This window comes from Rattus rattus, chromosome 10 (assembly GCF_011064425.1).
Source record: "Rattus rattus isolate New Zealand chromosome 10, Rrattus_CSIRO_v1, whole genome shotgun sequence".
Lineage (NCBI taxonomy): Eukaryota > Metazoa > Chordata > Mammalia > Rodentia > Muridae > Rattus > Rattus rattus.
In genome coordinates this window covers 15,173,972-15,246,060 of record NC_046163.1, presented here as the reverse complement: position 1 = coordinate 15,246,060, position 72,089 = coordinate 15,173,972, and the positions used below count along the sequence as shown (strand labels likewise).

At 37.9% G+C, this 72,089-nt stretch overlaps 1 non-coding gene across 1 annotated transcript; it reads left to right on the top strand.

Annotated features, from left to right (window-relative positions):
- The first annotated feature begins 41,137 nt into the window (after positions 1-41,137).
- Positions 41,138-41,201, top strand: LOC116911896. Its single transcript, XR_004389404.1, has one exon. It is a non-coding gene; the product is annotated as a U7 small nuclear RNA (small nuclear RNA).
- The last annotated feature ends 30,888 nt before the right edge of the window (positions 41,202-72,089 follow it).

Genomic DNA, 72,089 nt, shown 5'->3' with positions numbered 1-72,089 from the left:
CATTTCACCTAATTGTAACCTGGATGTGTCTCATAGGAAACTCTCTGGATTTCATTTCTTATGTCCTACTGAGTTCAAATAATCAGAGGGAAGTCTGAGGTCCAGGGTCATTAAGAACATTATTTCAAGAAGAATAAGGGAGATATGGGAAACTGGATCCTAGGTACTTGTGTTACTTTGGAAAATATGAGGTAAGATGAGAGTGGAGAGAATCTCTGATCCATGAGCCTTACTTACTTCCAACACTGTGGTGCAGCTGAGTTGAGTGGAGAAAGAGCAGATGCAGGATAAAGGAAATGATGGCGGGGCTGGAGAGATGGCTCAGTGGTTAAGAGCACCGACTGTTCTTCCCGAGGTCCTGAGTTCAAATCCCAGCAACCACATGGTGGCTCACAACCATCTGTAATGAGATCTGATGCCCTCTTCAGGTGTGTCTGAAGACAGCTACAATGTACTCATATATAATAAATAAATAAAATAAAATAAAATAAAAAAGGAAATGATGGCTTGGAGTGAAGATAGATATGCATACAGGGATAATCTCCAGTACAACAAGAAATCAATGTGTATTATTACTTTCTTAACAGTGTGAACACCTGACAACAATTAGCTTACGGAAAAAGTAGATATTCTAATTCACAATTTTTTGGAATAGAGTCTATCATGTCAGGAAAAGCCTAGCAACAGAAGGGAATAAAAGGTGGTCACACGGCATCAATGGGCAGGAAGCAGAGAGAGATGAATGCTGGTACTCAGCTCACTTTCTTTATTTTATTCAGTCATAGTGCCCAGCCTATGGAATAATGTCAACCACATTTTGGGTGGGTCTTCTCACCATGATTCTTTATTTTTGATAATATCTCTTAGAAATGCCAAGAAAAGTGTGTCTCTTACAATTCTAGATCCTGTTAAGATGGCAATTACTATAAACCATGATCAACTTCCTCTTAGTAAGAGCCAAGTATAGAAAATCAGCATTATTCTCATAGACATATACCAACAAAACCTGAACAGTACCAGGAGTGGGGTTAAGGTATAATCTTTTTCTTATTAGCATATTCTCTCAAAGAATCTATAAGAGTTATACAAATGTATGACCTGAAATCTGTTTGGATGCTTTAACCTCATATTTTCATCATGACCTTGTGTCTGTAATGATTTTTCTATAAGAAAAAAATGTATCCACCAAGAGCCTGATATGCTATGAAGAATCCAGGAAGTATAGTTAAACATTGACATTACTAGGTCAGTGCAAAGAAAAAAAGGACTGTGGCTGACAAGAATGTAGAATATAATGCAGTTCTCCATGAATTAATGAGGGAGAAAAAATAATACCATGCCTTTTTCTAAGCTAATAATTCATGGGGAAGAGAAAGACTTCTGGGGTTTCACATCAGAATGTTCTTCTTAACATTCATCCTGGTTCTTTAAAAATCAGAATTGAGGACTCAGGGGAAAGTGGTTAAAAAGAAATGAAGTGTGTTCAGTTGTTAGTTGTCATTTGCTTTTGAAGAAAGAAATATGACTGCTACTAAAGAGTTGGTATTTTTCTATATCACAAAACAATAGTTTATATCTAAGATTTTTAAATATTCCATTTGTCTCAACAGTAATCTATATTCATTTTTTTAAAAAAAGTCTGTCTCAAGACCATATTTTCTATGAAGCCTATCAGAAGCCTTCCTAATTCATATTTATACTTAAAAGGTGCTTCCTATATATTTTTCCATGTGTGCATGTGTATGCATGTGTGGTATGTGTTTGTGTGGGGGATATTGGGGTGTAGAGCATATGTGTGGAGACATATATAGTTCGTATGAAAAGGCCAGAAGAGAGTTGTCATGTCCTCTGGAGTTATAGTTATGGGTGGTTGTGAGCTGCCTGTTGTGTGTGTGGAGCAGGAATTCAGATCCTCTGGAAAAGCAGAAAGCAATCTGAATTACTGAGCTATCTCTCCATCAGTAACAGAATTTGATTTATATCCTTTCCTAATAAAGAGTTCTCTAAAGTCTCCATTTTTCTAATTCATGTGTATTTTCCCTTTTGTCTTTATATCTCACCTGCCTAATGTACAAAGCAGGACACTAGAATTCAGTGCAGGGTATCAGGAGGAGAGGGTTTTTCATCCATTAATAGATAAAGAGAAAGAATGTGTTCAACGCTTTGTTCACTCTTTCTGTTGACTTCATTTTCATGACATATTGTCTATGAACTGTGTCTAACTTTTAGATTACCCACATGTTCCAGGACCCTGAATCATTTCAGAGTATGGTAGATTCCTGTTCCAAGTTTTATTTTTACTATGTCCATCTTGTCAACAGAAAGTTTTATAAATTTTTTTCCTCTATTCTGCAATTTCTTCAGTACCATCTAGCTGTCAAAAGATACCTTAGCCAGTTCCTTAATACTTTCCTTCTTTATCTGGGTAACCTGAACCTGGCAGCCATAATACCAAAGTGATTAAAAGAATTATGAATGTATTTAAATTGACTTGGACTGTAACTCACTAGGTAGAGTACTTCTCTAACAGGCATATAGCTCTGAGTCTAATATCTCATACGGCATAAAGCAAGAACCTGGGATTGGGCACATTTTGTCCTAGCACGCTGAGTTAGAAGCAGAGTCAGAAATTTTGTCACCCTCAATGACATAGCATGTGTGAGTTTGAGACCAGCTTATGTATGTAATGATTGAATCTCTCTCTCTCTCTCTCCCTCTCTCTCTCTCTCTCTCTCTCTCTCTCTCTCTCTCTCTCTCTTTATCTCTCTCCCTCCCTCTCTCTCCCTTCTCTCTCTCTTTCTCTCTCTCTCTCCCTCTCTCCCTCCCTCTCTCCTTCCCTTCTCTCCTCTCTCTCTCTCTCTCTCTCTCTCTCTCTCTCATGTGTATGTGTATTTATTACCTTAAATGAATAAAAATCACGTGATCTTTCATAGAACTCAAACATTATCTATTTTGTTGTTGTTGTTGTTGTTGTTGTTGTTGTTGTTGTTGTTGTTGAGTTGACTATCTGACCAATGTTCACTGGCAGAAAGACAGATAGACACATATACACATGGACAGAGACAGAGAAGAGAATAAGTGAACACCTGCTATCTCACTTGCTGCTGTAATTATAGGTTGTCTCAACTGTGGGTGGGTGGTTTTCCTTTCATTGAAAGACTAGGTAAAAAGCATAAGCATTTCTTCACACTTAATGTGTGCCAGGACGTAGGTTTACTTCCACTAATGATTGTCTTTTATTTTCCTTTATAGCATCTCTCAGCTGGATTTTGTATATTTTTATGAGGAAGCTGTGGTCATTGTTTGCTTTTGACTTACACTCTATAATAAAAGGAGTACCCAGGCAGGTATCCTAGCAACTCAGTGTTTTTATTTCTCTCTGATACTATTTTCCTGGATGTTCCAAGCCTTTTCTCAGGGTTTTAATTGACATGTATGGCTAATCTGGAGTTACTCACTTCCTCTTGGTCTGACTTCCTGGAAGTCAGCACTTGTGATTATGGATAATTCACCTTAAAAAATGACATTTATGGTCCTGAAAATGGAGCATAACTCCACAAGGTCATGAAAGAGGCATTGTGGGAGAGAAGAGTAAGGCTGTAGAACAGAAAGAATGGTAGTTCTTTGTAGTCAATGCCTTCCCCTCCCACAGGGGCCCCACTCTCCTCACAAACAGCTGGTGTTAGCATTCTCAAATGGGCTTGTGATTTTTGAATTAACATATGCAAATGTGGCTCCATCAAGTCACTTTTGTGTGATTCTTGTCGTACAGACTCAGATTTATCTATGATGAAGTTCAAGAGAAGGTATCCTTAGAACTGTCTGTCTTTGTCCTCCAAACTACTGACTGCAGTCACAGGGCAAAGACAAGTTGACCAGCAGAGAAGTTGATTCTTCTAAATGTTCCTTCTTAGGGAGGTTCAGGAATCTATGACTTATGCAAATCTTATAGGGTTCAGAAAGCACACAAAATTTATAATGTTCCAAAAACCTTCTATATTGTTGTAAGTAAAAGATAAATATAGGATGTATAAAAGAAGTTAGGATCAATTATACTTCATGATACCTGTATTAGGAGAATGAGCTTCGTGGCCATGGGATCTGCAATGAGATTCTGATGTTGAGGAGTATTATGAAAGATGTAGGCTCACAAACATAGACAGCCTGCTCACAAGAATCCAAGACCCTTTTCCTATGTTATAGAAACTGTAACAGTTGCTGGGGAAAGGAGACTCTCCAGCCAGCCCAGCTTCCTGAAAGTCATACAAGGGATTCCTGACATGTACTTCCATGGTTTTTCAATACTACAGCTGCCTTTGAGTCACCCATACCCCCATTAATAAAAACCTCATTCATACTCCTATAAATAACCTCACTAGTAACCCTGCCAATTCACTAGGCTAGTCTAAGTTGTACTCAGTTTACTGGCCTGCTATTAATTTTCCTACATTAGATGAACAAATATTGGTGGACATCTCACCAAGAAAAGTCATACAACAGGCTGAGACTACCCACATAGATGGAAGCACCAAATGAGATTATGAAGATTGTGATTTAACATGGGAAAAGGCTTATAGGGAAAGCTTCCAGAAAGGTAAAATACTGAAAGTCATGATCGACTGATTCCACTATTCTACCAATGTATCAGAAGCAATCTCTAGGCAAGGGATAGAATAAGGGGCATGCAATGGTCATGACTGACATGAGATGATTATTGGGCTTTCTGAATGTCGCTATCTGATTTTTGTTATGAATAAAAGATAAACATAGGATGTAGAAAAGAAGTTGGGATCAATTATCCTTCATGATATCTGTATCAGCTTCATGACCATGGTATCCACAGTGAGATCCTCATGTTTATGAAAGATATTATGAAAGTATTATGAAAGATGTAGGCACACAACCATAGACAACCATAATGAACCCTGGACATGGAGACACATTAATAGAGACAGCTAACACGTATAGCATGGCAAGGGGCCCACAGATAAAGACTTTTTGCTTTCAGAGAGCAGAACTTGGTTTCTTGCATTTGTAGGTTCTGGTACCACATTCCCTTAACCTATGTACTATAAGTCAAGAAGGCATATAAGGACCAGCTTCAACTTAAATCAAGCTTGTATGTTGTTGGCAATGGGTTTGAGGGAAATGGGTATGAGGTTTCAGGGTGGTAGGCAAGAGGTTGAGTCTATGAGGGCTTCAAGTTCACAGCAGGCTTTGATGCTTATATCTAGGGAAAGCTGTAGGAGACCCACAGCAGGAAAGAAATCCTGCTAGCCAGAGAGCTGGGATCCAGTAGTCACTCTATAGGCTAGTTCTAGGTTTAAATAATATAATCTCACCAGTAGATAGACTAGAATAAAAGGCAATTTCTCTTCTCTTATCCATATCACACAGTTACATTGTAGTAGTAAATATAAGTATGTATTGTTTGCACCATAAGTATCACAATCACATGGAGGCTACTACTACTACTGCTACTATTACTCCTCCTCTTACTACTACTACTACTACTACTACTACTACTACTACTACTACTACTACTACTAGTACTACTGCCCCTTCCCATATCCATGGAAGTGAGCACCACAAATATCATGTTCACCTTACCATAGATGAAAAAATTCTAATAAAATGGCTTTCCTAAGTTAGACTGAAAAGAGCTGCATGGAGATCAGATCGTGTACCTATCCCAAATCAACAAATTCAGTTTTCCTTTGTCTTATCCCATTTCCTCTTTCTTTTCATAACTGAGAGAAAGCAAATCTTTATGCTTGTTCTGGAGTTGCAGAATTTGCTTTGCAAAAAATCATGTTCCACTGGAATCACAGCCAGTTCCCTATTGCTCTGAACCATACATGTCATTCCCAATGGGGCTAACACCTTTACTGCCTTCGTTATGGTTTTACTGTGAGTGAAATTAATACACGAATGGAGAAATGCTATCAAATGAATGCAGAGCTGTCAAACTTTTATGGATCTTTTAAATAAAACACTCTTATTTTTTATCATCTCTATCAGTGAAGTCAACAGTGAAAAGAGACAAACTATACTTGTCTGAGAGTTACAAAAAGATTAAGTTATGGGACATAAGTTTCCTGTTGTGTTGTTTCCTATTTTTACTCAACTATTGAGATTCAATATATAGGAATTTGTGAATCAAGTTTGAAATGTGTTGTTCTAGTTTTATTTTTGTTACTATAAAAAATATCCTGATAAAAAGCAACTGAAGTGTTGTTGTAAAAATATAAAAAATAAAAAAGGTATAATTTGTCTTTTACCCCTCTAGGTCTGGCACCGCGGTGTCCCAAGGTACCTGCTAGATATCTTGGCGGAAACACATCCCAGCTGCACACTTTTTTACACTCAAACCCTCACATAAAGAACACACAACACAATAATCTTAGATACAAATTGATAAGATATAATTGCTTAAGCATACAAAGCCCGGTAACCATCCATCCCTTAAGAACATTAATAACAACCTGTAAATATACAGAGCAGAATCTTAACATCATCTGCCATGGCTTCTCACTCTCTTGTCTGTCCTGTCTCTTTCTTTCTGTTCTGGCCTCCTTCTCTTCCTTTAAACTTCTCTCCTGCCCATCCTTCCTTCTCCTCCAAGGACACGCCTCCTTCTATCCTGTACCTAATCTTGCCTGTACTTTACAAATTCAATGGGAAGGTGATTCTGTTGAAGTCACCTGATTCCTGAGTACTTGACTAGTCAGCTGTCCTTGGGGCAGAGGAATTAGCATGAAAATACAGATAACTTCAGGGCAAACCACAACATTCCCCCCCTTTTTGTCCAGTTAAAAAGCCTTTTCACTTTTATACAAATTGAGTACAATTATTACCATTCTCCAATTTATAAAGCATATGATATTTTCAACACTCATCCATCACTATATCAGTTAAACAGAACATTTAGTTATCCATTCCAGCTTAAGAAAGGCTTAAAATCTATATTATATCTTGACTAGTTTGTATACTATCTGATAACTATTCAATAAAATATGCATATTCAGAGTTAAATAGCCTGATAGGCTAGGAGACTATAATCAGGCTTCAACCCCATCAGAAATCTGAGAATGACCAAATATCTATACACAAGGAAGTCTAACATGGCTTTCAGAACTGAGAGGTTGTAGAGACAAATCTCCACTAGCACAGCCCCCGTTAGCAACATGTGAGCACAAGTCTTCAGCCTTCTGCCCCAAAATCAGCTGACAGACTCTTGAAATGTAGATTTTGAAGGGCTGATCACCCTGTCTTGGCAAGGTTTATCAGTCAACTATTCTGCATAATTTGTCTTTTTCTGGACAGTATTAGTCTGCTGATGAAACAGGCAGTTTTGTACAGTGGCTGCCTAGCCACAAAGTATTGTCTCACCTGAAGGTAGAGATGTTCAAATTCTTCATTAAATCCACCAAAGGGGAACTGTTAGAAGCAGATATGTCTCAACAAAAGATAAATAACTTTAAATCTTAAATTTTGTGGATTTCTGACATTTTTGAAAAACATCTACCTATATAAGACAATCTGTATTGTTTTCTTTATACCTTAATAATATCTTGAAAGTACTCTCAAAATATGTTTGTTATTTGGCCCTTAACTCACATGTGTAATCAACTCAGAAGTTTGTAATGACGTAAATTGAAGGACTGGCTCTAAACCTTGTACTTTTAAACTCTTTTAACAAATAAATTCTATATCAAAACAAAGATATGATTTTACCTTAGTTACCAAATGAGATTATGACTGTACAACTCAATCTAGCTAATTTCTTCCTGTTAAATTACAACCAATTTAAAATTCCTCATAAAAACAACTTTAGAATAACTACTTTCAGCCCCCCAAAGTCCAGGGAATTGGGGCAACGACTCCTCTATAACTTCTTCAAGCTGTCCGTGGGAGTTGAGATATCTTTGGGGGTAGGGGTAGGAAGAATGAAGCAAATGCTGTAACCGATGTAGCCTGACTGGACCCAGCTGAAAGTCCTTGAGACCAGGAATCTAAATAGCACACACTGTAAAATACAACTCTAAAGACAAAAGTTTAGAATTGAGATATCTTTTTGTTTGATTTTCTTGAATCAATTTTTTAGGCGGACTACCTCTATCAAATCTGATCAGTATGACTCTGTGAGGTTTCCAAAGCCTAATTACACTTTTTTAAAAACACAAAGACAAAATCTTTCTCCCAAAATACTGTGTTCCTTAGTCTAAAGCCAGAAAAGCTTGTATCTTGCACTCTCTCCCAGAGTAATAATATAACCATAAAACTCAAAGTCCCACCCATCATGAAGACTAAACAATTTTTTAAAAAGGAAGTAAGCTAAACAATGAGCTTGATAGGCTTTTGTACTCTGTGATATCAGGAAATTAACCCAAAATTCCCGTGGAGCCCACGTTAAGAGAATCCGAACTTCCTGTTGTGGTAAATATCAAAAGTAACCACAAACCCTGGCTAGCCGGCATCAACGAGCCATATGGCCTTTAACAGGGTAATTCATAGAACAAAGGACAAAGCACAACACAGAAGAGATGAAAGGCTTAATTCATCTCACAGTATTGTATGTGAGGGGGCTGAATATAGAAACTGCTGAAATGGATGCTGCCCCTCCAGGGAAGGTTTTTATTGCATGTAAGGGACAAACAATATCCATAAGCATCTAGACGAGTCTGTAAGCACACCACAGAATAAGTAACAGTGTCAGGCCTTAGAGCCTCCCCTTGAGATGGATCCCAAGTTGGCCCAATCACTGGACCTCCTTTTCCTCAGTCTCTTCTTCACTTTTGTTCCTGCAGTTCTTTAGGCAGGAACAATTCTAGGTCAGTGTTTTTGACTACGGGGTGGTGTTTAAGGAGGTAGAAACTAATTTCTCTAATTTGATCATAAATATTGTACATATATATGTGTATAGAATTATCCCTGCATCCCAGAAATATATCTAGGCAATGTTTAGGCATCAAGTAAACTTTTATAAAATTAAGTCAATGAACTACTTTTACAAAAAATACTGAGAACTAAATAATAACAAAAATTAATCCCATCCTCTGTGGCTGGGGATCAATCACCGGATAAAGCAGCAGCTTATATGGACAAAACCCTACATTCAATACTGAGCTCCATAATCTGGTTGGAGTCATGCAGGCCTGTGACCCATGAACTCAGAAATTGGAGCAGGGTGTGAGCAAATCAAGGTTGTCCTCAGCTACAAAGTGAATTCAGGATCAATCTGGGCTACATGAGGCCTTTTTGCAAAAGGACAAAATTAATAAATATACAGCACATTTAAAGTATGTAGTTTATAGGTCAATTAAAATGTCTTGATAAAAAGAAAGATTAATAAACAAAGCTCAGTTTTTAATTACATTTAGTGGTTCTCAATTTGAGTTATTTAGAATATTATTGTCTGTCTCTGTCTCCCTCTCTCTCTCTCTCTGTCTCTCTGTGCGTGTGTGTGTGTGTGGGGGGGTAAAGTGCATGTGGATGCAGTTGTCCTGGTACCAGAAGTGGGTTTTGTATTCCATAAAGCTGAAATAACCATTGTTGTAAACTCTCTAATGTGCATGCTACAAAATGATCTTGGGTTCTCTGCATGCACTCTAAACAAAGCAACATCCCTTCAGCATCCTGTTTGATGGTTTTAATAAATTCCATCATCATCATCATTATCATAATAATAATAATAATAATATAAAAATGTCTAATCCATTTATGTATATTATAATTAGAGTCAAGAGGAAGATTTCAGCTATCAAATGAAAGCCGAATATTATCCACTATAGCTATCCTGGAATGTGATAAAGTAGATCTCAAACCAAGACTCATAAGAGGATATAAAGGTCACTACACAGTAATAAATAGAGTAATTAATCAGAAATCTATAACAATCATGGATGTTTCATAGTAAATGTCAGATCTCTCAAATTTATGAAACAAATACTAAAGACCATGAGGGTCAGATAGATAAGTAATGATTTAAAACAAGTAGTATATTTTTAAACCACAGTCTTATTTTTACTTAGGCTACTAAAATAAAAAATAAGCAGAAATCTTTCAGAGTTAATGTACATGACAGATTAACTGAATTCAATTGATTTGCTTAGAGTATCTTCCCCACAGCCATGTAATATATGTGTTTCTCAGTGTCCCTGCATGGATGTAAGAGAAACAACTTTCTCCAGAGGTGGTTTTCAATGAAACAGCTCCCTTTATCGGGGATGAGGCAAGGGGGACATAAACCTTGGAAAGTGGGTGAAGATTTGGTGGTAAGTATACATTATTGGCTGGTACCAAGCTACTAAGAATGCTTCATTCACACATGGAGGAATTACAGATGATTGCTGGATATGTCCTTATTAGGAGAGATGAAAATTAACCTGTACCCTGGTCACCAGGCTACATAACCCCAAGGATGGCAGAGGTGGAATTACATGGGTACATGCACTGAGACATGGCAGTCCAGAGCAGGGAGGAAGCAGTGCTGCTCATGCCAGACTTCAGACAGAATTTTAGGAATTAGAGTACCTTTTGACATGACACTTCCTCGGTACCCTCTCCCTTAGTAGTACAGCTATTTGGTCCCATGAAAATAAAAATATTTACATTGTCTCATTAGATCATCATGGAATAAAGTAAGAAACTACGAGCAAGGAAAATATGAACAGTTCAAAACTGAATAATAAACTTGAAAATTAGGTCACTGAAAGAAATACGAAAAATATAAATCCCTAGAATCAGAAAGAAATGAGAATACAACTCAGCAGAACACAGTTAGGGCAGTTCTAACAACAAGTTTCACAGGTACAAGTACATTTAAAAAATATGGGAAATAGCAAAGAAACAACCTAGTAGTGCATCTGAGGTCCTCTCAGAACAGGAAGTAGTGAATTCTACATTTAGTGGGTAGAAATAAATAATAACTCAGAGCAGGACCATCAAAGAGCTTAGCAGAAAAAGGTGGTTGACAAGAGGCCTAAAAGACCTTTAGGTCCCTGAACTCAAATGACAGAAGGAGAGAATAACTTCTCAATAAAAATGTAACAAAAATCAATAACTATCTCAACATACATTGGTAAAATTGAACTCAGAAGCATAATGTACAGAATTAAAGTTCAGCTCTCTAAAAAAAATAAAGCAGCAAAGTGTTCTGGAAAAAAAAAAGCAGTTAGCCAAACCAACTAAAAGTAAGAAAGACAGAAGTTACTAAAATTAGAGGCATAAAAAAGAATGATTTTACCAATTCCAATAGAATCCAGAAAACCATTAATAAATCCAGATTTATTAAAAACTTATGTCCCAACAAACTAGAGCATCTCAGAAAACATAGATTCATTCTAAAATATATTCAACCACTAAATTAAATCAAGAAGATAAAGGAAATGTAACCATATACAAGTTGAAAACAAATGATTAATTGCATAATGTTTCCTAGGACATTGCCATTTGGGGATGATGAATTGTACGCTGAAATGACAGGTAAAGGCACATTCTAAGTGATTTGAGTGTTCAGCCTTATATGGGAAGTCTACATCAAAATCCTCTCATTCATGGCTTAGGCAACATGTAGAAAGAAGAAATGGAAATCATGCAAGCAATGGAGGGTAATGAGGAACACTTGGAAATATCTCCTGGATACGTCATGGTTATTGGTCACATGAACTCATAGAAGCTGTGGTTACATGCACAAAAAGCTTACAATATCTAATTAATCAAAACTTCAGCATAGATAGAGGAGGTGTTCCATTGCACTAAGGGCTGTGCTACTTCTAAGAGGTGGAAGGATATTTATTTCTTTTAAATATTTTTGTTTTCAAACTTATGTTTTGTAGTTTGCCCTGAAGTAATGTGTATTTTAATGCTAATTCCACTGCCCCAAGGACAGCTGTCTAGTCATATACTCAGGACACAGGTGACTTCACCAGAGCCTTCTCCCCATTGAATTTGTAAAATACAGGTGAGGGGCAGGTATAGGATAGAAGGAGGCTTGTCATTGTAGGAGAAGGAAGGATGGGTGGAAGAGAAGTTTGAAGGAAGAGGAGGAGACTGGAACCAAAAGAAGGAGAGACAAGAGGGAGAGGGCGAGAAGCCATGGCAGGTGACATTAAGAATCCACTCTGTGTATTTATAGGTTATTATTAATATTTTTAAGGGATGGATGTGTACTGGGCTTTGTATGTTTAGTTACGCAATTATATATTATCAATGGATCTAAGGTTATTGTGTTGTGTGTTCTTTCATTGTAGATTTAAGTGTAATAGAGTATGGGGCGGCTAGTCTAGGCCGCCACAGAATTGGAATGTGTGCTTCTGGCAAGATATTCAGCAGATATCTTGGGGCACTGTGGTGCCAGACCTAGTGGGGGATAAAAGACAACCATACACTTTTTATTTTTTATGTTTTTACAACAACACTTATGTGTCTATGAAGATGTGGACAGGTGTCCATAGCCTTGAGGAGAAGTTGTAGAATTTTCTAGACCTGGAATCACGAGCACCCACATGGAGACTACCAACCACCTGTAGCTCTGATGCTCTTTTGCAGTCTCTGGGGATACCAGAGACATTGATGACACACATGCATACACAGAGAGCCACCCAACATGAATGTTGGGAACTGAACTCAGGTCTTATGATAGAGATATAAGTGACATTAACTAGTGAGGTATCTCTCCAAGACTCAGGAGTCAGTTGGGAGTGTGGCAGATTGTCCATATTTCTTGGATATATGTCCAGACCTAATTGAACTAAGGAGGTTCAGAAGAGAAGTATTAGTCAGAAAATAGGGAGAACTAGTAGAAGGACACAAGTACTCAATAAGGAATATTATTGTTGAGGATTCCAGGCAGGTATGGAAGAAGGCAGTGGAGGGAGGCTATGGCTGAAATATCTTGTAAGTATAAAATTTTCAAAAGTAATGAATATTTTAAAGAACTAATATATGTATTAGTTATTGAAAATAAATGCAATAGTCATGTACATAAGCACACATTGTTCAAAAAGTTTTCAATATATTTCAATAACTCAGTGTTGTCAAAGAGACAGGCATGGAAATGGTAAAAATTACTGTGCTGTTCAGTTGCCTATCAACCACTGGATTCATTGTGATAATTCTCAGCATAGTTAAATAAGTGGAACATTTAATTTTATGAAGTACTTTAGAATCTATTATATTTGGAAATAGTTATGCTAGGTAACACATGGCTTTAAAATGCAAAATGATGTCGGAGCTGGAAAGAGCTCTTAGAAGTTAACAATATTTGTAATTCCCACAACCCAGATTCAGTTACTATCATCCATGTGGAGACCTGCATCCATCTGTAACTCCAGTTTCAGGGGAATGTGAAACACTCTTGTGTCCTCCAGGAACTCCAGACACCACACACACACACACACACACACACACACACACACACACACACACACACACACACACACACACACACACACACGGTGGGAGCAATGCCCTTAAAACCCTCCATTATTGATGTTAATGTCATAGAGTTAAGTATGACTGGGTTCATGGAAAATCCCCAGTCAGCTGCAGAAGAGAAATATAAATCTGGTGGTCAGAATGCCGAATGATATGACAAAGATGCGACCTTTCTGAGAAATACATCTGACGTCAGCATGCTCAGTGGTACGACAAACCTGTGACCTTTCTGAGAAACAAACATCCTGCTGACTAATGATATGACAAACCTGTAACCTTTCTGAAAAACCAACATCCTGTTGACATCAGCTAACCACAAGAGTACTGAGTCCTTGGCTTGCATAGATGCTTCCCAGTTCCCCCCTCCCTCTGTTACCCCTGCTATAGTATAAATTCAGCCTTGGGAAAAAATAAATTTGTCTCCTTGATCCGACTCTTGTCTTGGCATTCTTCTTCGAGTCTCTTGCTCCCCATTCTCTTCCAGGTACCCTCTGCACCCTCGTTGACTGTCCTGCCCAAAGTGCAACTATTTGGGGGTCTCCTGGTGGAGAACGTCATCCTCCGAGAACAGTCAGGCCTGTCTTCCTTCTTCTTGGAGCCTTTGCTCCCCCTCGGAGCCTTTGCTTCCCCCACTCCCCGGCTACCGTGGACCACCCAACCTTGGTTCATCTGTTTAGTGTGTTTCTCTCTGGACAACGCAGTTCTCAGTGGTGAGTGATGGGACAAGCATTCTACAGACACCTTTTATGTCAGGACTCAAAGGAAGTCATTCAAGACATGAGGAATAGGATTAAGAAAAAAGATTTAAAGAAATTCTTAGACTTTGTAGGAAATATTTGTCCATAGTTCCCCCAGCAGGGGACAATTGATACAAAAAAGACAGCACAGAATTAGTGGTTGTTTTAAAGGCTATTATGAGACTTTGGACCTGAAAAAATTCCAGTCACTGCCTTCAGTTACTGGTCTCTTATTAATGATACCCTTAGGATTATCCCCACAGCAGCCAGTTTCTGCCCCTGTGGTCAAAATGCCCCAGGCTGGGAGGCAGGAGAGCCCCAAAAGTAGTTCCAGAGAGAATCTGCAGCAAACTTCGAGGAACTTTGTTTTGCCACACAGAATTCAGAACAGGCTTTGGCTGGGTTCACCCTACGATGATATTGGGAGAAAGTCTTGGTCCCGGCTCTTCAGCCTACTCCAACTGGAGGCTGTGACTAAGGTCAGGATCTATGTTTTCTTTTCCATCGACCTCTAACCCAATGAGACAGTTTGGTGAAGGGCTAGGGACTGCTACTTGAGTCCTGGAATTCAGAGGCATGGGGATGGCTGTAGTTCTATAAAAGGCCAGTACCCCAGTGTTAGCAATTTCCTTATTGGATGTAAGAGGCAGGAAGCCCAGCTCAACTGTTACTACTGCCTTAGGAATGACAGTGGAAAGAGTCCTTATAGACTCTGGTGAGCCAGTTATCCCTGACTATAGCTTTACTCTCTGATACCCAAGGCTTCATTCGGATCACACCCCCTTGGGTGAGCCTTCCTTCAACACTCTAGAGTCTCAAATGCTATTTTCTCCTGGTCTCTTGGCTCAAGTTTGCCAGGTGTGTCTGACAGCCTAGAAGAAACTTCCTTCCTAAAGCTGGCCTCTCCTCCGTGCTTACTAGGGTGCTGCAGGGAGCCGACAGGCCATACAATTCTTTTGTCAGCCGCTTGGCATCTAGCACCCAGGTCCTAACCATCTCTCCATCCTTTTGTTATTAGTTCTTAATAGAAGTCCAGCATCCTTCAGAGACTGAGTCTCTTGAAAGACAAAGCCACTGAGCTGACACTGAAGGGAGGTACTCATTAAGGGAGAATCTAAGTCCAGAGAGACAGCCAGTAACAGACTCCAGCTGCCCCTCTGCTCACTTCCTATTTCATAGGCACAAAGCTTGTGCTCATCTTTGCACTGGTCTTTTCATCCCAAGAAAGCTTCTTTGTTTAGCTGTGTGACTGAATGCTATTTGTCACCTGATCTGGTTGTTCCACCAGCTCTCACTAGGCCACCCCCTAGCTTTCTTGCCTGGCCCCTTCCCCCTGTTCTTAAGAATTTTATCACCTAATACTCTGCATTGTTTGACTTATAATACCTCCCATCCTACTAATATGCATGTTCCCAATTCCCCTTGTGAAGGTTCTAATTCTAAAACAAGGGGATGGTGCATCCCCCTAAATATTAAATTTGCCTCCACGGGTTGAAACCAGGATTGGGCATGGGGATAAACTGGGGCTGCAGAATGTTTCAATCAGGTGCCAATACAGGGATTATTTTTACCATAAAATTGTTAAGAAAGCCTGTGCATTCCTCCTCCTCAGACCCCTTGGACCCTATTCCAGTCTTGGTTCCTCCTGCCACTCCAAAAATTTTCCAGAGCCCCACGACAGCCTCCATTATACACAATGACTCCAGCGCAGCCTGTGGCCACCAGCCACCCACCATCCTGGTGCAGTTGGGGCTGGAGACTGCTGGCTCTCAGGGTCTCCAGCAGTCCCCAGCTTCTGGGCACTCAGCCCAAGAAGGAGCCCATGGAGTCGCTGAACACGGTGCAGGGCAGATGGGACTTCATCTACACTCTTGCACTCCACCTAGATAAGAGCTGCTTGCTCAAAGAGCTACACCACTTGGAGTCCATTGCCATCACACAAGAAAAATTAAAGCTCTATCACCCCCTCCAGGACAGCTGAGATATTTTTCCACAATTTGATCGATATCTTTCGTGGGTTTTGGCTTCTTGGATAACGCAATTATGATTGTTGTAGTAACCCAAATTGAATTGTCTATTGGAATTATTTTGGGAATTTCGATAATGGCAGTCAACATGTTATCTTTTCCTTCTCTGTATCAACATGCTATTTAATTTTCAGTTATTAATACTGTACTGTACGGACATAGGGTTTGCTTGTCTCTTACATAACATGCACAGGATACCTATTTATTTCTTTATTGTTTTCCTGTATTTAATGTTGAGGTTTCTCCAAATTATTTAAGATGTTTAATATCAGGTAAAATTGTAATTCCCTGCCTGGTGGCATGCCTTCTGTGATATTTCACAGTAAACATTTACAATCATATAAATTCATCCAATTTTTAAACTTCCACATCTATCCAAAATGGAGCAATGTTTTAAGTATATCTGACTATTTTAATTTTGACCCACACTGTCTTTAAGAGTCAGAGGTTAATTAGAAAAAAACAATTGTCTGCCCCCCTTTTATATAAACCTCACATGCTAACAAGTGTACTTATTTCTGATTGGCTTTTTACCTTTAATTTCCCAACTTTGATCAATCACAATGCATTCTGGTTTGTGAAAGAAAGTGCTGGAAGACTTCCTGTGCCCTAGAATAGGGTTAAAGAGAGCATGAAAAAGGTCAGAGAAGGCTTAGAAAGGAGAAAACAAGGAAGAAAAAAAGCTGAGAACTGGTATCAAAATTGGTTCTCCACCTCCCCTTGGTTGTCCACCCTGCTTCCCTCCCTGTTGGGTTCCCTAGTAGGCCTTCTTTTGCTTTTAAATGGCCCTTGGGCATTTAATCATTTAACCAGCTTTGTTAAACAACAGGTAGATAATATGGCAGCAAAACCTATTCAGGTATATTATCATAGGCTACCTATGGAGGATGCTTTTGGTGAGGGCCAAGCTCACCTACACATCTCTTCCCAGACCAGGCAAGGACCTTTTGGTCCTTGGGCCAAATGAGGCCAATATTCTTTTCTTGCCTGCTGTCTTGATGCCTTTGCTGAAACATCAACAAATCGTCACCCCTGCGTGCTGAGCTGGACAATCAATGATGGGTAAAAGATAGATATATTCACAAATAAAGGGCCTAAGACAGGAGGGCCACTATTAGCTGCTACCTTATCCCATGAAGGACCCTGGTCACGAGATTCTCTTGGGCATGTGACAAATATCTCTCCAACCTGAAACAGACACAGTGCCCAAGGGGCTCATTCCAGTACAGCATGGCCATTGGTCACCTTTTCAATTGATTATAAGGAAGGGGGACACAAACACACACACACACACACACACAGAGAGAGAGAGAGAGAGAGAGAGAGAGAGAGAGAGAAAGAGAGAGAGAGAAATAAATCAAAAGGAGAATAAAAGGAGAAGGAAGAAGAGAAAGAGAAAGAAGAGAGAATCACAGAAAGAGACAGACAGACACATACACACAGAGAGGGAAAGAGAGAGAGAGAGAGAGAGAGAGAGAGAGAGAGAGAGAGTTAGAGAGAGAGAGAGAGAGAGAGAGAGAGAGAGAGAGAGAGAGAGAGAGAGAGATAGGCCTCTGAGTTCAAGAGCACTTACTTATCTTGGGCATATCTGGACCTACCTCAGACAATTTACAACCATCTTTAATTCCAGTTCTACATTCTCTAGCCTCTGCCAGTGCTTTCATCCATGTGCTGCACATATAAACTCATCCAGGCACACACATCCACATAAATTAACAAAAATCTTTTTAAAAAATACAAAGTCTAAGCGGTGCTGGAGTGATGGCTCAGTAGTTAAGAGCACTGACTGCTCTTCCAGAGTTTCTGAGTTGAATTTCCAGGAACCACATGGTGGCTCACAACCATCTCCAAGGGGATCTGTGGCTTTCTCCTTATATATTTGAAGAAAGCAACAGTGTACTCACATATATAAAATAAATAAATCTATATAAAATGGCTAAGCCTCTGCTACGAAGAGCTCACAATTAAATAGACAAGATCTATACTATAATACAATTTAGAGATAACAAAATCCATGGAGCTTATTAGGTGCCAAGCCTGCAATGCGATGCACTGTTAGAATTCACAGAGGACAGAGAGCAAATGAGGTAGCATCACTAGGAAAGCTTCAATAATAGCAATCATCAGATGGGGTTTCATTGCCAACAAAAACAGAGAGGAAATAATAATACTTACATGCTTTCGCTAGAATGGTTCTTAGACACAGCACTAAAGTAAGGATATGTACCACATCATCAGAAGAGACTTCTCAAAATGGTTATTTGAGCCCAGGATGAAAAATCAATGACTCTCCTTCTCCCTTAGTCTATCAGTAAAAACATAGCTCAGCAGGGAGAGATAGAACCACCTAGGCTCCTTTTCCATTCAAGCCGGTGCACTAGTGGCTTCTCTCTGTTTCCTGAGATGTGGGTGGGAGGATTTGATATAAACCTTGCATTTAGGACTGAGTCCAATCCCTCAGGTAAACTTTCACCAGTTGTCTACACTTCATACTGGTTTGTCTTTGAACAGAGAATCAGTAGGAAGTGTATGAAGCACTACCCATCTAAGACTATATATATATATATATATATATATATATATATATATATATATATATATATATATATCAGCCCCATGATTCATGTCAGCATAACTGATGATCATGCAGACTTAGTTTTGCTTTCTAGACAGCTCCAAGGCAGACAACTCTGGTTCATATAAAAGTCAAGGATCAATCAGAAGCACCACAGTTTTCAATATACAAATTGGAAAGAATAAGACAAATTCACCTCCTCCCCAATCTCCTAAACTGTTGAAGTCTTACTTATTATGGTGCTGCACTCAGTTATATTCTGTTGGAGTCACCCTCATAGCAGGAGTCCTGAGGAAACAAGCTCACCTTTATTAAAATATGAAGACTGGAGAGGAGGAACAGCTTAGAGAGAATGCTCAGCGGTTAAAACCACCACACTGGCTGCTCATCTAGAAGACCTGGGTTCAATTCTCACCACCTATATGCTAGCTCACAACTATCTGTAACTCTGATTCCAGAGCTTTTGACACTTCATGCAGAGAGACATACATGCAGGCAAAATACCACTGTACATGAAATAAAGCTAAACAAGTTTTTATAAATAATACTCAAAAACAGGATTAAAAAAGATCTGTAGAGTGATGGGGTAGTCTGAAGTGGTAGCAAAGTAATATACAGTCATGTTATGCACTGCAGCCATGGTTAGCATTCCTCTTGAGGACCTCAAGGACAACCAAGGAATTTGTAAGGAATTTTCAATCAGCAAAAATTAATTATCTTTTCATTCTCGTTCTGTTTGTTTTCTGCAGTGGATATAACAAAGGTCAAAGAGCGTATCTGGGTAAAAGCAAAATAAATTATGCACAGAAACCAATAACAATCTGTTTATTAAAGTCCAATAATCATTTCTACCACTACTGAAAATCATGATTCATAAATATATTTTAATATATATTGAATATATATAATATATAATGAATTCATTAATTGTCTAATAATATACATATATCTTTAAAAATGTTTTCCTAGTTCTTTAACAATTTCATACACACGTATAAAGCATTCTAGTTGCTCCCTCCTCCAACCTCTCTTAACCTTCTTCCATCCCCATGATTCCCTCTCTCCTTACTCCCATGCCCTTTTCAAGATGTTTGACTCCTGGGGTTTTGTTGTGCCTTGGAATGTGTGGTCTATTTAGACTTACCATTTATGTGACTGTCGATAGGCCATTGATGTGAACATTCAATTAAGATTGGAGTATGGTGGGGTCATCAGTCAGTATACAACTGAAGGCAACAACGAGCCTCTCCCTGATTCTGTCAGTAGAAAATCATTCAGCAAAAAGGGACAGGGGTCCCTGGGCTCCTTCTCTATTCATTTCTCACTGTTGATGAGCCCACTCTTGTAGAGACCGCAGTTGCTGAGATTCTGTGATTACATTACAGTGACCCATATGAACAGAAGCTATTAGGAGCTTCTGAATATTAATTAGTTCGACTATAAATGTTAAGACTTTACTATTAGACTGAAGAGGTGACTCAGTGGCTGAGATCATGTACTGCTCTTGCAAAGAACTGAAAGGTTCTTAGCATCCACATAGAGATCACATAACTATCTATAACCCAGCTCCAGGTGAATCAAACATCCTCACTGGCCTCTGTGAGAACCTACAATCACACACTTACACACTCACACACATGTGCACATCATTAAAGTAAGTCTGTGAAAGGTCTTTAATATGTATTAAATGGAGATATGAAAGACAAGTAAAAATCAAATAAAAATTCAATTCCTCCATCTAAAAACTTATTAGACGAAAAATGAAACACAGCTGTCTTTTTATTTTACCATGTTTTCTATGTCAAAGTAAATAAAAATAAGTTATTGGCATTCAGAAACCTACTACAGGTAAATCTGTGGAAGAGAAATATTAACTGTGGGTTGTGGAAAACTACTGTCATCTGCTCATGGTAAAAGATAGCAAGTTTAATATTTAATAATTTGCTCGAATGGATATTAAAGCAACTTCTCAGGCATGTTCTCAGTGTCCTAATGACTGAACACCATTTTTAGAGAAATATGTTTTAAATATTAACTGTCTCTCAAAAGTGCAGCAGGCCTTTGACACATGGTCCTTCGATCTAATCACAGTATTCATCAAATGATGGGTGGCCACTTATAAACAGGTCCTATCTTCACTTAAGATGTATTTCCAAGAAAAGACATTGACGAATGCCCATGTTTCGAGTTTAAGTTGGTAGCAGTAACAGATAAAAATCAGAAAGACTCTTCAGAAGATAAAAGCGGCCAGAGGGAAACCATTCAGGTCATTTGGACCATTAATATATCTGCCAAGTCTGCAGAATGAACTCTTCAGCATTTTAGAATCCAGGAAAAAAAAACACAAAATTAGTACAACACTAACCTTGATGTGGAGCCTAAAAGTACATCAGTGCTTATGTATTCATCAGACTTCATTAGCATAAGGGGGATAGATCACCAAATAAAAAGTATATAAACTGAAACAACATTGTCTACTGGAAACTATTTCAGGAAATATTTAATTTAATGCTATATAAATATTTTTGTTGGATGAATTAGTATCTATTGTATATATATATATATTCATTTTTGTCTGTGAATACATATGTGTACTCATGCAAGAGGGCACAGGTCAACAATGGATTCCATTTTCAGACACTGTCCACTCGCCCCTCCTCTGCTTCTTCTTCCTTTTCTTCTTCTTCTTCATAGTTGAGGTATCTTACTGGTTTGGCACTTACCAAGTTTACTTGGCAGACTGGCTAGTCAATCCCTATGAATCTGCCTTTTTCAGCTTTGACACCACTGAAATCACAGACACATAGAAGCATATCAGACTTTTTAAATGTGGGTTCTAAGGAATAAGCTTGAATCCTTGTGCTCACATTACCAACTAAGCCATTTCCTAAGCTTCTGTTCTATGACTTCACATTAAAAAATATATGAATTCAGATTTTTAGTATCTGACTCTTCCACTATCATATCTTTGGAGAAACTTCAGTCTTCAAATAAAACCAGCAGAGGTGATATGCAGAATTGCCCCAGAGTATGTTTTCACAAGATGAGAAATGCTGGCCCTATATGATCTACCAATAAAAACAGATCTGGTATATCCACTCCATTCTACTGACCAAATTCAGAACCACAACAACATATCCAAGCAGACACTTTGCAGTCTATTAGTCTATTAGTATGGTACAGATGTAAAAAGAGTCCCAAAAATTATTTAGACATGTAGGAAATTACTCTCTTCCCATTTCATTGAGCCTCATCCCATGAAGTTCCAATTAAAATGTCATGTTTGATATTTACAATGAAATATGACACCCAGGTACAGGGAACAAGAATCAGAGAATGAAGAATTTGTGAAATGTGACTTTTGTAGGATGGAATGCACAAGCCCCAGGAGCAACAAGATTCACATCTAAGCATTGCTGGAAACAACATAGCTAGAAGTTTTCTTTAATACTTCATGTGAAAAGCACCATCAATGCTTTGAAAATGATGTAACAGAGAAAAACACACAAATATATAAAAATATACATGTATATGTACACACACACACACACTAATATATACACATTTTGGGCCACTTGTCCTAATTGACTACACCTTGGAACTATGGTCAAAGTAAACCCTGTTCTTCTCTTTCAGTTTTGATGATTCATGTCCATTCTTCAGGAAGTAAGTTATGGCATTCCTTCAGTTTTGTGCCAAGACAAACTTCATGCTGTACTATTTTAATCAATAATATTTTGCTGGATAAAGTAATATATGGTTGAATATACAGTTGCTAAGTAGTTCTGAAACTCCTCTGGGATAAATCAAACAGTGTTCCTGTGAATTTTCAATTTGTAAACACTTGCTCCTTTTTTCAGTAGGTTTTGGTGGTTTTGCCTACTTCATGCTAAGGATGTGCTGAGAAATATATTGCTGGTGGGCAAACACAAGACTCTCAGGTGTGCCCAGTAGAATAGCTTAGTAGATATATTTATTCTTCCAAGGCTGATGCTAAGAGACATGTATTTCTGACTCAGTTCTCACCACAGCACTACTAGATATTTATTTACTCTTCCTCTTATGATGTTGGTACATATTCCCAAGGTTTCATTGGTTATAGAGAGTGAATGCATATAGTTAACGCTAGAATATATATCAATATAAGTTGGATGATACTCAAAAGCCACAGTTTCCTATTTACAAAATTAAATCAGCCATACTTGTGTCTATGCAAAAACCCTGATTTTGAAAGAAAAGATTAATCAAACATCTGGTCTTTTGAGTATGAAAAGAAACTGGCATATGGTGTTTAAACAAGTTTATTTGTATCAATATAGATAGCAATTTGCCTCAAGCCAACCATCTTCAGTCTAGTACTTAGAAAACAACAGTTGGTAAGAAGGAAATACAGAAAATATAAATTCCTCTTACTATCTACTGATTATTATTGATAAATCACCACATGCCATTAAACTTCTTTAAATATTAAATCAAAACATGCAATATAATGTTTGTAGGACTCATGTTTAAATAATCCTCAGGCTTGAAATAGAAGTACAATGGTGAAGAGCATTAAGACGACTCTGGCTTTTATCCCTAGCTGTGCCGTTATCACAGTAACTACCATCATTATCTTCACCACAACATCAGCAGCAACAACAACATCTTCCTCATCAACATCATCACTGCCAGCAGCACAACCACTACAATTCTCATCATCTTCATCTTTATTATCAATACCACCACCATAAACAGCAACAGAGCATCTTCATTACCACCACCATCTCTATTATTATAACCATAATTGATCATCTTTATCAATACATCTTCATTATCACTACCCATCAGCATCTTCATTATTACCAACATTGGCATCTTCATCCCTATCCATCATCATCTTCATTTTAACTTCGTTATCATCATCATTATCACCATCATCGTCAACAGCATCATCATTGTTATTATCTGCAAGTAATTTTCAACCATGAAAACATCAGGAGCTTTCTGGGACACCTCTTCTACCATTCAGTCAATCATTGTAGTAATGTTGGGCTATAAAGCATAAGACTTATATCTCAATAAAGGAATTAATATAATACAGGAATATTACACTTTTCATGAGTCTTCAGATATTACCAATAATTAACACTGGCTTATACAAAGGACAGAAGTGACATTTCTTATATTTTCTGTGTGCATAAATAGTTAGTTGTTCACAGGCAAAATGGCAGACTTATGCTAAGAGAGAAAGAGATAAAAACTGAATTTCAGTAAGTATTTTTACGTTTCAAATATTTATTTAACAAATAGTTAAGATTATGATATTTTAAGCTCACTTGCTACCGGAAGCAACTTTACACTATACAAAAAAACCAAAAATCAATACTTTACATCATTTATTCTATTGTGTTTTCATTATCTCCTTTTTCAAACTATGCCCATTTCTGAGAGGATTGCATAAAGCCCAAGCTGGACTTAAGCTCACTGAACTTTATATAGAGACAAATGTGATCTTGAATTGATCCTCTTGCCTCTACCTCTCAAGTGCTAGGATCACAGATATGGACAGCACCATTTCTGATTCATGTGGTGCTAGGAATTGAACCCAGAGTTTATACATGCCAGGCAATATTTTTAACAACTCAGCTACAGTTCCATCCCCTAATTTTTTTTCATTTTATTTAGCAAACTTATATCAAGATAAATTGATCCCCACCATGTGTCTGCTAATATACTTACTTCCCGCTTGTTCCTCTGTAGAACCCTATTCACAATGTTCTCTCCAATGTCCAAAGAACTCAGTGACTGGCACAGTGCAAGAGCTTCCTGATCAGGAAAAAAAAATTGAAACCTTGTAACAGATTCCCCTATGATGCTAATATGTTAAAGTCTATCTCTATATAATATACATTGAAAGGTATCTGTGGGATTTCATGGGCTTTATATAATAATACTCAGGGAAAAACATGTAAATTTTCCATTTGAAAGAGAAGCAAACAGATTCATACTGTTTTATACAAGAAAATGCCTGTGGTCTTTCACTCAATGGCAATTGGACTTGCAGGCTTATTATATTGATTAAAAGGCACTAGACAGTAGCTTTTCATTAGTTATTAAGCATTTAAACCTACTTCTTATGGTTAATTGGGAAACACAGGCCTGTATGTCTTTGTGCCCAGTCTCAGCTACAAGAAAATAATGTTTTTATTCTGAGCATGCTTCTCATTCATCGCAACCCTATGACATACTTTATTTTATTAAAATAATAAATGGATAGTCTTAAATTACTACTCACCTAAATGGGTTTATTTTAAGCCACATGGAACAATATACAACTATATATTGTATAACGTTAAAACTGTGAATGTTGGTCATGAACAGCTTGTAGATTTGAGCAAATAGAGTATGTAGTAGCACTATATGCTCTCAGTGCTTCCCAGAGTTCCAGAAGAATGAGAAAGAGAATCATTAATTCATTCACTTTTTCAAGGAATTTTAAAATATATTTTGTCTTTTAAATTAGCATGCAAACTGTTATCTATCATAATGACATTTCCTTTTTAAAACATTTTATATTAATTGATTAATTAATTAATCAATTTATTGAATAAGAGGAAAGATATGCATACATGTGCATACCACCCTGTGGAGAGTAGAAAATATCTTGTGGGAGTCAGTTCTCTCCTTATACTATGCAGGTCCCAGGGATAGAACTCAGGTCATTAAGTATGGCAGCAAGCACTTTGGTCAGTAATTAACCTTGTTGGGTCCATATTGATATTTTAAGGTCATTGGACTTTTGTTAATTTTTTGCCTCCCTCATCTTCGTAGCCTTCTTTCTCACCTATCCTTCAATGGATACCTCATCTCCTTTCCATTTCATGGTTTATATGTCTTTTTTGCAATTCCCTCTTCCTTACTATCTCTTTTTATTTTATTTATCTCCTTTGTAGCTTTACAGGCATTTACAATGATATCCATTTATATTCATACATATGAATATTACATATCTGTACACACATACACACATTATATATAATAATCTGTGTATATGAATGATCTACCTATGAATGATGATATGAGTTATCTTCCCTCACTAGCTGAAAAATGATGACGCCTGATTACAATCTATGTCGGCCATGACTATGACTAGGCTTGATGCTAATGATTTCACTCCCAGAATCAGTATAAAATGCCACAAAACAAAGTCAGTGTCTGAAGATGGCCCAATTCGTGACATTACCCACTTAATAGTTGAAAAAGTTTGATGGTTATTTTCCAATGGATGAGTGAGGAAAAATACCTGATGAAAATTAACCTTACTTCTTTTTCCTTTTTTTATATAAATTTACTTCTTTAGGATCTACAAAGCCTCTGAATAGAGTCACCAGTGTGTGCTGGAATCTTCACAAGAGACGTGAACTCAGGATAGCTATACCAGTGGTCTTATCTGAGCTTAGAGCAAAGTTTGTTTTCCCTCTTGAATAATTCTATAATTCTTTTCAAAGTGAAAAAACACAACTGGGTAGGACATTTGATCTCCTTCCTAGATATTCCACTATCCTTGGCTTCTGCCTATGGTTATCATATAATTTTGTTATCTTAATGGTGACTCCCAGATAAATATACCAGATATACATGGATTATGGGCAAGAGGCTAAAGACTGGAAGTTTATACAGAGACAGAGTATAAATATCTTAAACATATTTTGTCAATCAGTTTTAATGAAAAATTATGAGCCTAACTATCACAAAGAATTTGTAATTGAATTTTAACTTTAGTCTGCAGCTCAAAATAAAATATTTGGTGTTTTTCTTGACTCTGATATTATATTTAAGATCTAAAATTATTATTGTGTAAAGCTATTCTCATTGCTCTGATAAGAAGTGTGGTCTTTACTTTCTGTCAACTTGACACAACCTAGCCACACCTGTGAAGAAGAATTGTCAGTTGAAGAATTACCTCCATCAAATCACTTTGTGGTCATATTTCTGAGACATTTTCCTACTAATTGGTATGAAAGCCACTGTGTGCGAGCAGGGACTACCATTGCTAGGCAGATGTGTCCAGGCTGTATAAGAAAGATATGTGAGGATATCAAAGGAAACAAGCACAGTTCCCCTGTCATTTCTGCTTCAAGCTACTGCTGTGAGCATGTCTTGGCAGCTCTTCATCATGAATTATAACTTATAAGCTGAGGGGACCCTGTCCTCCCCTATGTACATGGTCATGGCATTTATCACATCAACATAAAGCAAACTTAAACATGAAACAACTTAAGGAAGTTTTAAAACTGAAGGTGAAACCTAGTTAAGTTATAGGACATTAAGAAACCAAGTGGAACTGACTTGGAAGATTCAGACCCACGAACTAGCTTTCACAATGTTTGAAGGTGCTACGTATAGTGTTACCCAGCTTTGAGCCCTGGGAAAGATGTGTCCTGATATAACTTCATGGATATTATTGGGATAAAGAACACAAGTTTCTAATGTAATTTAAAGCCGTTCAAAAGACAGGCCTGCAATATTGGTACTAAGAATACATGACTGACTAGGTCCTAAGCCCTAGAGAAGAAGCTAATACTCATATCTGTCAACTTGACATACACCTGCCCTTTTTGGTACTTGAAGATGTTTGGTCCATGGAAAGTAGCACTATTAGGAGATGTGTCCTTGTTGGAATAGGTATGACTTTGTTGGAGGAAGTGTGTTACTGCATAAGCTGTAGGACAGCTTTGAGGTCTCCTAGTGCTCAAACTCTGACCAGTATGGAAGAGGTCATACTTCTGGCTACCTGTTATTTCCTCTTGACTGCCTTTGGATCAAGACATAATGCTCTCAGCTCTTCCAGCACCATATATTTCAGTACACTATCATGCCTCCCACTGTAATGATAATAGACTGAACATCTGAACCGGAAGCTAATCACAATTAAATAATAGTTTTTAATAACAGTTGTTTTAATAACAGTTGTAGGCAATGAGAACCCTAACTAACACATTTCTAAATTCTTATCATTGTATGCATAGATTAGTGCATCTCTCAACCCTTATCAGGAAACCTTCTTTTTGCACTAAATAGTAATTAATACAGAAACCCATAATTGCTTAATATGCAGAGAAAGAAGACTATGGAATGCATAGCACTAAGTGAGTGGTCAGTATCACATTTCAAATGCAAGGCTCAGAGATTATTACAGAAGAAGGATTGTGAGAATCAGAGTTAATTGACATCTTCAGTGTAACTGTTTCTGTTAGACATGTCAGTACTAAAAGGCACATAAACTCAAAGCATCTCTGATGACATGCATAAGGCCTGTATACGATAATATCCCTCAAATTCCAGGATTGGTGAGCAGCAGAAGAGGAGATCATGAATTCTCACCTCTAGCTCAGGATCTTTTGGCAGAGATGGGAAGTAGTCAGTTTTCTTTGAGGATGTTTTTCTTTAGAGGCTACCCAAGGTCGAATATATGATCCTACACCTACATACATACTTGTGGTGCTAAGTAGATTCAAAAAGCACTTTAAAAAATGAACACATGAACTTGGGTGTATAAGGTATGTTGGAAGCGATGTGAGGAAAAAGTAGGGGGGAGAGGATGGGTATGGCTTAATCAAAATCCACTATATGTATTAATGAAATTGTAAAATGAACAAATAAAAAAGAATTTAAAATCAACAAATGAATAAATAATAAATAAATAAACACATAAAATAAAAAAGCGCTTAATTTGATTCATAGATTAAAGGTACATGATTCACCATAGAAAGTCATGTTAGCAGTAACACAAGGCTGTTCACAGCATATCCTCTAAAAGAGAACACACAGAGAGATGAATGATAGAGAACAGCCCATTTTCCTCCTTATTCAGGGTAAGACTGTAGAGTATGGAGTTATTCAACTTACATTCATGGTAGATCTTCTCACCTCAATATATATCATCTAGAAACTTCCTCACAGTCATGTTCTGAGGCTTGTTTTCTTGGTGGTTCTAAATCTCATTAAATTGCCAATCAAGATTATTCATCACAAGTACATTATCTGAGAAGCAGTAATTATACACACAATTAGAGATATGTACCTCTTCAAAACTATAAAGTACAATAAGTGAGAAAGATATAAAACTAGATTATCTCAACAAACACACACACACACACACACACACACACACACACACACACAATTTGTAGGTAGTAGAGTACCTTAGAATCACCAAAGACGTAAATAATTATCCCACATATGACACTTAAAATGACTGTTATTTTAGCACATTTTAATTGATATATAAAAGCTGTTAGTATTTATAGAGTGCCATGTGATATTTTAATTAAAATTATATGATATAATGTTTTCATCTGAATAACAAAACAGAACTCCTACCTAAGCAAACTTTAGTACCCACTGAAAACCTTTTCTTTGTGCCCCCTCTCCAGTCTTAATATTTTCATTCTTTGGGAACCAGTGTCCTACCCTCAGCTGCTTTGCATTTAACTCACAATTAAAAAGGAGCAGTCATTATTTCTCTGCATATATTTTAATCTACATAGATTTCCTTTAAAAGTGCAGGTGCAATTCAGCCAATACCTTGAGTTTTCTGTGTCCCCCAATCTCTGCATCACTAACTTCTTTCTTCCAAAACTCTTAACCTTATGCCTACAGCTCAGACTTTTATGTCAGAATCTTCTGCTGGGTCACATTTACTACTCCATTGTCTTTTCTCTTCCAACAAGATTAAAGTTTTCTAATAAGCCTTACTATATATGGTTCCTTTTATACCCTTATCTTGTTCCACAAAAGAGGCAGTCAAGAAATATCCTATAAGCAATAAATGACACACATTGATGAGATATCTCTTATTTCCCATAGTGTTATTACTGAGAGGAACACTAAAGCTACCTAGTCAATGTTCTTGACTCCATTACTTATTCTTCTATTTCCTTAAGGGTTTCTTTTACTGGCACTATCCAAGTGAACTTTAACAAAACTATATATTTCAAACTCCTTTGTACCTCGGCTCTTATGTCCACATTAAACAAGAACAGGAACATAAAACTTCAAACCTTATAAAAGTTATTCTCTTCCTTACAGTCAAGTAAAGTATATGATTAAATACTGACATAAATTTACTGCTTGAATTCTTATATAGAAATTATTCTGCAAGAATTAAATATTTATTAATTTAGAAATATCAACACAGAGCCTTCAGTTTTTAAGAAAGCATAAAATCTATAAAACACTGGTGTTTGCAACAGTGACCCCGTATTTCTCTTAAAATCAAAACAAAGAGTATTCCTTTGCACTTAGCTGAAAGATCACCTTTTCTTTACACTGTCCATAAATGTCTATATACAAAATGGTGATCTATGCTGGAGAAAGGGCTCAGTGGTTAAAAGCACATACTGTTCTTGCAAAGGATAGAGTTTTGTTCCTAGAACCAAGGACTAGAGTTCCAAATTGACTAACTCCAGGCAAAAGGGATCTAACACTCTCTTCTGGCCTCTGTAGGTAACTGTAGGCATGTGCACAAACTCATACTCAGACAAATACACACACACACACACACACACACACACACAGAGAGAGAGAGAGAGAGAGAGAGAGAGAGAGAGAGAGAGAGAGAGAGAGAGAGAACAATTAAAAGTAAACAAATAAAAAAGTGATAAATGTTTCCAGCATGATTTTTTTTAGAAGGATGAGACATTTGGTACATGCATCCTATTCTAAAAGTCAAAGATACCAGCAATTACCAAATTGTGGTTGGAAGTGTGCATGGTTTTGGGTAGCAGCAGAACTTATGTTTACTAGTAAATTTATATAGCTATTTAACATTTAACTGTGTATCACTTGCTTTTCTGTTGCTGCGATAAATCATCATGATACAAAAGGATAGATGGAAGATTTTATTTCTGCTTATACATTCAGATAAAGCACAAGTGTTCAATGGGACATGACTGGAACAGGAAGCTGAGAGATCAGTTCTTCAACCCCAAGCAGGAAGCACAGAGTGAACTGGAAGTTGGACGATGCTTTCAAAGCTCACTCTCACCCCAAGTGACGTTACCTTTAACGTCATGAACACATGAACAAGGAGCTCCACCAACTGAAGATCAAGTGTTCAAATAGCATATCATTTTGGCATCATTTCTAACCACCAAAACAATCTAAATTAAAGAAGAGCTTAATTTCTATTTATTAGTCAGTTTTGTGTTACTACAACTAAGTACCTCACACTGGTTTGCTTAAAAATAAAGCAACCTTGTTAGTGCATAATGCCTCTGCGATTTTCAGCCTGGGACTTGGTGGGCCCAAGAGTTTTGACCTCAAATGTCAGGTGAGCAAGCCTGAAAGGTTACATTCCAGGAAGCAGCAGGCAATAATCTACAAGTCATGCTCTTCTGTAATTCTTTTAAGTCAGTCCCACTGTGTCTCTGGTGGGCTGCAAACTTAGGATTCACCCATTGACTTTTCTTGAGTGCTGGGAGTAAAGGTGTGTGCCTTTGTGCCATTCTAATACACAATCTGTTTGGACAGCATACTGTCAATAGTCTAAAAAACCTCCCTTTATGACTCATCTCTTAAACGTTTTACTGCTTCTCAATGGTTTCCTATTGTGAATCCAGCCCAAAGCGCATGAGTCTATAGGTGACCATTCATCTGTGTATTCCAGTTTCTCCTTGGAGACTGATACATGAACTCTGATTCTGCTAGAGTATCTTCACTATGTAACATATCACCACTCATTCAATCCACTTATTTTGGTGGGAATGTTAACAGTTTACTATTTACATTTGCACAATTTATCTTTCCATATGTGTACAGGTTCGTGTGTACCTGTGTCCTGTGCCCATACACATGTGTTTGTTTCTTAATCTGGAAGCTAGAAGTCAACACGAGGGTTCATTTCTCAGAAGCCTTGTGTATTCCGGTCTAAGCCTCATTCACTTGCTTAAGTTAGCTTGTTATTGAGTCCAGAGTGTTTGGTTGTCACAGCCTCTCTTGTGCTGGGATTATAAGCACATGCCACTATATCTAGCCTTTTACTTAGGTCCTAGAGATCGAACACAGACCTTCATGCTTAGGTAGCAGTACTTTACCAATCTTCCAAGCTCTGTCATTTAATGAAATGTTTGAAATAGTAACAAAATGGCATAAACGGAAATTGATGGTAGCATTCATTGATTTTCTGTTTGCTTTGTTTAGACTTTGCTTGGGACTCATGAAGAATCTCATCAGGAATCCCTTCCCTTTATACTCTAATTGCAGTGACATAGAGGAAGGGTGAAACCCCCAGGAAGAGTGCTTCCTGATGTGTTCTGCACAACCTGCTCCAGTCCATGCAACCACCTCAGCTTGCAGAATCAAGAGAAGGAAATACAATGAAAGAAATTCAATATCCATAATTCTGGAGAAACAGTACATATTGCCTCTTTCGTAGGTATGGTGACTATGTATGTGGATTTGTTTTCTCAATGGAAATGTTCTAAGCAATGTTAAAGACATTTAAATACATACAGAAGCATTGGTTTAAAAAGGTGCTACTATATTGGAATGATAATCTTCTTCACAAGCTAGCATTCATTGATTTTGTTTGCTTTGTTTTGATTTTGCTAGCTAATTCAATTTTATTAACAAAAATAAATTATATATACATCTATGACATAAAGCACTTTCTAATGCAAGATCATTTCATTTTTGTTGAGTGTAATCAGTATCTACTCTCTTGGTAACATAATATATTTTATTTATTAGAGTGACCATGTTTAATAATAGATCCTGAATTTATCTGCCTGTCTAGTTTAACGTATGTGTCTTTTGACCTATATCTCATCATAGTCCAATTTGGATAATGCCTTGCTCTCTGTTACTTTAAGTTTAAATCCATTTTCAAGTGTAATAGTATATAATATTTAGCTTTTCCTTCCTTAAAGGAATTAAATTAGTAGGGTGAAAGTATTTTCAGATTAAATATAAATTACTTCACAATTAAGATGAAATATAAATTATTAGTTTTTCATCTGAAACTCTGAAGATTAAAATATCTCTATCTTCAATTTCTAGAGTCAGAAGAGGCCTTTACCTACTATATCCAATGTGTGTTTACTACCAAACACTGGCACTCTATGGTATTAACTTGTTTTCAAACCATTAAAAATCATTTCCAGACTCAAATAATTCTTGCAATCTATGGCAGAGGACGTTTTAAGTAAAATAAAGCCACCATTCAGCTCATTAGTAAATGTTTGTATCAAAACATGCTCCTGCACATTACAAATATATGATATCGTTGCTATTCATAATATATTGAATCTAAGCAGCAAATAAAACATTTGTTTAATATACTACTGGTTTCCCAGTTATTTTAGGGTGGGCATAAAATTTAATCTCAGCTGAAGTGTAATGCACTAGTAGATCATTTAGTCAGTGTATAAGGTCTTGTGTTCATCCTATGGCAATATAATACACACACACAGAGCAAGGGGGAGGGAGAGAAAAAGTCAGTGACAGTAACAGAGATATACTAAGTTACAAAAGCATTATTTTATGTATAACCATTTTAGAATTGTAAAGAGAGTTCCTTTTCAATGATAAGAGATTGGAACAGTTCTACAATCATAAAAGTGGTATAGAGCAAACATGTAGAGTTTAATATGCACTAAACCATGAATAAGTTCTCCTTACTGAAAGTCCCAACACTTTTTAAGTGGAAACTCTTGTTTCCACTTAATCCTATTGTCCATATAATCAGTTGAAGTCTTTAAAGAATTGTTTTTAGATATATTGGGAATTCTGTGAATGTAACAATATTTCTTCTTCTTCTTCTTCTTCTTCTTCTTCTTCTTCTTCTTCTTCTTCTTCTTCTTCTTCTTCTTCTTCTTCTTCTTCTTCTTCTTCCTTCTTCTTCTTCTTCTTCCAAAATTCCTCAGACTCCCATATCCGTAAAGACTACTGTCATGCTTCAGGGTGCACACAAAGCTTAAAACATTTTTTTCCAAAAGCCTGTGTGAATTTTCCTGAGATGGTACCCCCCTCATTAAGCAAGATATGATGTCACCCTTAGGGATTTGGATCTGGAGTTCTAAAAGTATTGAAAAATAACAACAAGCTTAAGTTGATGCTTGTGTATACATAGGCACATGCACACATACACATACACATAAACGCACATACTCAAACACACACACACACACAGAAGTATAACACAGTCTTATATTCAATTAATTCAACTTATTTAAAATTTAAAAAATATCTTTAGCCAAAGCTACTGATTTTGTTAGCATCATAAAATGTGTATTTACATAGTATTAAATTCAATTTTTATCCTTCTTCATTCACCTTACTCTCTTTATTAAGCAAAAGTATCAGAAAAAGATAAAATATTACCACTTTAAAAGCAGTCTCCTATGGGCATATGAAAACATCTTTTCAAGTTAACTAGGTCTCAAATCTGTATTGAATATGTCAAATCACTATCTCTAACCACTTATTACAATGTCTGATTCAACCTATATTTTAGGAAACGTGTAAGAACAAAATAATAAACCATGATACATACTTCCCACCTTTTTACATTCTTTTCTCATTCCTTTTGTATGTTCAAGTAAGGATAGGGTGACATGTAAATATATAGTTCTGTAGCTGTGTGCACGTGGAGGCAAGATCAGGGTTAATCCTTTAGGTAACATCGTCTTCGTTTTTGTGAGACACATTTTCTCATTTGCCTGGAGCTTATGGCTTAGGCAAGGATATCTGGGAAGCATGCCCCAGGGTTCCATCTATCTCTGCCTCTACAGTGCTGGAATTAGAAGAATGTGACAGGATACCAGCACAAATGGGGTCTGGGGCTTAACCTTAAGTCCTTTCTTATAATCACTTTTTTGGCTGAGCCATCTCCCTAACCTTTTCTGCTTTCTTATGGAAAGGGTGGTTTCCCCTTGTTTGTCTCTGACATTACATTCATTATCTTTTCCAGTGGGTTTTAGAATCAGGTCTACAGAGTTGATGTCATTACAGTGTTCAAATGATAAACCTCAGTTCTAAAAACACTCTCAATATGTATATTTATTTATTATGTATTTATACACTTGTATATACATATGTTTATTTTAGCTTCTAGATACTGTAGGCTTTGTTGAATTTGAATGATCAAAAATATTTCACATAGTCCTCAGAGCATATATGAATAAGTATATATATATATATATATATATATATATATATATATAGAAGATTTTCAAACCACCATGAACAAAGGTACATTTTTTTTGAGAGATGCTTTCTCTCACTGTTCAAAGCAGAGCAAAGATAGACATGAACAATATTCATTTCCTATCACCTTTACCTGTTTCCAAATGTGTACATCAATCTGTCAGATCCTATGATTTCCCAAAGTGCAAATCACATGGTATAATTAAAAGTCTTCCATCAAACTACTATGACTGCTCATCAATGTACATCAGTGCTTTCTAATTGAGACAGAATATCACCGAGGCAGGAAAATCACCCTGACAGAAAACAACTTTGCTTTCTAAAAATATGTCAGAGTGCACAGATAGCATGGAGAACTCATCTGAATTAATAATGAATTAAATAATGTATCTCATGAGTATAGTTACAGTAAGGAGGCTGAAGATAATAAATGGGAAGGAAATAAATTCAATTCAAGAAATACGTTCTGTCTCTAAGGTTCTTTCATTACTGCATTGATAATTCTAAGATGTTACTTAGAAAATGTTTTTTTAAATGGATTTATTCTGGGCCAGGGAGACAGCTCAGTAACAAATCTGATCACATGATTTCATTGACTAGGATTTGCATAATAGAGAGTACAAAATCCTTCAAGTTGTTTCCAGGTTTCCATGTGTATATTGTGGCCCATGCCCACAATCCATACACCCACAGTTACATAGAAAATAGAAAATAGGTTTACACTGCTGAAGTTGATAAATACTGCAAAAAATCTGGAAAGTGTATCTGTGTATCTACGTCTGTGTGCACACATATGAAGGAATGCATGTGCTTGGTGGGTGGGTGTGTAAGCCTGTATTCCTAGCCACCCCAGTGGCTGAGGCAAAAAATAAAACAAAACACAAAACCAAATTCAGGTCCAGCCCGGGCAGTATAGTGAGCTGAATTCAAGGGGCCTTAAGAAAACAAAAAGGAACAGCTTAATAAAATTAAGGAAAACAGACTTAAGGAGATTAGATGCCTGAATGATGCCCAAGAAAGCACAATCATGGGGCTTGTGGCAATGACAAAGATAATCCAGACAACAGAGAACAGACAATGAGAACAGAATTCCATAAGGAGATAGAAATATTGAAGAAGACACAAGCTGAAATGGGCTGAAATGGTGGTGAAATTAAATAAGTCACTAACTCAACTAGTAAACTCGAAGGGATACTTGACAAAGATCAAGCAGAAGATAGGCAGACAAAGAGGATACAAGGGCAAAGTAGTTGATTCACACAAGATAAACAAATTAAAACACATAGGAAGGAAACATACAAAAGAGTAGGACACCATGAGAAAAGCCACATGTTTTAATTATAGGCATAGATGAGGAAGAATACCAAGTGAATGGTATAGATCAGATCTTCAACAAGATATAAGAGAACTTCTCTGGACTGAAGACACAACCATATCGATACAGAAAGAACACAGAACACCAAAAAGACATGACCAAAAAAGAAAATCTCAGGGCATATCATATTTCAGATATTAAATATAAAGAACAAAAATGTGTTTTGAAATCTGCAAGGGTAGGGGGGTTGTAAATTACATATAAAAGAAAATTCATCAGAATAACAGCTAAATTATTTTATAAATTTTGAAAGCCAGAAGCCCGAGAACCATGCATCCCAAATTCTAAAGGACTATAATGTCATTCTAGACTTATATACACAGCAAGTATATAAGTATATACCATAAGTGAAAGAGAAAGAAAACCTTTCCATTATATAAATAGCTAATATATATATAAAACAAACCAAGCTTACACAAAATACAAAAAGCAACATTTTAGATTGAGTAAAGGATTAAGCACAGCAGAGAGACTGTAGAAAGAAATAAAATGTCATAATTATTAAATCACCAAGTACCCCTGCAGTGATTTGACTAGGTTTGACCTCCACAGAATTTTGTGTTTGAACAGATGAGGCATGGCCCTGCTGGAGCAGTTATGACCTTGTTGGAGGAACTGTGTCACTGTGGGGATGGGCTTTGATGCCTTCTCCTATGCTCAGGCTGCACCCAGGGCTACGAGATCCTCTTTCTGGCAACCTGTGGGAAACAGTCTCCTGGCTGCCCTCGGACCAAGATGCAGAGCTCTCAGATCCCTCACCATTCCTCCTGCAACCTCCCATGATCCCACCTTGATGATAAATGAGTGAACTTCAAAACTGTAAGGCGGACCCAATTAAATGTTGTCTTTATTAGAATTGCCTTGGTCTTGGTGTCTGTTAACTGCAATGGAAACATTATGAAACGTCCTAGATCACAAATAACACCCAAGATCAACAACACAATGACTACAATTAACACAAATATTTTAATAATAACTTTAATACAAATGGTCTCAATTCTCCAATCAAAAGTCACAGACTTAAGGAACAAATTTAATCCATCTACAAAAATACATTATTATATCCTCACATGGTGAATAAAGAAATTGATAAAACCAAGGAAAGCTGGTAGCAGGAAAATGGTCATTTCCCAGGAAGAACATACCGAATGGTTGTCTAGTGCTAAACAGTCAACCCTGAAAACATAATTGTAGGTCACATTATATGAACAAATTATACTTAGGAATGTATGTGTGCATATACAAACACATAAGTATGTAATAAAAATGAAAAAGAAGCTATAAATTTAAAGAAGACTGTGGAGGGTTTTATGGAAGAAAAAGGGAAAAGGAAAATTTATAATCAAATTACAATCAAAAAATTAAACAAAAAAAATGTTTTGAATTTGATTGTTTTACACTGAATTTATGTTAGACTTTTGGAAAAATTTATATCTTATGAAAACTTCCCCACTGGAAAATTAACTTGTTTCTATACTGATTCAGGTGTTGATTTATACCTATCCTTAAGTAAAGTTTCTTTGCACGAAAAGTATAGACTAAAATTACAGAGCTATAATAATTAAGACACTATGGCCCTAGTACAGAAACAGAATTGTTAAGTAATAGAACAAAATTGAAGATCAAAACATGAGTACACATAACTTTAATCCTATGATATTTGACAAATATTTTGAAAATATACACTGGAGAAAAGAAAGCATGTTTAACAATTGGTGTTGGAAAAACTGAATGAATGTCCACATGTATAAAAATGAAAATAGACATATATATATCGCTTTGCATAATATATATATTATATATAGACTATATATATATATCACTTTGCATAAAATCTAACTCCATATGGATTAAAGCCACCAACCTGAAACACAGAAACTTCTAGAAGAAAAAATGTCAGTACCCTATATAATATAGATGTAGGAATGGTTTCTCAATAAGACCCCATTTGGCCAAAAATAAAGGCCAACAATTGACAAGTAGGACTTTATAAAATTAAGAAGTTTCTTCATAACTAATGAAATAAGGGGTGAAAAGAAATTCAACAGAATGAAAAGTATCAAGAGTTATTGCCAACTATGTATCTGGTAGAGGATTAGTGTTCACAATATGTAAAGAACTAAATAAAAAAAATTAATGGCCCATATGAAAACTGGCCATGGGGGCTGGGGGGATGAATCAGTAGATAACATGGCTCACAACCAACTGTAATGGGTTCGGATGCCCTCTTCTGGTGCATCTGAAGACATCTACAGTATACTCACATGAACAAATTAAATAAATAAATATTTAAAAGGAAAGAAAGAAACAGACAAAAAAAAGGAAACTGGGCATGGACTCTGAATAGACAATTCCCAGATGAAAAAATCTTTAAAACTGTTATTTTGTTCCTAGCACTTGGGGAAATGCAAATGTAAACAACTTTGCTATTATATTTTGTACAGTCACGAAGACAAAGATGAACAAAACAACTAACAACAATAGTGAATGCAGAATGATGAAGAGAAAATCCTCATTCACTATCATTAGGATTCCAAAGTCATGCAATCATTATGTAAATCAAGGTGCGTAATTCTCAAAAGACTAAAAATAAATCTTCCATATAACCTTTCTCAACAACTCTAAAACTTGACATCACACTCCACATATACCTACTCAGTCAGGTTCATTGCTACTGCATTCACAAGAGCTAGGAAATGTACTACAACCAAGGAATAAATAAAGAAAACATGGTACATAAAGAAAAATTAAATCACATAATTTGCAGGTTAATTGATGGAACTAGAAAGGGCATATTGAGTGAGGTAACCCACATACAGAAACTCATTGGTCATATATTCCCTTTGATCAGAGGCTCCTAGTTTCAAATATTCAGATATGACAACATATCCTACAATAAACTATAGAATCCATTTCCAAGGTAAAGGAATGAGAAGGGAATAAAGAGAGGAATAGTAGGGTACTTTGGTCCCATCTGGGAAATGGGAAAATGGGTGAGCTTTGTTAGGTCTGTTTTGTTGTTTGTTGGTGGTAGTGGTTTTTGGATTTTTATTTTAGATTTTGTTTATTTTATGTATATGAGTGTTCTATCTACATGTACAATTGTGTGCAAAAAAAGGGCACTAGATACCATCATAAATGGTTATGAGCCAACATGTGGTTGCTAGAAATTGAACTCTGTACCTCTAGAAGAGTAGATGAGCCTATACTCTTGACTGCTGAGCTATCTCTCCAGTCCCTGCTGAGTTTTAATTAGGTTGGGAAAAATAAAAACAGAAGGAGAAAGAAAAGTAAAACAGAGTAAGAGTTATGGGGGAAGGAAATATATCATCATATTAGCTTAAACAATAGAAAAAAGAAAAATGCAAAGTTTATCTTGGTCATGTAAGGAACATAGTCAGAAGTGGGTGGGTTTCCATGAGTATTGATGGCTGCTGTGGGCATAAGGCTTATTTTTTTAATTGTATCCATATTTTCATGCTCCTCATTCAAGAAATGTCTTCTCTACCAAGATTAATGACTATTATAATCAGAGAAAGCATGGGTTTGGGAGGCAAAAGTGTGTCTAATGTCTCAGTCAAATAGTAGAATGCTATAACTTTCAGGACAGCCCTTAGGCTGTGGAAAAGAACTCTGAAAACATGAGATTAGAAATATGTAATTTCTCAACTATGCAAAATATAAGGATACAGTAAGAATTGTATAAGGAGCTTCACAGATATAAAAGAGCAGAGGTAGCTGCACTATGAGCCAGCTTGTCAGAAAGAAGAAAAGCAGGCAGATTCAAAGAAGGCAGATTCCTGAGTTCAAGTTCAGCCTGGGGCAGAGAAAATTTAGGTCAGAATGGTAATCTCAGGACAGAATCTCAAGGCTAAGGTCTTGATTGTTGGGAGAGTCGAGAGGTACCCACAATAATTGAGTGATTGATATGTATGGTCTATATGTGATGAGTGATATCAGGTTTTGTTTGTTTGTTTGTTTGTTTGTTTTTATTAACTTGAGTATTTCTTATTTACATTTCGAGTGTTATTCCCTTTCCCGGTTTCCAGGCAAACATCCCCCTAACCCCTCCCCCTCCCCTTCTTTATGGGTGTTCCCCTCCCCATCCTCCCCCCATTGCCGCCCCTCCCCCCAACAATCACGTTCACTGGGGGTTCAGTCTTAGCAGGACCCAGGGCTTCCCCTTCCACTGGTGATCTTACTAGGATATTCATTGCTTCCTATGAGGTCAGAGTCCAGGGTCAGTCCATGTATAGTCTTTAGGTAGTGGCTTAGTCCCTGGAAGCTCTGGTTGCTTGGCATTGTTGTTCATAAGGGGTCTCGAGCCCCTTCAAGCTCTTCCAGTTCTTTCTCTGATTCCTTCAACGGGGGTCCTATTCTCAGTTCAGTGGTTTGCTGCTGGCATTCGCCTCTGTATTTGCTGTATTCTGGCTGTGTCTCTCAGGAGAAATCTACATCCGGCTCCTGTCAGCCTGCACTTCTTTGATTCATCCATCTTGTCTAATTGGATGGCTGTATATGTATGGGCCACATGTGGGGCAGGCTCTGAATGGGTGTTCCTTCTGTGTCTGTTTTAATCTTTGCCTCTCTATTCCCTGATATCAGGGTTTTTTTTTTAATATTTTTTGGAATTTTCTTTTAGTAAGGACTGAGCTGTCTGCCAATCTCTGGGGAGTGAACACTGCTGTTTTAGATTTTTCTTAACAATATTTCTGATCTTGACTGGAAAATCCGTGGAACATAAACATAAATTTTATTTTATTTATTTATTTATTTATTTATTTATTTATAGAAATTTTATAGCTCTTTTAGAATTCTTTTCTAACAGGATTTCTGACCTTGGTCAGAAATCACAAGAGTTGCTTGGAGAGCTAACACAGCCCTTTTAGGATTTTTCCTAGCAGCCACTCAGAGAGAGCTACTTCCGAAGTTGAACATTCTTTTAGAGTTTTGTTTTGTTTTGTTTTCTAGAAAATTCAAGAGATATTTTGTTAGTTTGTTTTGTTTTGTTTTATTTTTATACCAGGTTTTCTGACTTTGGTCGGAAAATCCGTAAGCTATTGAGAGTTTTTATAATTGTTTTTTCTAGCAAGAGAGAGCTATCTCAAGCAGAGAGAGATGTCTCAACAGAAAGCTGCCTCAAGCAGACTACAGAACCAAGAGCCATCTACAGAGAGCTGTCTAGGGAATCTATCTCAAGCAGAACACAGCCTGTCAACTTGAACCCATGGTTTGACTTTAACTCATTTGCTTTGCCACTTTCAAACACCCCTTCCTCAGAATCCCTCTCCATGCTGAGGCCAGTCCTTGGCAAAAACAAACAAAAGCAAACACAAAAACAAACAAAAACAAAACCCAACAATTTCATTAAACCAGCATAACCTAACAGACACTATAACCATTTTCATTTAAAACCACAAGTAAGTGTAGTCTTCACCTTTCACGAAGGAAACTTCCCTTTACAACAAAGACTATTTAAAAAAAAACCACAATCAATTATAATTCAGAGTAGTAAAGCCCAGACTCAATGGGTTCATCTACAAAACAGTCCTGTACCTAAAGCTCAGAAAGCATAGCAGAAGACATTATGAAAGCCAGTGGATGACATAGATTGTTGTAAGATAGTGCCTTCTGTTAAATCAGAAGCTAAACCCATCAAGAACAACATGGTTTCCCAGATATGAGCTAGACAGTACTGATAGACATCCCAGACTGGATGGGGAAAGATCAGGAGGCTTTAACCCTACAAGAGAATTATATGTAACTAAAGAATGCAGAGAGGGGAAGAAATAGGTATAGAGTTAATTAATTAATAAATTCTGGTGGTGCATTATTGCTACCCATAACAATGTTTACATTCCTGAATGGAAGACACGCACACGCCACCTTTATATTTTGATAGGCCTTAATCAGTACGGTAGCTGGGCCACGTCCATGTGGTTAATCCACTTCCCACCAATGATTTCCAAGTGATTACTTACTAAACTCTGTATTCTATCTAGGCAGGTCTGGACCCCAAGGGCTGTCCTACTGGGCTGTGCTCTCCCAGCTCCTTCACACAGTAACCATGCCTCTCTGACCTGTACTCTTCTGTCTTCTCAGGAATGCTGTCTCTCATCTTCTCCTTCTCCATACATGGCAGACGTCCTCCTCGGCCTCCTTTTTCTCTGTCACAAGTCTGGCAATCTTAAAGTCCCACCTCTGTCTGTCTGTCCTTCCCAACCATTGGCTGCCAGCTTCTTTGTTTACCAATCAGAACCAACTAGGGGCAGGGCCTCTCAATGTTTTATGTACAGACAGTTTGGGGGAACCAAAATTAACATTATAATACAAGCAGCATTAGGTTCTGTGGGGTGGGGGGAGCCCAACAATTGGTTATTTAATCCAAATGGTCAGCTCTGAAAATATCCACAACATAATACACACTGAGCAGTTTCTATTTAGCAATATATGTCTATTCATATACATATATGCATGCAACTATAATTAACAAAAAAGGGGCCATAAATTTAAAAGAGAACAAGGAGAAGTGAATGGGAGAATTGGAGGGAAGAAAGAGAAGGGGAAATGATGAAATTATAATTTGAAATACAAATAATAAAAATTTTCTAGTGATTTTAATTGCAATAAGTAAGAACATATATAAATATGGATACCACATTCATTCAACTTGTAAAGACAAAACATTAATGAAATTGTTTTACCTGTTGAAATCAGTGTAATAATATTGGTGTAGGACAGTCACAGTGTTTGTGGAAAGAGACAGACAGAACAAAGACCATTCTAAACATGACAAGGGTATCTATTCTGTCTCTAATAGCAATTACTAGTCCGAATAGCTATTGTTAATGTCTTAAAAGATCTTTTTGATTTTTTTTATTTTATTATTTTAATTATATATATGTATGTACAGGTGTGTGTGTGTATATGTGTTCACATGTTAAAGCAGTACCTAAAAAGGTCATGAGAAGCCAATGAATCCCTTAGAGCTGGAGTTACAGGGAATTGTGAGCTGCTTGATATGGTTTCTGAGAATTTGACTCAGGTTACAAGACTAACAAGTTTTCTTAACCACTGAGCTTTCTCTATAGTCCCCATGTTAATGTTTGCCTTGCTCAGTCAAGCAATGTATTGGTTACACCATAGTTTCAAGGAAATACTATTGTTGTTGCTGCTTCTTTAGCATGTGTATTTCATTTGACATTTGTCCAAGCTCTCCTTCAAGGGTGTGATCTGATCTGTATGGCTTTGAGCATCGCATAAAATTCCTAATGGAAATGATGATTCCAGTGGACTGAATTGAGATCTAGGTCAGAATTGTCTTATGACTTCCAGGCATTTTTTTCTTCTGATTATTTTGATTAACATGAATTTTGTAGTAATGGGGCAACTGTGGTGCTTCTCTATGTATAATCAGCATGTTATTGAACAAATCTAAACTCCCTTGCCTGGCACTTACTGAAACACGAAATTGAAGGAATTATTTGAATTGCCATCAAGGTGCGCATCAAGGATCCTTAATGAAATGTTCATGTCAATGAGCATGGGAAAATTATTTTATGGTACTAGGGAGGTATCTCCATGGAAAACACCATGCAAGCAAGAGGACCTGAATTCAGATCCTAAGCACTCTTGTAAATACTAGGCTGACATGCTAGAGGCTAGGCAGGCAGACCGGGTCTTATTAGCGCAAGGTAGCTAGCTATCTGGATTAATCAAAAACGTAAGCTTTATGATCAAGGAAGAGACTGTTCCTCAATATATAATATGAAGGCTGGTTAGGAAAGGCATCCTTTGTTAACCACTGGCATCTATGTATGTGCATGTGCACAGAGAGCCCCTCCCTATATGTGCTCATATGCATGTGAACACACATATACTCATGCACATTACAAATATGCACACACAAAATATTTTAAAGGGTTTTATTTTTATATGTGTATATGAGGTCAATGTGGAATCCAGAAAAGGGAATTGGATATCCCGGAACACGAGTTACAGGAGATTAAGTGCCATCTGGCATGGGTGCTGGGAACTGAAGTCAGATCCTCCCCAAGAGCAGTACGTGCTCTTAACTCTTCTCACCCACATCTTTCAACCATAAATCAAGGAAAGAGACTCCTATTATCCTTCGATTTCCAAACAAAATTTCTCCTATTCTCCCAATCTCCACTAGGGCATTTATTGCAGAGACAAAGAGGCCTGCACTGAGCAGCTTGCCAGCACAATAAATTCAGTTTTGGAATTCTCTTAATTGCTGCCGACTGGTGATGGCACTAACCCAGGGAAATCTATGCAGCCACAATAGAAGAGAGAAGCAAAGAAACCCTTGGACAGTCTGGCCCTCGGGGGAATCATGCCTTTGAAACAGAGCAAGCTGAGCTTCTCCATAATAGAAATGGTAAGGGCTCTATCCAGCTAAGCTCAGTTGGCATAATATTTGCTTGCCAAGGAAAAGCTTCCTGCTGCACTGATTTCAATCCTTATGCTTAAACTTCACATCTGGTAGCAGACTGTAAGCTTTTCTATTTAGGCCCAAAAATTATTTTCCTAGAAATACAATGATGGAGGTGTGTGTGTGGGGGTATTCACCACCTTACTCAAACTAATATTATCACCTTTTACAGAATTAATGAGATGCTATAATTGCCAACACGGCTTACCAGTTTCTCGGGGAGCACATTTCAAAGGTGCACGAATTAGACATTGCCAGCTTCATAATTAGCGTGTGACAACTTTAATTCCAACAGCATGTTTAATCAACAGCAACAGATGGAAGTGAGCCTGGTGGTAAGTCACCCCCTTCCCAGCTCCTGATAGCAGGTTTGTCCCGCTGGCTCTGAGTTATAAACTATTTAGCATAGCAAGCACTAAATTACTGGTAATAGTCTCAACTCTTTAATCAGAGTTGTCCCACCCCCAGAATAATTATCACCACTGACACATAGGGAGCATCCCCTGCATACTCAACTGATTTTTTTTTTTAAAGAAAAGGCCGATAAACTGCCCCTCAAAGAATTTCAATACTCCTACTATTTTACAGGTGAGGGAATTGTACCTAAAGAGCCATCCTGATGTGACTAGGGTTTCACAGTTTGTGAGCAACAGGGAAGGAAGCCCTTTGGTTCCTGGCACCCATGCTGAGTAATTGTGTTCAACTACAATAAAAAAAAAAACATTTTTGTGGGTCTTTCCATGTGACTGTTTACTGCTTGACATTCTGCTAACCAAGAGATGCTATTTTGTGGATCTCATAGATTTTGGACACAGTTTTTTAACTTTACTCATCACCAGAGCCATTTAGAGAAAAGAGGGCAGAAACCACATGCTTGGTCCCTTCCATTATTCAGCAAACAGAAAAACTTAGCCAACTTTCTTGACTTTGACTGCACATCTTTGGATCTCAAATAACAGCCCCTAACCATGTTCAGTAACTCTCTCCATGAAATGACTTCTACCCCATTGGGCATATCTTCACCAACCACCCTCTAAATATGGCACATTGTGACTCTACATGACCCCATAAGCCATTCTAATTAAGATCTTTGCTACTATTGAACAGATGCTTTCTACCAGGCTCAATAACCAAACTTTCCAAACTTTTATTACAACAAATTGCATACAGCCAATGGAGACCAAATATCAGCAGTTTGGTGCCTTGATTTTCTCAGCCAAAGCAAACATTATCTTTCCTATCTACTTCTAGTGACAATATGAATTAGTTACATCTCAGCAGAGCAGCAAAAGGCTTTCCAATTGTTTGAGAGAGTGGAATCATTTGGGGAACATGAGAAATACAAAACAGTAGTTGTGGATGGACACACAGCCTAATCAACATTTCAATTTGCTTCTCTGTTGCTGTGATAACACCATGACCAAATGTATGTCGGGGAGGAAATGGTTTATTCATTTCCACTTATGGTTCGACACTGAAACACGTCAAATTAGGAACATAGAAGAAAGGAAGAGCCACAGAGAAAAGTTGTTCCAGTTTTTTAGAAGGGCCAGACCTAACTGCCTAAGGGTGGTGCCACCTACAGCACGCTTGACCCTAACACAGCAACCATTAATTAATATAACTCCCCTGTATATGTGACAATTGGCTTATGGAGATAAGTCTTCAGTTGAGATTCTTCCATCCCAGATGACTCGAGTTTGGATCAAGCTTATAACAAAAATTAACCACCAAAGTTAGAAAAGTGATTGTATTGCCAGAAAGGGCACCTCAATGCCCAAACCCCATATGAAAGCCAGGAGTGACGCAAGTCATATTTGTAATCTCAAGGGCACGGAAGAAGACATTGGCTGGACCTTGGGACAAACTGACAAATCAGCCTCGCCAAATAATCAAGCGGGAAGCCAAGTGAGACTATCTTGCAAAGCAAGGTGGAGAATGTCTGAGGATGAGACTGAAGGTTGGCTTCTAGGCTCCACAATCACGCTACATATTTATATACATGCTACATAGACAGACACACACACACACACACACAGAGGAGAGAGAGAGAGAGAGAGAGAGAGAGAGAGAGAGAGAGAGAGAGAGAGAGAGAGAGGGAGACGCACACACACACAAACAAACAAATAAATAATCCAGGTCTTACCAAAGCACTCTCAGTTATTCAACATCCTTTGATACTAACTACACATGTATCCTAGCACTTCCCAGTGTGACTCTCATGGCTAAGCAGTGCTGAGGTGCATACTGTAGAATTTGAAGAACAGGATAGCGCTTTCATATTTTCAGAAGGAAAGCAACTATATGTATTTTCAAGTCTTACAGTTTGGGTAAACTCCTCGCAGCCATGATTTTGTAGGCTTAGACTCTGCTCTGCAAAGGTTCTGACCCCAGCACAATCCTGAAGCAAATTTTGTCCTCTGTAATTTCTATTGTGCTGTTGTTTGAGAAATGACAATAAAGATGGATCAGAACTGACACTTTGCTCATTTCTTTGTGATTAACCCTGGGAAAGACCTCTTGCTATTCTGAAAATACTTAAATACCCTGCTACTTCATGGTATAATAGTTCTAGAATTAAAACAGAGTAAAACATTTTTTATTAATTCCCCAAATATTCATGGCTTTCTTGTCTTCACTTAGCATCACATAGCCATCCTAAAAGGCCATTTCCTGATCTCCATACTTTGGTCAAACTCTTCAAAATATTTTTATACACGTGAACATACAAGTACACAAATGCACAAACATGCTATGCAATGTTATTACCAAGGAGATAAGACCTTTCATTTACAATCATGCATTGTCTTTCAAATAGCCTCATCTACCTATGACCATGTACATAGTGTGGATTTTACATGCATACAAATAATTTGAATCACTAATAGTCTTATAGATAATATCAGCAACATAAATCAAAGGTGATTTTGTGTGTGTGTGTGTGTGTCACTAAGGATTCAATCCAGGAACCTTGCTCGTGCTACCTCTCGATCTCCTTCAATTTGAGTAATGAAAATATATTTTGAAAGTAGATGTCTCTCAGAATTTCACAGTTGTTCTTTATTGTTGTTTATTGTGATAGTCAGAACTCCCTGTATAAGTTCTGACTATGTTTGACCCTTTGTGTTTTTATAGATGGAGTGCATTGCAGGTGATATAACAGTAGCCTCTCTAAGATCTGAAGGTCTGAAATCCTGAGGGTGCATTCCAATGATGGGGGTTTGACCTGAACACCTTCTGGTTGGCCCCCTCACACTTGTGTCACCTATTCTATCAATTGACCCAAATTCATGTGCCAATATAAAAGCTACTCAGAACGGCTCAGTACTTACCATACTCACAACACAAAGGCGGTGTCACTTTAATGTTATGTCTCCTTTTCTTCGATAATACCACAGTCTTGTTTGCATCATTATCATCCATATTGTTGTTTCTTGGAAAGCATATTAAAAGTCTGTGCAGATCTATCTTCTTTTATATCTTAAACTAAATTAAATAGCTTCAACCTCAGAAAATGGCACACCATATTCCTATTTCTTTTGATCCTAAACAGGAACTCAATTTCCAATTTTATGATATTCTGATTGCATGACTTTACAAAATCACTATTAATAGTTAAAGTGATATTTTTCTAAGAAAAGTGATATACATTTATTGTTAGGAACTAAGTTCTTAAAAACAAGGCCATCAGATTTGAGTGGTTTTGGTTCTTCCAGCCTGATAAAATGACTTAATTCAAACATGAACTATATATGTGCATTTGTACACATACACAAGCATACGCACGCACACACACACACACACACACACACACACGCACAGGCAAACATGCATATACATATGCATATACATGTAATAAAATATCCCAACTTGAACTGTAATGAAGCTACATTGCTTTTATTCATAAATTTGAACCATTAAGGAAAGATTGTTCAAACATAAAATCAGCTTTCTGATACTTGAAATTAGTAACTATGTATAAAATGTCCTAAAGAAAATTATTTATATCCCATGAAAATATATGGAAAGTAAGAATTATGTGTAAGAAAGATGGCAAGAGATACCAAGATATCATAGGTCCTTTTCCTGTTGCTGTGACAAGACAAAAATAGATGACAAAAATAACTTAAGGGTGATAGAGTTTGTTTTGTTTGAAGTTCAAGAGTATGCACATGCATGCACGCGCACATATGCATACACACATACAGAGGGATGAGGAAGAGAGAAACAAGGAGAGAAAGAGAGACGAGAGAGAGAGAGAGAGAGAGAGAGAGAGAGAGAGAGAGAGAGAGAGAGAGAGAAACAAAAAAGAATAGAGTAGAATTTCTAACCAAACCTTATTGTTCGGCTGTACCAGTCTACTGGTGATTCTAGGGCAGTGTTGTTTTTCCAATGCTATCACAGTTGCTGTTTCATAGTAATACATAATCCCCTCTCAAGACTAGCCAGACCAGCTGGGTTTCTGCCTTTATCATTCCTGACATTGACTTGACCCCTTTAAAAGAATACCAACATAATTACAAAGAAGTATACTAGTAAACTTGAAGCCATTTCAGTTTTGAGATGAGATAATCTGAGAGTAATTCAGGGAAATCAAGTCTCCCAGAGGAAATCAGACTCGTAGCACATTACTTTGCTTATCTTTGGTGGTAGAACTTTGTGGGGGATACTCAGATTGGAAGAATAGTCTAAATTTGCATTCCAATAGGTTTAATCAGAAAGTGGTGAAGCAAGTGGATCTTCATTATCAGCATATGAATATATATGCATATTGACTTAATTATTGTATTTGTTACTTTTTCTGTTACTGTAATAAAATATCCTGAAAAAAGGAACTTGTGGGGGAAAGATTTATTTTAATGGTTTACAGTTTGAAATAGAATCATTTCATCATGGTGAGAAAAGACCTGATCGGAAGCATAGAAGCCTTAGTGACAGGGGTAAGAGGACACATTGCACCTGCATCAGGAAACAAAGGATGGACAGAAAGTGTCCCAGCCGATAAAACATCAAGGCCCACTCCCGTGACTCCCTCCATCTCACAAAGCTTCATCTCCAGGTTCCCTAATCCAAAACAGCACCACCTGCTGGGCACCAGGGGTTGAAACACATGAGTCTCTTGGAGACATTTTACATCTAAACTATAACAGTAATTTCCATGCTTTCTGAATTAATTTTCATTTTATATTTTTGTCACTAGGTTCTGTGAATACACCACTGCAAAACAGAATAACTACAATGGTGGAGAATGGTGTCAAAATACATTAGGCAGGTCCTATTTATTTTAAAAGCTCACCTAAAACACCTTCATCAAGCAGATGGAAAGAATTACCTAGGAGTAATTTCTGGACTTGTTTACCATGCACCATGTTCAGTTTTATTGTTATTCTCATAACATGTAATAAAATAATCCAACACGTGTCACATTATGTTAGTGAATAATTACAGCTCAGCATGACAGCTCTGTAATTTCTTGGTAATGAAGAATAAAAACAAAGAAAACAGCAGGAAAACAGAGCCAGAAGAAATTTAAAAACAATCTCGTTCTGATAAAGCATATAAAAGTCACAGTTTCATACTTTAAATGCACAACATTCCTATTAGCTTCAGGAACTCTGGATACTCAGGTCTGAATATCTTTAATTAACATAAAATTAAGTAAATAATACTAAATAATTTTAAACTGGATAAAGACATTGTCATTATAAGTACAACGTAATCATCAGGCTACAGGGAGACTGTGAAGTAGGGCAAAGGAAAAATTCACTAGAAAAAAGGTAATATTTCAGTTTTATGTGTAAGAAGTGATATAAAATGCAGTTAGGGTTAATGCATATCAGTAACCTATAATGTAACTAATTAATGGTGACCGGTCAGCTCGGTGCTGAAAACTTGGTGACTTGGGTACATAGCTTCCATATTTACTCAATGTCAGAGTAAATTTTTAATAATCTCAGTCAAATAAATGATACATACAGAGGGTGAATTTTTGTGTTGTACCTTCAGGGAGACTCGGTAAAGATTTTCTTTTGGGAACTGCAAATCTTAGGTCCTATTAATATGTGAAATTTAAGTTCACACTTGGTGATTAGAAGTTGACTTAAACACCAAGATGTGAAGATTGTTCCTCTAACATTATAAATAGGGGCATCAAGGGGAAGTATAGACAGAATCTATAGGGGAAAAAAGCTAAAGATTTGGACATTTGTTATTGCAGAGTTTTAGGATCTCATGGATAACAAACTTACTATGCTAGTAGTGCAAGATGCTATCATGGGTGTCAGAATGGATGGATAGTTATGTTTAAATGAACCAATTGCTAGAACTCTATATATAGAAAGACAGAGAACTAAAGATTTTGATTCTATGTGATTGAAATTATGGATGTGATGGCTAATATTGGTTGTCAACTTTATAGGATCTAAATCAATGAAAAGAATTGCCTCTGGACCTGACTACAAGGTATTATTTGGAATAGGCTAAGAGAGATGAAAATACCCACTCTAAATATAGATAATACCATCACATTGGCTAGTGTTGTAAAATATATTATCCCCTCTCTCTTTCTCCTGTTAGTGGGTGCAAACTGACCAGCTGCCTCACTCATCATGCCTCTGAAGTCATGCCATTCCCACCATGGTGGACTATACCTTTAGAGAGTAAGTCAAAATAAACTTTCCTTCTCTTTTAGATGCATTCTATTGCTGTAGTAAAATACTCTGAGCAAAAGCAACTTGTGGGAAGAAAGGATTTATTTCAACATATGTGTTTCAATATACCATTGAGGGAATCAGGCCCCCAACTCAAGCAAGAACTTCAAACCTAATGCTACTTGTCTGTTCAGTTGCAGGTTCATGCTTAGCTAGCTTTGATATATATCCCTAAATTATCTTCTCACAGGATGGTGCTGCTTAAGGTGGACTGGGATCTCCTCCATCAATTAACAGACAAGGCAATTACCTACAGTCATTCTCACAGTCTGTTCTGATCTGGACAATCTTTCAGATGAAAAGTCCCTTCTCAGATAACTGGGTTGTCCTAAGTTGATGATAAAAACCAATTGGGGTGCTTTCCTTCATTCTATTCTTGTCACCTATTTTATTACAGCAATAAGGAAAATAATGCAATGAGTTAAGATATACTTAGCTGAAAGTTTGTCAGCTTCCTGTTGTTGTAATAAATTCCTGAGATCACAACTTGAGAAAGGGATTTCTTTGTTTCAGATGTGGGGGTCCTTAGGCTCTGATGAATGGGCAGTGCACTGTATAAAGAACATTGCTGGAGGTTAGAATATAAAAAGGAGAAATATAAAGAGTGATGAAAGAATTATGGTCTAACAAGGCACACTCCCAGTGATGTCCTAGGCTCCATGTTTCACTCCTTTCTAAAAGCTTTTAAAAATTTATACCCTTGTGACAGCACCATGAGCTAAGAACCAAGCCCTTTACACACTGATGTTTAGGGAAATAATCAAGATTCTCACTACAAGACAAGTCACAACAACAACATCTAAGAGTAGCAGCTACGTAAACTAAACTGAAAAGTAAACCAAGGGAGAGTTAGAATGCATTTTAAATGACATTGATACATCTATTTATCCTTTCAATATATGTAACTAAAAATCCTAATACTGGAAAGAATATAAGCACATCAGAATCTTGCAGAAATAAACACATCCTGGCAATTTTTAAAATGTTTTGTCTAAATCTAAAAGCTAATATGTATCAGGGGAGAAAGGAGACTAATTTTCTCTTCACAGCAGCAGCTAGAATTTTAAATTGCCAATCAGCCGATTTATTGATCTAGCTACATGTAAATGGTTCTGAGCCATTCATACTGGGAAAGGACATGAGATTTTAATTACTTTTATTTCTTTTTTATTTGGTCAATATCCTTATCCAAGGACTCTTATATAAGAGATACTTCACTGGGTCAGAAAATAAAGCATTTTTCAATAAAAATTCTATTTGTAAAGAGAATCAGTATATAATGCAGGGGATTAAAGGTGACTTTCAAAATAGTATTTTTTCCTGGGTCAGAATATTACTGTATAAAATTATGTTCATACCAGATGAATCTCTGAGTAAACTGGTTTCAGTAATGAGTACAATTAGCCCAAATTCGTATGGAATAATACTATTGATTCTTCAATATGGAAAAAGGAGAGCTATTTACTTTAATCATATTAAAGAATGTACCTGGTACATTGTAAAGGAATGGAAATATGGAAGGAAAATCCAGGAGAGTGCCATTATGGTAGAAAAGACTCTTTTAGACACAGCGTCCAGAGATTATTTTTAAAATCAGGAAGAAAACACATTAAGAAAAATCTAGAAATATTACTATTGGACATGTGTCCTAAGTTCTGTGTGTTCAGACACTTATTTATGTGCCCTGAAAGCTAGCCTGGATATGGGCATTGTCGTCAATATTGAAGAATCACCTGTTTAAATATGTTATAAAATATATTCCCAAATTATCTCTGATTGGTTAATAAAAGGCTGAAGAGCCAATGACTGGGCAGAAGAGAAAGAAAGCCTGAACTCCCAACCCCAGTCAGGGTTTCAGAAGGAAAAGAGCCAGGAGAAGTTGGCCAAGAGGCAGTTGAGGATCCAGGAGAAAAAGAGTCATGACGCAAGTAGTGGAGGAGGAAGAGGAGGAGGAGGAGGAGGAGGAGGAGGAGGAGGAGGAGGAGGAGGAGGAGGTGGAGGAGGAGGTAGAGGTGGAGGAGGTGGTGGAGGAGGAGGACGAGGAGGAGGACGAGGACGAGGAGGAGGACGAGGAGGACGAGGAGGAGGACGAGGAGGAGAAGGACGAGGAGGAGGACGAGGACGAGGAGGAGGACGAGGAGGAGGACGAGAAGGAGGACGAGGAAGAGGAAGAGGAAGAGGAAGAGGAAGGGGGCCAGGAGGTATGGAATGAGAAGGAGTCACCAAGGGAGCTCTCCATGCCCAACAAGGGAAGGCACACGTGTAGCAAAGCAAGCCAGGTGAAACTTAAACTTCAAGTAACATGGGACCTATGGATTGGATGTAGATAGTTTAGATAAGAATGTCTGCTCATTCAGTCTCCTTAAAGCTTGTGGAATAAATAAGTAGGTCTCCTCTTAATTATTTGGGAATTAGCTGGGTTAGAAAAAGTGTCATGCAAATTTCTCATATATATATATATATATATATATATATATATATATATATATATATATAACTCAAACACTAAAACTTGTATGTTATTGTACAAGTCTGTAGTCTATTGTACCCTGGAGCAAGCACATCAGCATAAGTGTCAATTGTAATTGGATTCCTAGGTAAGTCAAACCAAAATCCCCAAGCTAAAGCCAATGTTGAAAAGAGTCATTTGCCTTTTCAGACAAAATATCAAGATAGCATGGTTACAAGTATCACATAGAAAGAGGATAGACTAATTTCATTTAATTATTTATGATTTCTTTATTGTTTGTTTATGTAAATTGTATATTGTAAGGAATATGATAAGAGGAATAAGAAGAATCAAGTCAAGAGACAAAATAGGCAACAGGTTTATGTATCATCTAGATATTCAGACTACTTCAACCACATTTTCCCACATATATGATTAACATGTTACAGGGCATAATGGAGCATATCCAGTAGTCTAGCTCAGAAGGTCACTGTGTAAGAACTATTAGTACTATTAGAAAACAAAACACAAATGGAAATAGGAGCAAAGGAAACCAACAATTGAATATTAAAAAAAAAAAACTTTAATAAGCTTTTTAGCAGACACAATTCAACGAAGAACAAGAGTTAGAAGCAAATCAAATAGAAACATGAAGAAAATAGAAGTTATAAGATCTGATAATATGGGGCTATGGCATAATAAGAAATAGTCTAATGTTTTCCTAATTGGAATGCAGTAAATATTATTTGGGGGTTTTTATCGCACCTTAGATAGTTTAGTTAACAAATGAAAGACACAAAGCCTTTATGTTTACAATAAGCCTTAAATCATTAGAGCTGAGCAGATAACAACCCTATACTATTGTGTCTACTTCCCTGTCAGTAAACTTAAGATATCCCTTGCCATGTCCCCCTTGGGCCGCTCCTACTCCAACAGACCAGCCTTTATGGCTATGTGCTCATGATCTACCTATGGTCCTCTCCTTTTCTTATGGTCCCTGCTTGAGACCCCCAAGGCCTCCAGCTGGGCCTACCTCTCTTCTGCCCAACTACGACTATAGGCAGTAGGCCTCTTTACTAACCAAATATGTATAACTGGGGACACAAGATTTACCTAACCAAAGCTGGTATACCTGGGGATCTGTTTGTCTTGGAGCAACCAGTGTTGAGATACTGTATTTAACATTTCAATACAAAGCAGCACCAGGACCAACCTACTACAACACATGAAGAGAGAAAATAGCTTAAAAAGCTGTGTATGTGTGTGCTTGCATATGTATAGACACCAGGAGTCAATATTGCGTGCTCCATTTTATGCTTTGCTTCTTCCCTTCACTATCTGAGACCATTTTTTATTGAACATAGATCTCTGAGATTGTCTAGACTAGCTCTACCAGCGGGCGGGGGGGTCCTGGACCTACTGCAAATTCCTCCTGGAATTACAAATGAGCAACTCTGCATGCAGCTTTTTACATGGCTTGTGGGAACCTGACCTCAACACAATTTAGGCCAGAGATCTAGGCCAGAGGCCCATGGACCTTAAATGAAACATTGCATCAGAATTTCTTGAGCACACTGGCAAATAAATAAGTGGAGTTGTCAGGATGCCAGCACCATTTCTCAAAGTGGAAATAATGAATTGAATTCACAGAAAGTTGATGACATTCTAAGGGATAGTCTAGAATCCATATGAGATGAGTCATTAAAATCACTTAAACAAAGAAAAATGACAACTGAAAGAAGGTGAAATTTATCTCTGTGTGCAATACGTTGACAATATTCCTTTTAAAAATCAAATTAATGATACATAAAGAAGACAAACTATCCTAATAATGTCAAGGAAAGCAAACACCAACTTTTTTAAACAATAAGTGAATTGTTGTCCTATGAGAGAAGAGAATACGAAGATACTGAAGTTACAGTAACACTACCAGGAGCTACAACAGTACCAGGATGATAGTGCATGATTGACAGTTGTGTGGTCACCAAGAAAAACAAGACTCACACATGGACCTGTGAGAATGCTTTCAGAAATAGCATGCCAGCTCCCCATGACCAAGGATGGGGGCCCATAGTAAGACTAAACCTTCCATTTTGCCCATGACTACCTGGGATAAGGACAGACAAGGAAATGGCCTAAACAGGGAACCACCCTGTCTAGGGTGAGGACAGTGACTGGGGACAGGGACGCGGGGAAGAATGCCAGGAAATACTACAAATTCCACAAGATGGGCAGGATATCGCCAAATGAAGGAGACAACCTTCCCATTCTAGTTGATCAATAATTTTAAATGTTGCTCAGGATAACCAATCACAGCCTTCCAACTCATGAGACCACTGAATTCCCCACCAAAATGTTTATAAAAAGTGTGTTCTTTGTGAGCTCTGGGTCTCCTCTTGCCTGCGTGCTGGGGGACCCCAACATACGTTGGAACAATAAACCTCTTGCGGATTGCAGCAATTCCGGTCTCTGTGGCCTTATTGAGTGGGGGTCTTCCGACGGACTCTTACAGACCCTCCTTTACCCAAAAAGAGATGGAAGAAGATCGGTTTCAATATAGAGTTTCATTTCCCACAATCATTACTTAGAAGGCCTTCTCTTGTAGGCCACACGTATGCATGTACTGTTCTGCAGGTCAAAGATTTCTGCCTCCCTTTGCCTGGAAAAGATACAGCAGTGTTAAAACAGAACAAAGACCACATCAAACTTAGAAAATGAAAACATATTCCTGAGAATCTACTGCAGGCTTAGAGGACTTAGTGAAATTTCCTTTATTATCATGTCACTGGCTTGTGGCACACTCAGGCAGCAATGGGAGAACAATGTTAAGTCAATCTGAGCTTGACTGAGTTCTTCAACACAGAGTCTCACAAGCTGATTCATTTTCTTGTCTTTCTGAGTTTTCTTCCATGTGTCAAAAATGATGTTATGCTATAATCTTTTCTTAAAATCACAGAGGATAAGGGCTGGAAATATAGTTTGGAAATTAATCTGATCTTGTAGAGAACCAAAGCTTAGTTTCCAGCACCCACCTCAAGAAGGTTATAACCACCTGGAAACCCCAGCTTCTGTCCCGTGTTTGGCTACTGTTCTCATGTGCATATACCTGAACACAGTCACACACATAATTGAAAATATAATACATTTTAAAAACATATGACAATAGGGTGAAAAGATGCTTTTGAAGTCAATAAGCAGTTGCTGTTCTTGCCGATGACTTGAGTTTGGTTTCAGTCCCCATATGGAACAGCTTACAACTGCCTATAATTCCAACTCTATGGAATCCAACACTGATTCTGAACTTCAAGCACATGTCACTCTCTTGTACATACCCCCACATATACATGCTCATACTCTTTAAAATAAATCTTAAAAAAAAATAGCAGGAGAATACTATTGGGGAAAAATTGAAATATTTGCTACAAGAAAAGTAGAATCCTGGGAACAAAGCAAATGTTGAAATTAAGGTTTGTTCTATTCTTGAAAAATATAAGTTTGTCAGTTTCTTGTTGAGAACACAAATGTGGATATAGTAGCAGAATTCAACCTCATCATTTTTGAGTAACATATTTGCTTTTCTGATTTCATTACAGTCTTGGTTACCTCAATTCTAAAAGCGGGTTAGATGACAAAATAGCTAAGATAGTGTTTATGCTGGCTATAAGCACAGTCATTTTAAGAAAATGTGCTCAGACTCTCATGAGAAAATACAGAGATTTACGAGAAAATGATATCTATTTTATTCCCGTGTGACTTAACTTCAAAATTTGAAACTAACAAGGTATTCACAAACTATAAATGTCTTAATTCCAAGGTCTTTAGAGATCTAAAAAATAATTTAAATTTAATTTAAAATTTAATTTTTAAACTTTTTTATGTGTGTGTATGTGTCTGTATGTGTAATATCCATGTATGTGTGCATATGTTGTCTGCTGTCTTGGTGTACATACATGTATATGCCCATTCATCTGAAGGTAATGGTTGATGTTGTATTTTAATTAATCAATTTCCTTCTCATATATTGAAACCAGGTCTCTCATTTTAAGCCAGAGCTTGCAAAATGAAGTAGCTTGCTCTGAGATCCCTGTCTCCATGCCTACCTGGTATTTACATGGATTCAGTAGACCTGAACTCTGATCCTCTGCTTACATAACAAGTGTTGTATCTATCAAATCATCTACCCAAATATCAGTTTAATTTTAGTTCACAAAATCTGGATGCTGTGCCAATGACATTAATTGCCAGTGGTTTAGTTAATAATAAACATTGATTGTCATTTATTCATCACTTCTATGTGCCACATGTGATTTCATTTGCTCCTATTTCATATGCTAATTTCCCAATGTTGACACCTCCAACACACAGTAAAGAAACTAGAATAACTGTCAACTAAGAACTCATTATTTTCCAGAGTCCTACAGTAAGTGTCTGATCAACTATAAAGCATCCTGTATGTCTCACTCCAGATTTCAGGGTCTTTCTAAAGAAACACCATCACAATTGAATTGTGTAAAGATTTCTGGTGCTGAGAAGTAGATGTTAACTATCTCTCCAAGTGTTAGTTCATTTATTTGAGAGACATCAACATTGGTGCCCAAAAAGATCATAATTTTGAAGAGAGGAAGAGAGATGGTTCAATAAGTATATTTTGTTTTACTTTTTAAATTTTTGATTGGTTATTTTAATATTTACATTTCAATTGTTATCACCCTTCCCAGTTTTCCCTCTACAAACCATTATCCTCTTCTCCCTCCCCCTACCTCTATGAGGTGTTACCCAAACTGCCTATCCACTCCTACTTCAAGGGCCTAGTGTTCCCCTATACTGGGTCATCAAGCTTCCACAGGACCAAGGGGCTACCCTAACAGTGATGTCAGATAAGGCAATCCTCTACTACATATCCGACTAGAGCCATGGATAGCCCCTGTATACCCTTTGGTAGGTGGTTTAGTCCCTGGTTTAGGGGTGCAATCAGTTGCTATTGTTCTTCTTAGGGGGTTGCAGACCTCTTCAGTTCCTACAGTCCTTGCCCTATCTTCTCCATTGGGATCCCCTCACTCAGTCTGATGTTTGGCTGTGTACATCTTCATCTGTACTGATCCTGTTCTGGCAGAGCCTCTCAGGGGATAGCTCTACCTGGCTCCTGCCAGTAAGCACCTCTTGGCATCAACAATAGTGTCTGGATTTGGTGTCAGCAGAAGGGATGGATCCACAGGTAGGGCAGTCTCTGCATGGCCTCTCCTTTGGTTTCTCTTTCACTCTTTGTCCCTCCATTTCCTTTTGATAGGAGGAATTCTGAACTGCTATTTTTGAGGTGATGGGTAGCCCCATCCCTCAAATGGGGGCCATACTTACCTACTGGGTAAGGTCTCTACAGGTTCTAGCTCCCCTTTCTTAAGTATTTTGGCTAAATTCCTCCCTGTTAGGTCCTGGGAAACTCTTGGTTCCCTGGCATCTGGGACTTTATAGTGGCTACCCCCAGGCCCCCCTCCCACACTGATACATACCTACTTTCAAATTCCTGACACTCTGCAATCCTCCCCCATCTCCTCCCATGTCTGAACTGTGCCCTATTTCCCCTGCCCTTCCTCTCTCCCTCCCAGACCAATCTCTCCCTCTACTTCCCAGAGATTATTCTCTTCTGCCTACTGAATAGTACTGTAGCATCTACACTTTGGTGTGATCGTCTTTCTTCTTGAGTTTCACATGGTCTGTGAGTTGTTTTGTGGGTATTCTGATCTTCTTTTTGGCTAATATTCACTTATCAGAGAGTATATACAGTGTGTGTTCTTTTGTGTGTATTCTTTTGTGACTGGGTTACCTCGCTCAGGATATTTTCTAGTTCCATTCCTTTGCCTATGAATTTCATGAAACCATTGTTTTTAATAGCTGACTAGTACTCCATTGTGTAAATGTACCACAATTTCTGTATCCATTCCTCTGTTGAGGGACATCTGGGTTGTTTCCAGCTTCTGGGTTTTATAAATAAGACTGCTATGAATATAGTTGAGCATGTGTCTTTGTTATTTGTTGGAGCTTCCTTTGGATATATGCCCAGGAGGTATAACTGGGTCCTCAGGAAGAATGATTTCCTATTTTCTGAGTAACCTCCAGACTGGTTCCAGAGTCGTTGTACCAGCTTGCAATCCCAGCAGTAAAGGAATGTTCCCTTTTCTCTACATCCTAGCCAGTATCTCTTGTCACATGAGATTTTGCCTGGTGTGAGGTGAAATGTCAGGGTTGTTTTGATTTGCATTTTCCTGATGACCAAGGATGTTGAACATTTCTTTAAGTGCTTCTCAGCTATTTGAGATTCCTCAGTTGAGCATTCTCTGTTTAGTTCTGCACCCCATTTTTAAATTATTTGGCTTTCCGGAGTCTAGCTTCTTGAGTTCTTTGTATATTTTGGGTATTAGCCCTCTATCAGATGTAGTGTTGGTAGAGATATTTTCCCAATCTGTGGATTGCCATTTCGTCCTATTGACACTGTCCTTCACCTAACAGAAGCATTTCAATTTTACGAAGTCCCATTTGTCAATTGTTAATTTGTCAATTCTTAATTCTTAAATCATAAGCCATTGGTGTTTTGTTCAGGAAAAATTTCCCTGGATCAATGTGTACAATGTTCTCTCCCACTTTCTCTGCTATCAGAGTCATCCTATCTGTTCCCTGCCACCACCCCATTGGATATTTTCTTTATCTACACTATCCCTGTTCTTAGTTTACCCTCCAGAAATCCCCTATCCCTTCCCCCCATCCCCTGCCTCCATGAGCGTGCTCCCCCACCCACCCACCCACTCTCTCCCACCTTGCCCCACCCTGGCATTCCCCTACACTGGGGCATTGAGCCTTCACAGGACTAAGAGGTGTATGTAGCAAGCAACAAGTTGAAAGGAAATGAGCATGTTTAAAAAAAAAAACTGAGAGAGGAGGAGAAGGTCAGGAGGACAGATAGAGAGATGCACAGGAAGTAGAAGGGAAGGGCATTCTGTATGAAAAGCTGTTTTTGAAGGAAAACTTCCAACTGGGACATAGGTTGAGGAAGAAGATAAGCTGGGTGCCTTTGTGAGCTAGCAGGCTTTCAGTCTTCTGTCTGGCTCCTGAGTCTTCTTTGGTAAAATTAAGTGATTGAGATTTTGTTCAAAACAACACATTAAATGCAGTATTTTCAGAAAAATACTATACGAAATTAAAAACAATGAAACCCTTAATAATTCTAGTACTACGATTGAAGTTTATATACTAATAAAAGTAAGAGATATTCTGTTTTTGGTAATTTAAGGTAAAACAAACATTATCTAGAATGAAATCAATATAAAATTAAATATTTTAGATGGGAAGTCTTGGTTTTAATCAAGGTTTTGGTTTATAAACAAAACACAGTGAAGCAAAACCCATGGGATATAATGAAAGTAGTGCTGAGAAAAAATTTATGACTAAAGATGTCTGTTAAAGCAGAAATAACTCAAGTAACTATTCTAACTCCTAGAATGTAGCTCAAAGAAGAACATTTGTCCAAACAGTCTAACTTCCTCTAGTAAAGGAACATCTATATATATATTTTTTCATCTTTATTAACTTGGGTACTTCTTATTTACATTTTGATTGTTATTCTCTTTCCCGGTTTCCGGATCAACACCCCCTAACCCCTCCCCTCCCTTCTATATGGGTGTTCCCTCCCCATCCTCCCCCCATTACCGCCTCCCTGAACAATCACGTTCACTGGGGGTTCAGTCTTAACAGGACCAAGGATTCCCCTTCCACTGATGCTCTTACTAGGCTATTCATTGCTACCTATGAGGTTGGAGCCCAGGGTCAGTCCATGTATAGTCTTTGGGTAGTGGCTTAGTCCCTGGAACCTCTGGTTGCTTGGCATTGTTGTTCATATAGGGTCTCGAGCCCCTTCAAGCTCTTCCAGTCCTTTCTCTGATTCCTTCAACGGGGGTCCCGTTCTAAGTTCAGTGGTTTGCTGCTGGCATTCACCTATGTATTTGCTGTATTCTGGGTGTGTCTCTCAGGAGAGATCTACATCCAGTTCCTGTTGGTCTGCACTTCTTTGCTTCATCCATCTTATCTAGTTTGGTGGCTGTATATGTATGGACCACATGTGGGGCAGGCTCTGAATGGGTATTCCTTCTGCCGCTGTTCTAAACTTTGCCTCCCAAGGAACATCTATATTAATACCCATGCTTCCAGGGATCAGGAGTCAATGTAGAAGAAGAAACGGGAAAAAAAATGTAAGATCCCAAAGATATGGAGGAGGACTCTAAAGTGATGTTTTCTGGACATGACATGGACACTACTACACTCACAACTTACAACTCACAGCAACTCTGGTTACCTGTTACAGGTTATTCTGGTGCCTATGTATACAAATGTTAAATACTGGTTTCCAAGATCTGGCTGTCCCTACTAACATATCCTCATGTACACCAAGTGATGCTACGTAAACTTTGTTCCCCAATTTAAACCTATTGAATAAAGGTGGCCCCAGTCAATTATTGGGGAGAATAGAAGTAGGCAGGGTTTCAGTAACCAGACTACAATTCATAGTTAGTGACCATGAGAAGGAACGTGAAGGAGAACAGAGCAGAAAGAAGAGGGAGAGAACAGGAGACCTCCATTAGTTGTGATGGACCAGAAGAACATGCACAAGTAAAATGTCCCCCCAAGGACAGCCTGCTGGAGGAGAAATAACCCAGGTAAGATGCAAAGAGCAAGTTCTTGGTTACCACAGCTGGGAAGAAGACAATCTAGTAAATTGAAATATAAATTACGCATAATCTCCCCAAAATTGTGCTAGAGCTGATCTTAAAAACCCATAGGATTCTGCCTTGATTATTGGGGGCTGACCAAGTCATATTAATAACTAATAGAGTTTATTAAACTCCATTTATTGTTACCAGCTCCTGCACATGATCAGGTTAGCAAATCCCAACAGAGATCAAGTGGCTGACCCTCAAGCCCCGCTTAGTGAGTTATCTACAGGGATGTAATTACTGATCCTAGGACCACTTAGTGAGTTTTTAGCAGAGATAGAATGGCTGACCACCAGCCTCCACTACTGGGTTATGAAACAGTGAATAAAAGGTGTGAAGAGAGGAAAGAAGGGGATAAAGGGAGATATGTATATATCATTCATTATACACATGGGTGGAATGCAGAAAAATGAAGGGGATTTTAAAAACAGAACCTAAACAAAGGAAAGCAAAATAAACCTAGAGCACAGAAAGGCAAATAAAGAACACATGGGAGAAAATTCCAGGTTCTCTCTCCAGCATGCTGTTTCTAGGTTGGAGTAGCACACATTTAGTAAGACCATTAGGTGGGATCTTCAAACATATTATGTGTTCTAGATCCACTTATCTGTTTTAGGAGTCCTTCCACCCTGTATTTCCCAAGCAGGGTTTCCAGTCACCTCTCTGTGCACATTTAGAATCATTCAATTATTTTCCCTGTGTGTCTACTATCTTGGGGGACATTTTCTATTGATTTGATGTTATTCAAAATATTCTAAAATACTTTGCTTATTAGAAGTCAGTAATTTCTATTCATTTTATTCTTTTCCTGCAATTCACCCCTAACTTATTAAGAAATATATTTGGAGCAGTGAAATGGCTCAAAGGGCAAAAAGCCTTGCTACACAAGCCTGCCAACGTGAATTCTATACCCCCAAACCCACATACGGATGGAAGGAGAGAATACACCCCACAAAGTTGTCCTCTAACCTCCACACATGCACTGTGGTGGGCAGACCAACACACACACACACACACACACACACACACACACACACCGCATCATATCACACAAAATTCTTAAAGAAAAATACCATTGCATAGCTGGAGCAATGGCTAAGTGGTTAAAAGCAGCTGCTGCAATACCATGAGGAATGGAGCTGTGAACTTGGTAGACATGCCGTTTAGCTCAGAGATGCTTACAATTCCAGTTTTCCAAGTGATTAGCACTCCTTTCTGGCCTCCTTGTGCACACCCACACATGTGTACACATTCATATAAACACATAAATAACAAAGATATATTTTAAAATGGTACTGTTATGCCAGTGGTGGCACACGAGTTTCATGCCAGGACTCTGAAGGCCAAGGCAGGCAAATCTCTGAGTTGGAGGACAGTTTAGTCTACAGAGTGAGTTCAAGTAAAGGCAACACAAAGAAACACTGTTGAAAGAAAGAAAGAAAGACAGAGAGACAGAAAGGAAGGAAGGAAGGAAGGAAGGAAGGAAGGAAGGAAGGAAAGAGAAAAGGAAAGAAATAAACCAAACAAACAAAAACTCAACAAACCAATCAGATAAAACAAAATAGTTTAGATTAAACATCATGGTATTCTTCACGAGCTAAAATAATAAAAATGTATGGGAGTTAAAGGACTAATGCCAGAGTACCAACCAGACTGACTGAGCTGACTTGTGAAAGGTTTACATAGGAGGACAAAATAAAATGATGAGAAAATTAATGCTATTCAGTTCTGAGGAAGGTCCATATGGAGGACAGAGGATGCCAAGCTAGTTAAGGAACAAAACACAAGGTGAAGCTTGAATGTGCAATATTCCCCACAGGCTTATGTATTTTGATATTTTGTCACCAGCAGACAGTGCTGTTTAGGAAGCATTGAAGATGGAGGGAATAGAGGATCACTGGGGATGGGAGCCATGGGAGTGGACTTTGAGATAGCCTGGCCCCTCATCCCATCCAACATTTGCTTTTTGAATAGAGGAACAATGTGGACTACCCAGTTTCCTGCTCCTGCTTCAGTACCTTTCTTATCAGGATTAGGTTGTATCCTCTTCTATTATGAATCAGAGAGAAACTTATGTCTTTAACTTGTTTTTGTCTGCTATTTTGTTGCTCTTTGTAACACTTTGTTGCAGCCTGTAAGGAAACAAGCACACGGGTCAAAGAAGTAACTGGTTATAAGGCTTCATTCCCCCTGAGACAGCCTTATTTATAATAGCCAGAAGCTGGAAAGAACCCAGATGCCCTTCAACAGAGGAATGGATACAGAAAATGTGGTACATCTACACAATGGAATATTACTCAGCTATCAAAAACAATGACTTTATGAAATTCATAGGCAAATGGTTGGAACTGGAAAATATCATCCTGAGTGAGCTAACCCAATCACAGAAAGACATACATGGTATGCAGTCATTGATAAGTGGCTATTAGCCCAAATGCTTGAATTACCCTAGATGCCTAGAACAAATGAAACTCAAGACGGATGATCAAAATGTGAATGCTTCACTCCTTCTTTAAAAGGGGAACAAGAATACCCTTGGCAGGGAAGAGAATGGCAAAGATTAAAACAGAGACAGAAGGAACACCCATTCAGAGCCTGCCCCACATGTGGCCCATACATATACAGCCATCCAATTAGACAAGATGGATGAAGCAAAGAAGTGCAGGCCGACAGGAGCCGGATGTAGATCGCTCCTGAGAGACACAGCAGAATACAGCAAATACAGAGGCGAATGCCAGCAGCAAACCACTGAACTGAGAATAGGACCCCCGTTGAAGGAATCAGAGAAAGGACTGGAAGAGCTTGAAGGGGCTCGAGACCCCATATGTACAACAATGCCAAGCAACCAGAGCTTCCAGGGACTAAGCCACTACCTAAAGACTATACATGGACTGACCCTGGACTCTGACCTCATAGGTAGCAATGAATATCCTAGTAAGAGCACCAGTGGAAGGGGAAGCCCTGGGTCCTGCTAAGACTGAACCCCCAGTGAACTAGACTGTTGGGGGGAGGGCGGCAATGGGGGGATGGTTGGGAGGGGAACACCATTAAGGAAGGGGAGGGGGGAGGGAGATGTTTGCCCGGAAACTGGGAAAGGGAATAACACTCGAAATGTATATAAGAAATATTCAAGTTAATAAAAAAAAAAAAAAAAAGAAAAGGGAGGAAGGAACAAAGTAAGACGATCAAAGGCTAATAAAGGTATGCTTTAGGTTCATTGTATATGTACTGTGAACACGGACTGATAAAATTTAATATTGAGTCTACAGAAGTGGCTCAGGAACTATGAGTGCTTGGTGTTCTTGCAGAAGATCTCAGTTCAACTTCAGGCATGCACACTGAGTGACTCACTACCATCCATAACTCCAGCTCCATGGGATATGGTGCTGTATTCTGATCTCACAGGCACTGGACTCATAGGAACATATGTAGGCATACTCATATACATACTCATATACATTAAAAAGTCTTTGTTAAAGAGAGACTATGGTGCAATACTGATCAAGAGAGTAAGTTGACTTCTTCATTCAATTAATTCAATTATCTTAACTATCATCCTTTAATATCGATAACACCATTTTATAGATTTTTTTGAAAGTGCCTGTTTTATAAACTAAGAAAATTCATCTTTAAAAGTCCATTCAAACTTCGATTAGTTGGCTGAAAATATTATTATATTATTGTCTTAGTTATGAAAATGGATTTCCTGAAATAAAGTAAATATGAAAGAATTCTGTTAAAAACAGTGAATTGAACTGGAGAGAAGTTCTAGTTTAAAAAAATGGTTTTTCACAAAATCTTGAGGATAAATTTGAAATCTTGGCATCTATGTAAAAAAAAAGCAAGGCATGGTGGCACACATATATAAAATCAATTCTAAGAAGGGGAGAATCTGGACCCTGCCTACTCTAGACAATGATTCTCATGCGTAATGAGAGACCCCATTTCCAAAAAATGGCTTCCTCATGCATGCTCTCACACATGCACAACTGACTCATGTATATTCACATACAAACAAACACATAAATACATTAACACACAAAAAAAATCATCACAGGTGACTTTTTAAAATTATACACAGAATGTTTTCTTGAATGTTATCATATGTCTTCTCCTTGATAAGCCGTAAGCCCTAACACAGCAGGCTCTGTCACAACCACAGAGGGTTGCACAACAGTTAAAGCACATTTCCTCAATTGAAAAATAGTGAGACATGAAGGGCTTTGCGGCAATCATGATGAGTAAGTTCAGAACTGTCTCCTCCAAGTGAAGAAGTGCGGGAACTGAACGGTTTATGACACTGGAAATGTTGAGAAGCTTGGATGGACGTCCTCTAACTCAGCCCATGCACCCTAAATCATTGTTTCAGCTTGGAAGTTAACCGACTCTTCTTTCTAAGTGTCCAGGTTAACATCCAGCCATCTTCACATTAAGAAGAGTTAGGAAGTTGGCCTGACAACAGAGTGAAATGTATGGGAAGCAAAATCAACTCCACAAAATCCATACCCAAGGCTACCCTGGTAAGCAGAAAGAACTAGACATAATTTTATAAGGCATTGGCTTTCTTTATCAATTTTTTTGATAAAAAGAACCTGGTGTTAAACTATGTTTACTACAGTTCATTTACATTTTAAGATTATTTTGAAGATATTTATCGATAGCTCTACATAATTTTAATGTTGCAAAATGTAGGTAAAATTATTAAATTTCACATATTTATTTATGTGTGTGTGTGTGTGTGTGTGTGTGTGTGCTCACACAAATGCACACAAATATGGGCACATATGTAACACAGCAAGTCTACATGGAGGTCAAGGGACAACTTGTAGAAGTTGATTCTCTCCCTCAGCCATACAGACCCCAGGTATTAAACTCAGGTCATTAGGCCTAGAAGCATTACCATTCATAGCAGAGCCAGCCATCTTAGAGTCCATTGCTGATGATTTAGATAGGTACTTTGTAAGTACTTACTTGTAAAACATATTTTCTTGGACTGAACAGAAACGTCTAAATCAATCGATAGGACATCATGTAGGTGAGGGGAGGGGGAAGGGAGAATGTAAGAGGAATAAACATACTCATTCTATCTTTGCTAGGGAAAGAACAGACATCAGCATGTGTGGGACTAACCAAAAGTAGTACATGGCTTTCTACAGACCTCTCCAGTTCGCCACTGTGTCTAAGCATTCATAGGCTCATGGATTCTCTGAATCATTTATTTATCAAGTAAACTTAGAGCTATAGCTCCTTTTAGTTTCCAGGGAGAATATGAACACACAGGTACTGTACCTAAGTTTCCATTGGTTCAGCGTCATCCTTTAGCAAAGTAAACTCAACTCCTCTTATGTGGTTGTGTAGCAATGATGGCAAAACATCCTTCAGAGCAGAGCCTGCTATTCCATTCAGCATCATTTTAATCTATGGAACCAACTTACCATAAGAAAGCAGAGCAGAAACCAGGAAGGAATGCAGCTTGATGGCTCACTTTGGTTACGTTTATTTAACTTTTCTGTACATGCTGGGTCTACCTTACCAGGGAGTTGTGCTGATCACCAGGGGTTGGCTCTCCTACATCAATAAACAATGAAGACAGCCCTTCCCAGGTGTGTCCACAGGCCACTCTGATCTGGGCAATTTCTCAAAGGGAGCCCGTTCCTCAGTTGGCTCCAGACTGTTTCAAGGTGACAGTTAAATCTAACGAGGAAACACCACAGCAAACATTTCCACACAGCAGCTCTTCAGTTGACATCATACAATTTAGTTTAAACTGCTCTTTTGAATTAGTCTTGCCAAGACATTCCTACGATTTCAGCACTTAGATTCTTAGTTCATTTCTGTTGCACATGGTCACAGGCTTCAGAGAAGCAATGTATGCCTAGAGGTATGTTCAAAATAACTCTGGGTTCACTTTTAAATTGGATTGGTAAACTCAAATGTATTTATAAGAGAAAATAAGCAGGAGATGTTACTTTCTCCTATATATAAAAGAGCATTTTTATACCAATGAGCAATAAACTTCACATAGATCAGCAATATTTAGACTTAATGGGGGTCATATATGCTTCTCAGTAAGAGTTATAAAAAGACATATGCTCTCTTTAAGGAAATCTTGAAAAGATAAACAAGTAAAAAAATCATACAACAAAAAGAACATTCCTGACAATTTTGAGCATCTTTTCAAAAAATATATCACTAATATGCTTTAAACATTACCATAAGGAGTATAATAGGCCCATTTTAACACACATAAAATACAAAGCCATGCTGCATTATTAATAGAAAGCCTTAAAAGTTTAAATTTAAGTTTAGTTATAGCCTGAGAAGGCTCAGTGGTTAAGATCACTTGCTGCTCCTGCAGAGGATCCAAGTTCACTTAGGGTACCCACATTGGTAGCTTACAAACTACTGAAACCTCAGCTCAAGAAGACCCAATACCTTCTTCTAGCCTCTATGTCCTGGTACACACTCTGTGGACATATGTGCATGAAGGCAGTGAGTCACACACGCAAAATAAAAATAAATCTATGTAAAGATAAAAATCTAATATACAAGAAAAAAGTATCCATGAACTTAAGAGTATCATTTAAGATTTATATTGCATAATACCAGGGGAAACTCTCGCCATACATGTATCTAAGGATCACATTGAAACCTTAATGTGTAATTGACAGGAACACATTTTACCAATTCCAGATTAAAAATCAGAAATCAGATCTGAGGAAATGGTTAGTGTTAAAGAGCACTGATACTTTCAGAGGACCCATGTTGGTTCCCAGTGCCTACATGGGAGCTTACAAGCATCTATGACTGCAGTTCTATGGAATTCTGATATCCTCTTATGACTTTTATATGCACCAGGTATACGCATAGTACACAAACATATGTATAAGTAAAAGAGTCAAACACATAAAATTTAAAACTAAGAAAGCATTTATATATATGTATGTATATATATATATATATGCATATTTTCTGTTCAGTGATTCTTCTGTAAGTTAATTTCTACATGAGTCATTCCCATTAAGAAAGGGTTAGAGCAATTATAGTCCTGGGGGAATGCTAGATACTTTTCTCATGATTCTAAAAGAAGCAAATTGGAGGCGGGGGGGTTGTTTACACTCCAAGACAGTACAGACCATCATGATGGAGAAGTCAGCATAGTAAGTATCTTTATACAGTAACTGGTTGCTGCCAAGTAAATGAGTCCTGGTCCCAAATCATTATAATCCTTCATCTTTCTGCTAGGCACCATGTCCAAAATGTTCCACCATCTGGGGATACAGCATCACCAAATGGGGACCACAAATCCAAAACCTGGAGCTGCTGGGAATATTTCACATTCAGACTCGTCTTAAAATAGTAAGCTTTAAAATTACCCTGGTACTGTGTTACAAGACTCTACAAAGACCTCTCTAAACTGAATGAATTACTTAAGTCATAATGTAGTGACCAAGCCAGCTCTGTCAGTCAACAGGTTCTCCAAGGCAGGAGTGAAGATTAAAAAGAAATAAGACAATTAGGCAACATGACTCCAGCCAGTTCTGAGGCTGAAGCAGGTTTATTGTTTTTCCAGTCTACTTTTATACTACTTTTAGTACATGCAAAATGATAAGATCAGTTCTGGGTCAAGGAACAAACAAGATAATAAACAAAATCCTGTAAACACCTTTCTAGGGGCTGGAAAGGATGATCAAGACAAAAGGACTGCCACATATACCTCAGCTGAGCCTGCTCTGAGCTTTGCATTAACTCAAATGTAAATTTCTTATTTTGGGCAGATTTTCTGAGTCCTGGTCCAAAATCAGATTCCCACCACATGCTTACTTCTTTTGTCCTGGCTAAATTCCCACCAAGTGTCTAGAAGCAAGTGGCCCCAAAAGACTCTCCAAAATGTAGTTTTACTATTTTATTAATTTTAAATTACATAAAAGGCATTAGATGTCATATGGCTATTTTTCTCTTAATTCTTTTTTTATTGGATATTTTATGTATTTACATTTCAAATGTTATCCCTTTCCTGGGTTTTCCCTCCAGAACCACCCTATCTCATCCCTCCTTCCCTCTGCTTCAATGAGGGGGCTCCCACTCCTACTTCACTGCCCTGGCATTTCCTTACACTGGGGTATTGAGGTACTTGGTCCTTCACAGGATCAAGGTTTTCTCCTATTGATGCCAGACAATGCTGCCATCCTCTGCTATGTATTTGGCTGGAGCCATGGGACACTCCATGGGTACTCTTTGGTTGGTGGTTTAGTCTCTTGGAGCTCTGGGTGGTCTGGTTGGTTGATATTGTTGTTCTTCCTATGGCATTGCTGTAAAATTCAAACTTAAGGACAAAGGCTGCCTTAGGCAAACACCAGGTAGAATTTAGGATAACACCCTGTTCCAAGAAATGAGCTAGCCACCCTTAGCAGGGGTCCTTCACCAACTCCTCTGCATGCCAAAGATATTCTCTAGCAAGGGCATCCAATGAATTTAAAGGACAATAGGAGGCAATGAATTAAAAAGTTAATAGGCCCAACCAATGAGAAATAACCAACTCATGCTGTAACCTAAAGCCTATACCCTGAAACAGTATAAAGGGTATGGGCCTTAATTCTTCGGCCTCAGTCCTGAGTACAGGGTCACCTCGGTGTACTGAATTATTAAACCTCTTGCTTATTACATCGATTTCCATCTTTGTGTTTTCGTGAGTGGGACCTCCTGGATGTAGGGATGATCGGGTCCTATATTGCAAACACGTTCAGCTCCTTCAAGTCTTTCTCTAATTCCTCCATTGGAGTCCCCAGGCTCAGTCAAATGGTTGGCTCTGAGCATCCACTTCTATATTTGTCAGACTCTGGCAAAGCCTCATGGGAGAAAGTTATAACAGTCTCCTGTCAGCAAGCACTATTTGGCATCCACAATAGGGTCTGGGTTTGGAGTCTGTGTGTGGAATGGATCTCCAAGTGAGGCAGTCTTCAGATGACCTTTCTTTCAGTCTCTGCTCTACACTTTGTCCCTGTATTTCATTTACACAGGAGCTATTTTGGGTTAAAAATTTGGAGATGAGTGGGTGGCCCCATTCCCCAACCAGGAGCCTTGCTTAACCTCTAGATATGGTCTTTACAGGTTCTCCCTCCCTTTGTTGGGTATTTCAGATAATCTCATCCCATTGGGTCCTGGGACCCTCTTGCTTTTTGGCACCTGGGATTTTCTGGTGGCTACCCTCAGTTCCCCATGCCCCATTGTAACATACCTCTGTCCAAATTCCTGACAATCTGTATATCATCCTAGTCTCCTCCTATACTGGATCCTGCCTCTTACCCTGTCCCCACTTCTATCTTCCTCTCAAGTCCCTACCATCCTCTATCTCCTATGAGGTTTTTGTT